The sequence below is a fragment of the Phoenix dactylifera genome, chromosome 14 (assembly GCF_009389715.1).
Source record: "Phoenix dactylifera cultivar Barhee BC4 chromosome 14, palm_55x_up_171113_PBpolish2nd_filt_p, whole genome shotgun sequence".
Classification (NCBI taxonomy): Eukaryota; Viridiplantae; Streptophyta; class Magnoliopsida; order Arecales; family Arecaceae; genus Phoenix; species Phoenix dactylifera.
Window position 1 is genome coordinate 5,884,004 of NC_052405.1, and position 72,089 is coordinate 5,956,092.

At 42.2% G+C, this 72,089-nt stretch overlaps 2 protein-coding genes, 1 long non-coding RNA gene and 1 pseudogene across 5 annotated transcripts; 3 read left to right on the top strand and 1 right to left on the bottom strand.

Annotated features, from left to right (window-relative positions):
* Nucleotides 1-618: 618 nt before the first annotated feature.
* LOC103708063 lies at nucleotides 619-17,624 on the top strand (annotated as a pseudogene).
* Nucleotides 12,795-14,434, top strand: LOC120113017. The gene is made up of 2 exons (XR_005514754.1): nucleotides 12,795-13,418; nucleotides 13,509-14,434. It is a non-coding gene; the product is annotated as an uncharacterized LOC120113017 (long non-coding RNA).
* A 12,638-nt stretch (nucleotides 17,625-30,262) lies between the features above and the next one.
* LOC103708062 (serine carboxypeptidase-like 45) lies at nucleotides 30,263-34,415 on the top strand. 2 transcript variants are annotated; one of them, XM_008792825.4, is made up of 11 exons: nucleotides 30,263-30,784; nucleotides 30,971-31,072; nucleotides 31,185-31,280; nucleotides 31,856-31,948; nucleotides 32,041-32,120; nucleotides 32,231-32,512; nucleotides 32,618-32,742; nucleotides 32,952-33,044; nucleotides 33,176-33,293; nucleotides 33,381-33,551; nucleotides 33,632-34,415. In XM_008792825.4, exons 1-10 carry the CDS (start codon nucleotides 30,532-30,534, stop codon nucleotides 33,528-33,530), a joined length of 1,392 nt encoding a protein of 463 aa, XP_008791047.2. In that variant the 5' UTR covers nucleotides 30,263-30,531; the 3' UTR covers nucleotides 33,531-33,551; nucleotides 33,632-34,415. The 2 variants fall into 2 exon arrangements, with proteins under 2 accessions (XP_008791047.2, XP_008791046.2); XM_008792824.4 differs by having other exon boundaries at nucleotides 30,266-30,784; nucleotides 33,381-34,027.
* Nucleotides 34,416-35,028: 613 nt separating this feature from the next.
* On the bottom strand, nucleotides 35,029-45,008 carry LOC103708061 (ATP-dependent Clp protease ATP-binding subunit ClpA homolog CD4B, chloroplastic). 2 transcript variants are annotated; one of them, XM_008792823.4, is made up of 10 exons: nucleotides 44,855-45,008; nucleotides 42,883-43,495; nucleotides 40,579-40,694; nucleotides 40,342-40,464; nucleotides 40,072-40,257; nucleotides 39,573-39,788; nucleotides 39,089-39,306; nucleotides 36,958-37,033; nucleotides 36,790-36,879; nucleotides 35,029-36,562 (listed from the first exon to the last, which is right to left on the bottom strand). In XM_008792823.4, exons 2-10 carry the CDS (start codon nucleotides 43,445-43,447, stop codon nucleotides 35,390-35,392), a joined length of 2,763 nt encoding a protein of 920 aa, XP_008791045.1. In that variant the 5' UTR covers nucleotides 43,448-43,495; nucleotides 44,855-45,008; the 3' UTR covers nucleotides 35,029-35,389. The 2 variants fall into 2 exon arrangements, with proteins under 2 accessions (XP_008791045.1, XP_026660809.2); XM_026805008.2 differs by having other exon boundaries at nucleotides 36,790-37,033.
* Nucleotides 45,009-72,089: the final 27,081 nt, after the last annotated feature.

Here is a 72,089-nt window from a genome sequence, read left to right on the forward strand (position 1 = left end):
ATAAAAAAATAGACGAAATCGGAAAAATAAAATATTTTTTATTTTTTTAAAAAATATATATTACTAAAATAGATTTCATCCAGTACGAGTATGGATATACTTAATAAAATTAGAAACAACAAATGTCTAAGTGTTCTATACAACTATGGCTCTCCAGCTCGTAATTTTTTAGATGGCGCGACATAAAAAGTTATCCAATCTACTGCTCTGTTGGTCTCTCTAAATATATGTTTAGCATGGTAGGGCATTGTGTAAATATCTCCAAATGTCGTGTGCCCTCCACAGTGACACCGTGGAAAATATCTTTTTAAAATTCGATTAACAGCTGTTATACAACGCTGAGAAGTCCGCCTTAAATCCACAGTACGTAACCGAAGTTCGAGGGCAACGATTCATCACGTTTCCGTCGTTTACACTGTCACCTGCGTCCTTAACAAACGAGTCAAGCCAGCTGTTTCGTCACAAACAGCATTCACCCGGAATCTCCTACGTGTCGTTCAGTTCTTTCATTTTATCATTCAATTCACAGCACTCCTACTAGGCCCCACCTTACAAAAGCGAGACACGTCATTACATACCCCTGTTTGCTATTCGTTGGAAGACATCCGATCCGTGTCCTGTCGGCAGCCGCATTAGGATCGACTCCCGACGAGGTTAATACCTGTCCGTCCTTCTCCTACGCCGTCTCCCGTCTTTCTCCGCGAAATCCGCCGCCCGATCCCATCGGACGGCAAACGCGCTCCGACCATCTCTCCAAATCTAGCTCCCGGAGCCGACATCCTCCACGTTTACATAAGGGCCGCCGCGTCGCCGCGATGGATCGGATGCGGGCTGGGAGCCCGTGTACTCACGACAGCGGAGCGGGGGGTCGAGCAGTACGGGCTCGTCGTCGCCGGCGATGTCGCCGGGGCACCACCGCTCGGCGTCGGCCTCGTTCGGCCTCTCCGGCTTCCGCCGGACGCAGAACCTCGCCGCCAAGGCCGCCAACGCCCGCTCGCGCAGGTCATGGCATCCCAGGCCGCCGACGATGGCGAGGATAGGACGACGACGGGCTATTCGGCGACGGCGGCGGCGGTGCGGGGTTCCGGTATGGCGTCCCAGGCCGGGAGCCAGCAGCAACGGCGGCGCTTCCTTGTTTGGGAGAGCAGCTAGATCCCCCTCCCCCGCGTAATTCCGGAACTTCTAGTTGTAGGAGAGATCTCATCTGCGTATAATTTTGATTTATTTCCTATATTTTGGCGTAAGAGAGAGTTGATGTGGGACTAGATCTCCATTCAATTCTATGAACTCCAAAATTAATTGTTGCTTTCTATTGGTTTCCGCTTAAGTTTCGGGGAATTCTTGGTGTTTATGTGTACTTATGCTGATATAGATCGGTATCTGCTACGAACCTGAAGTTCCTATTCTTTATCTTAATAAAATATAGGGTGGGTCCTCCTCCCTTTTCATCAAAATCAATGATTCCTTTTTTGAAATGTCGATCACAGTTGTTGCTTTCCTGGGTGAATCCATGAATTACGGATGGTTGATTTGAATTTATTTGAATTCTGAGTCTCTATCAAGTTTGAATTTAGCTGTATTGGTTCATTTTCTTGGATATCTTTCTGTTTATACAAATGAATGACTGATTTAATATTGATTTGGCTTTGGGTCACCTTTCTGAAGTCAATATAATCTTCAAACTGTTGGTTTTGATAATCCAGATATGTTTAAAGTAATCTTCAAGACAAGGTTATCAGATCCAATTAGAATTTCAGCTTTGGGATCAAAATTGTCTACTATTTTCCTGTCTGAATCTAGGGCCTTTGTGGTTGGCTATATGCCCCTAAGTCATTATTGACTGTTTTAGAGTTTTATTTTCAGACCTTTTTTTTCGAAAAAGTATGCAGGAGAGCCATTTCTAATGGAATGAACTGGTTATGAAATCCCTACACCAAATGAACAAGGGGGACTAATTAGGTTTTTATTTTCTGATAACTAGAAATGGAAGAAGTCAGCATGTTGCAAGCAGTCGGTGCCTCTGTCTGCCCTGATTGATTCATGATCATGGTGGGATTCTGATGACTGTATAAGCCAGTTGTATGCTGTTAAAGCATGAGCAATGGGTCTCGTAAATATAAAAAATTCTGCTGCTAACTTTCTCAGAAATTTTTTTTAGATGGTTACATGAGACTTATTTTATTAGCCAAACTTCACTAGTTTCTTGTCTAATTTGATATTGTCATATCTTAATTAGTTAGGTCGGACTTTGTAGAACCAGCTCCAACAGTTCGCTCTACATCAGCTGGAAGATCATCATTATCAGTTCGCGCAGCAACACGGGTGCCTCCAAGCAGAACAACACTGGATCTCCATCTCCTAATCCAGTAATAGAACCTCCACTTGATAGGCGACCGGATAGAAGGTAACATGATTACTTTGCTCTCATATTATGGTATACTTGCTTGAAGAGAAGATGTTCTGGTCTTTCAATTCTATCTTAATATCTGTAAAAGTTGGCCCTGACATAGGATGATCAATTACTGTTGAGATCTGATGCCCAATTAAGGTGTATCATTCATTTGTTTCTTTATTTCCATGCTGGTTTGGAGCTAACTTATGGGTAGCAGATGAATCTCTCATGCTGTCACTACCAAATAAAAAAAATGTGAATTTTGAAGTATAACTCTCGCACTAATTTGCCCAAAAGTGTTCATCTGCCATACGCCACTCTAGGTTATCAGGGTAGAATATAGCTTCTGACATGAAGGCCTCTAGAGCAAAGTTAGAGCTGCATCCTATACATGTTCCATTTCACATCTTGTATAATTACGGAAGCCTGTGATTCCATTCCCATTCGAGAGCCCCCATATAAGAAGCCTTAGATTATTTTTTTATTAACATAACGAGCCAACCCTTGTCCCAATTATTCTTTTATGTGCTTTAGATTTCATTCCATAGGTTAAGCCACCTTCAAGAATTTAAGATGCTTTTAAGATGGCTCTTAATTTGCATATGAAACGAATACTGATTTAATATATTCTATTTTTAATTACTAAAAAAAGGTTATTACCCAGTTATGTTCCAAGAATTTAGGATTCTGGAAGGACGAACTGGGGACAAACCTAATCTTGAGGAATTTTCTATGCCAAGTAGCTGCCCTGAGATTTGGTGCCTATACCATTGCACTTATCAGCCCAAGTATTTACCATTGCACCAAGCAATGAACCCCTTCCATTTTTTAATTAATGTTCTGGAAATATTGAAGCAAATGTTTTGCATCCTTTTGTTTATATTTCCAGATAAACAATAATGTTTTAATTATCTGAAAAAATAAGGATCTAGTGTCATTGCAAGATTAGATGCATCAATTTCTCTCTTCATTATGGATGCCTCGGTGTTGAAGGTATAAACGCAAATATCAACCTTCTTTTTAAAAAATGCTTTCAGCTGTTTTGTATTCTTCTTTGCTTGGAATCATCTGTGAGCCCATGAAATTCAAGAATGCTTTTTTCATGTGTAGCTTTGCATGCCTTTTCAGTGCAGAAGCATTTTGATAAGTCTTCCACCATGCAATCTATCCTAGGTTTCAGAACTTAGTATTTTTATTATATCTCTAGCAGCCATTAACATAAGCTGCAGGTTTCATGTAGATTTGAGGCATCTGAATTCAAGAGAACCAGCAGATCAGCGTGAGGCTTCTGCACTAAGAGATGAGGTAAATATGAACTATGTGTCAGTTCTTTCAATTTGTCAAACCAAACACTTGGATTTTTTTCAGCTTGTTTGAATGAAGAAGATGCTAAAATTGGCTTCTTAATGAGAAATAAGAGGCAAGTCCTTGAAGAATCTGTTGTTAGGCTAACTTTTGCATATTTGCAGTTTGATATGCTACAAGAAGAGAATGAGAACCTTCTTGAAAAGGTGTGTTGTCCTTAGATTTTATCAAGGAAATTGTCATCTCTTATAATAGTCCTCTGACAGCTCTTTCCAAATGTCGTCCAGCTACGAATTGCTGAAGAGAGATGTGAGGGAGCAGAAGCCAGGTCGAGGGAGCTTGAGAACAGGTACCTTTTACTCTAGCTCTGTTGGTCTTGTTACTGTTTATGACCAATAGGCAATTTCTGTCCTCTCTGTTTGGCAAGTTGTACTCTCATCTATGGTCACAGTGGATAGAAGTTTGATAGGTTTTATACATATTCCAAAATGTAATTGATGGTCAGATATGTCACTGACATGTTTGTTTAGGCCAGTGAAACCTGTTAAAATTTTCCGTCTTGGTTTTATTATGTCGATCATACTATTAGAATCATTATAAATTTGCATGATATGCCTCTAGGCTTGCATGTAATATCACTGGCAAAAATCTATCATGTGTCGTGTTGGAAGCTGATAAGAAATATTTCTCTCGCGAGCCCTTCAGAATCTCCACTCCTAGTCCTTATTCCAGCATCTTGTAATTATGTTTCTCCCATTTTGACATCTCTCATGATAGTATGAAGGCCAACTTGCTTTCCTTCTATCAACTTTCCTGTGTTTGAAACCTCCTCTAGGTGTCCAAGCAACAACTGGAGGCTCGAGCAGCTTCCTCCTACTGAGGTGCATGTTGATGTTTCCATGAAGATCTAGGCAATCCTGTGGTCAAAACAAAGAAAATTGAATGTTTAGTCATGCAAAGGCCCAGTATTAGTAGTCATTAGACCTGAAGGGCTTACTTCTTCCTTCCAAAACTCTCTGTAAATAAGGTCATTCAGAAGAGATTCTAGATTTTAATATTCCTTCCACTATAGCCAAAAATAGGGAAAGAGTCACTCCATCTTTTTTGAACAGCAGGATTCATGAAGAAATTGGCTTAAACTGAGCTCTAGCAACTCCATCTCTCTCTAGCTCTTTTTGGTCAGTTTCAACAATTCCAATAGGTTTTAGCTAAAACTGACTTGTTTTCATTCCAATTTTGGTGGTTTCCGCTAATTTCAGCAGAAAACTGACAAACTAATGATAGATGCTTTTTTTTATCTTTTTATTTTTGTATCTACTATTATATTAGGGTCATTGTCTTTTTTTGTTTGAGTACATAGGCTATATATTATTGATTCTCTATGGCCTTTCTTTCTTTTCCTTGTTATTAAAAGAGGGAGCAGCACAATGAATATGACCCTTGACAAGCTGAGGATTTCAAAAAGGCCCTCATTATTTTATAAATTAAGATGAACAACTAAATACAATACATTTTCGTAGCAACAATATCTTTCTTAAATAAAATAAATATAATATTTTATAACTATGTTAATAACCACTTAACCTCAAAAAACATGAGAAAGAAATGCCCAAATTAAATATGATATTGAGTTCTACGAAAACATGAAGGAAACTATGGAATTCACTAGATAGTAGAAACCTTCAAATTGCTAAATATAATGAGTTTTCATATATCTGAAGTTCAAAACAAATAATATATATTTTCCCATAGTACAAAATTCCAAGAAACTTGAGATTAACTTATATGCAATATTAATTTCACTCCATATGTGAAAATTATAAAAAAATAAAGAACCTACATAACTCAAAATACTTTTAAAGTGTTGTACTTTTTTTTGTTTCTTTGATTTTTTTTCTTCAAAAATTTTCAATTTGTTTGAATGTTTTTTTACTTATGTTTTTTTTTTGGACTGGTCTAAGACTTGGTGCAAAACTTCTGCTGAAACTATTGGCACCAAAATTCCATGGACCTGGCTAGAACTGAAACTGATAGAATTTTCAAATGTTGCAACCTACCATGCTTAGAGGAGGAGGGATCTCATGCTTCACACAGTAGAGCCTTAGTCATCATTCCATATGAATATCTGAAATTTTGTGGTCCTTAATTTTGCAGGTGGCTACTCTTGGAGAAGGGGTATCTTTGGAGGCTCGACTATTGAGCAGGTAAAGTTTGCATGAATGAACATATTACCAACCGTTATTTGATGCTTCCATTATGATATTTTGCTTCAAATGCAGGAAGGAGGCAGCACTACGACAAAGAGAGGTCAGCATAGCTAAGCCTGAACTTAACTTTGTTAATTCTTATTGTTTCTATAATTTATAAGAATATTTCATGAAGATTGCCACAGCATGCTTGATCCTTTTGATAGTACTTAAAAAAATTGAAGTTAATGTTGATCCTCTATCATATGTGTGCATGTGATTGGTTGTGCATGTTGTCTCTGTGTTCAGCATAACATCAACTTCCTATTTCTAGTTCTGTAGGGGATAAAGAATAAGTTTTGTTAAAATTGGTAACACCCTTTTTAACTCTAGTTATTATGTTAGAAAATAAGCTACCTTAATGTTGTACAGTAGTTTGTTAATATTATTAGGAAGAAATGATCGATGCAAATAGGAAAGAGGGACACATACTGATTTATAAAACAGTGATGTTATAATTTATAGCAAACCTGATTGTCGCAGCATATACTTCATTCACATGGAAAGATTTCTTACATATTTTCTAGAATTATGATCCATATTTTCCTGGATTGTTTCTTTTTCTTTTCTTTCTTTTGTCTTAATTAGTGTTGATGAATCACAGTCAAAAGCTTCTTGGTGAATTGTTCCTTAAGGTCTAATCCTCAGGCAAGCAGTTATTCATTTAGGTGACTTGTCATGTCTGCTAAATGCTTCTAGTGGATGCAAAACTCCTTCACACTTGATGCATTTCCTTAAATGGTTGTTAGTATGGCAATATAACTTCATCTGCAAAAAGATGTTCAAGACTGTGGTCTCAGAAATGGCAAGATGGGCTGCCTAAAAAGTTTTGACCTTCAAACTGTCAATGTGCTTTCCTAAATGGCTGTTGTTATGGTGATGCAGGACCAAATTGGTATTGCCTGCATTGTGTCATTGAATTGTAGGGATTAGATAGCTTAGGCCTTAGGGTTTACAATCAGCTTTTTTGCTTGCTGTCCAAGTCCGAGAACAGGACAACCAGTGATAAAACTGAATTTAGGGCAATGGTAGATCAAGAGAAAACATGCTGTTTTAAGGTTTCCAAGTGAGGAAGATGGAAGAAAAGGCCTAGGGCTTGATTGAAAACTCAGTTGATCAGATTTCAGTAAATAATAATTGCAGAAATAAACAGAATTAACAAAGAATTTAGCAATCAATAATAGAGAAATCTGTAGTGGAATTTAGGAGGAAAATATTGATATAAAACCAAGCAGATTATAAATCAGATATGAAGTTTACTGACTGAAATCTGATGAGAAATTAAATAGTATCGGCAGTGAAAATTAAATAGAATAAGGTGAATGGAGGTGAAGAACAGAATTAATGGAAAGAGGAGAAGTAACAGAGAAAGAGAGAAAAGATAGGAAAGAAGGGTAGCTGAACCAGGCTCAAAAGAATCTTTTTTATTTATTCATAAAAATTGTGCATACAATCTCTTTTTGATGACTCTTTTTGGACCCTTTATAATATCAAAAATCCCCTCATTTGAATCATCTAAGACTCTTATAAATTATAGAAAGAAATCCCCCTAGAATCACATCAACCACTAATTTATCTAACTCTTGCTAGGACTCCTATAACATCATAATTACTATAACATATACTGTTCACACCAGGGTCTGCGGAACCATCCTGAACCGAGCGATTCCGGCCATACCGAGCCGTCCCGGCGGCGGACCAGGACGATTCCGGCAACGAAAACGAAACCGTTGCCGGAGGAGGAGAAGGAAAAGGAAAGAGAGGAAAAAAGATGGCAAGCGGAGAGGGAGGGAGAGGGAGAGGGAGGGAGGCCGGTGGAGGGTGGCGGAGGCCAGCGCCCAAGCAGCAGGTGGAGGCTGGCGCCCAGACAGCAGGCGGAGGCTGCGCCGTTCCCCTATTTCGTTCAAACAATGAAATGGCCGCGGCCTCCGCCTGCTGCCCGAGCGCCGGCCCCCACCACCTTCCGCCGGCCTCCCTCCCTCTATCCCTTCTTTCTATCTCTATTTCTCTCTCCCGTTCGCCCTCTCCCCCGCCTCCTTTACTTTGTCGGTACAGGCCCGGCACGGCACAGCATGGGCCTGTATCGACTCATACCATTGGGCAACCGGTCCAGTGCCTGGTACCGGCATAACAGACCATGGTTCACACCGTAGTACCTTCAACGGTAATTCCAAGATACTTTCTTGTCTAAAACGTATAGATTATAGAAAAAAAATACATAAATCAGACCTAAAAGATTTCTAAAAGAAATAAAACAGAAAAGCTTGGACTGTTGGATTCTTAATGCCCACATAACTTCATCTACAAAAAGATGTTAAAGACTGTGGGCAGATCTGGCAAGATGAACTGCCTAAAGTTTCGACCTTTAAGCTGTCAATGTACTATGACATCCCCCATGATGTAAAAGGAAGGGGGTCCCTTTTTCTGAAGCCTTGAGAGCTCCTAGATAAAATACTGCAATGTCCTTAAAGAAGCATGGCGCTATCAAAATAATTTTTTGTAAATACTTCCTATATTGGGCCATCTTAGAATACATTTTTACATTATGTGTTGTTATCAGGTTTCAGATTTTGCAATTGCTATCATAATTTTATATGCTTTCATTCATGCTAAGCAAAATTGCCTAGATGATCTAGTGCAAACTTGCTTGATCGACATGTATCAGTTGACATGACCTGCTGTCCCTTTAATAAAGCTTCCATGTTCCCATGCCTTTTTTTCTTATGACTATTCTTGCTTCAACTTAATTGGAATAGAGATGCTTGACTGATTTAATGGATCAAAAGTCTCTTTTGACCCCTTAACTACTTCAGGCTGCTATGAAGGCTGCCATGCAGACCAAGGGTGAAAGAAGTGAGGAAATAGCAGCTCTTCAAATGCAAGTGCAGGTACCATATGCCTATTATGTTTAAAATTTTATGCTTATTGTTATAGTTTGCTTAGCTGTTACAATGCAGGTGATTTTCTGGTGTCCATTTTAGCTGCTAATTTCTTGCATTCTAATTTTTGTAGTCTGCAAGAGATGAAGTTGCAGCTGCAGTGGAACAACTCAGAGAAGCTGAATCTGAAACAAAAGCTTTACGCTCCACCACACAGAGAATGATCTTGACTGGAGAAGAAATGGTTTGCATTTTAGCCATTTTCTAGTTCTTTGTAAATCATGTAAGATGCTTGATTAGTTGTGTGCGAATCTGATTGTGTATGCATGTTTAAATTATAGGAAGAGGTTGTTCTCAAGAGGTGCTGGCTCGCTCGGTACTGGGGTCTGGCTGTTAAGCATGGTAATCTGCTGTATTTTGATGTGTATTTCAATTGTGTGGAGATGAAGTTTATTTGTCTTTGTTATTTCTATCTTCTTGAATTTTCGAGGTATACTCTGTTTACATTTATTAATACACACAGCATGAGGATGATACATATTTAAATTCTATCTTAACTTATATATATGCAACAGTGTGCTTTTAAATTCCCACAGAACACATTTGTCCCGAGTGGCATATTGGTTTCTGCAGAAAGTATTGGAAGAAAGATAATCTATATGCTATGTCATATCTTTATAAACTTTGACATGTCTGAATTTCTTGTTATGTTTCATAATTATACTAAATTTAAATCTGATTTATCTTTTTTAATAAAAAATGTCAAAATAGAGGCAATGATCGTAGTAAAGAAAATGATGGCATAAGATTTGTTGGTCTCAAATTGAGAAACTTGGCATTATGTTCAAAAGTAGACAAGATTTTGGAGGTTTTTATTCAGTAGAAGCCATAAAGTATATAAAAAGAAACCAAGTTGGGCTAATAATTACAAAAAGAGTATCTTCATCTGGTAAAATCTTGTTTCTTATTGTCATAACTCATATGCAATTCATAGTGTGAGGAGTGCGTAAAAGAACTTAAAAAATATTAAATAATGAATTTGGTCAAAAGTGGGGGACTAGAGAAAACTACGTATTTGATTTAGTGTTTAATATTGAAGAAAACCCAAATATGTGGTTATTAATGGTAGAAAAATCATAATTATTAGAGGCAGTAGCAAAACAGGTGCTCTGGTACCCCTTGCATATATTTTGGTATCCATTCTGTATTGGTTGCTGAGTACTTGAATGCTGTTGTAGGCTTGTCGTTTAGGTTTAAATGAATCTTTAGGGTTTAGAATAAAATTGAATTTTAATTTTTATAAAGGCAATCAAAATTTTTGGATTGTGAGTTGCTGTCTGAGCATATAATTCAGCTTTTTAATTGAGTGCATCAATAGGACAAACCTTTCCAAATGTTACAAACTCTGGGTGGGCTCATTAGACCAATTAACTATGCTCGGAAATATTGTGATAGGGTTAAGGATGCATTTCTTTTTTGTTTTCTCTAGTTATAAACTTAACCTCATTAGTTTAATCAAATCAATGCTCAAGTTTTTAGTGTTTAACTAAAGACCTATAGCTTTTAAGCCATTCTCAAATATATTTTTTGATGATTCTCTTTCTCTCTCTGGCAAGCTTTCCATGTTTACATTAGGTTAGTTTTGGGGGTTAGTGAATTTCTATAATATTTGATGAAGGATTTGATTGAATTTCTCTTTTCATATTCTTTTGTCAAAGTCTGATAAGTTTCTGCACTCACCTTACACATAAAGTTTTTGGCCTGATAACTTTCAACGTACCATCTAAGAATGACCTAACTTTTTTATTACCATGGTGCTTCATTCACCTAACATCTTGTACATCATCATTATGTTTAGGTCTTGATTTTTTTCATTTTTCTCCCAGATAAACCATCTTGATTTCATTGCCAATTGAAGCTGTATCAGATAGCGAAAATAACAAAGTGACTCATTTTCATTTCTTACCATATATAATAAACACTCTGGGCATGATCGACTGTCACCCAGAGTCATTGGACATTCAACTGTCTCATGAGCTTGCATGTGAGATGGTATCCGAGCATAAAAGGAACAGCACAGGGTTAAAACCCAAACAACAGCACTGCTAAATCTCAAATCCCTATTATCCTGATAATCCTTACTGCTATAAAATGGAAAGGGGAGAAAAGTCTAAAAGATAATTTCAATTCACAATTGTACTCTTTCTCCTAATATCCACTCTAAGATATCAGATCCATCCATTTTTATCTCACATGCAAAGCATGTGCCAAGATCTAGTTGCTGTAAGGGCTCTGTTCTAAGCAAAGGCGACACTGATTTTGTTCCTTTGCACTTGAGAACCCCCCTTGCTACTTGTTTCTTGTGGTACAACCATGCATCAAGTTTATACAAAAAAAAGTCTGATTGGATGTTGTCCACCAAATAGAAGGTTAGTCATTTCCCGAGTTTTTTTTGGTTAGAGAAGGGGAAGACTGAAAAGATACTTTGATGGTATTGGCGAATAGGTATTTTTAGGCACTCTACATTTTGAGTTCTTTGCCATCAACATGAATTGAATGCTTAGGTCTTTTAATACCAACTTTAAATGGGATAATGTTTATTGTTTACTTTGCTTTTTGCCCCCAGTACGTGTATATTGATGTTTTTATTCGTGTCCATTGCCTCCTCGTTGTGTTTTTATTGACACCTAAAAGTATAGGTATCTACCCTGAAATTGCTGCATCAAAACATGAGCACTGGTCGTCATTAGCTCCTCTCCCTCTCGAAGTCGTCATTTCTGCAGGACAAAGGGCTAAGCAAGAGCCTTCGAGTCAACGTAAGTCAAATAAGTATAACCACCAGAAGTACTGATATTAGTATCACTATTTACGTAAAAAATGGATGTGACATGTGTCTATTCTTTTTTTCAATTTCTTAAATATCAACTAGGTGATGGTGATTCTGAGAGAAGAAATAAACTTGTTCGAGATTTGAGTGATATAACTGGAGAAGGCAATGTGGAAAGCATGCTTTCCGTTGAGAAGGGCTTAAGAGAACTTGCTTCACTGAAGGTCTGTTTAACTTTCCATTCCTACATGAATATATCTTGTTGCTTTGATAAGTAATTGCCATGACTCCTAGCTTCTTTTAAACTTTAATGTAGATTTGCTGTTACAATTATTGCAGCCTATTTTATCTTCTCTTGCACCTGCATGTCTTCTCTGTTGTGTTACGTAGACACTTAACATGGCTGCCAAGCATCTGTGTTCTGAAGTGTTAAGACATTTCTCCCTGGACAATTATCTTGTTGCTATGATAAGTGATTACCATGAGTCCTAGCTTCTTTTAAACTTTAATGTAGATTTGTTGTTGCAGTTATTTCAGTCTATTGTATCTTCTCTTGCACCTGCATGTCTTTTCATGTTTCCTGCACACTTAGCATGGCTGCCAAGTGGCTGTGTCCCCAAGTGTCAGAGACAGAGGCCTCTGAAAATCCAGGCATGGCGACATGGCATATATAATGTACACATATAAATAATGACATATAATGTTAGGGTATCCTTAGGTGCATTTTAGTTAACTTGATACTTAAGTTGTTTAAGTCATTCTATGTGCATTTACCGTTAATTGTGATAACTTTGTATTAAAAGCAGCATAAGGCACTTTTCTTTAAATGTCCAAAACTTGAAACTAAGTCTCCTGCATGACACTTGGGGAAAAAAATATGAAGTGGTGGATACTTCTTGCTGATATAAGCAGGACACTTCAAAGTGGACTTTCCAGCGGTATTGTACCATGCCTTGCCCTGGCATGTTGTGTCCATGTGTCCAAAAAATATTGTTACTTCAAGAAACCTAAAAAGGGAATTGTCTGGGTAGTATAGCTTATCTTACTTTTTGCTGATGCTGATGACAGATTGAGGATGCTGTTGTTTTTGCAATGGCTCAACATCGACGTCCTAATTTAGCTCGACAATCTGTGTCAGGTTTGTTCTTATAGCATATATGCTCATCATGTATGTTACATTTGGAAGAAACGAATCATATTTCTTATTTGATTCATTATATTTACCATGTTTCATTCTATTACTCTCAGCTTTATATAACAAGCTGTCATATATTTGTATTCATATTTATATGTATGTATGTATATATGTGTGTGTGTGTGTGTACGCGTGCATGTGGATGTGTACTTTGTTCAATCAACTGAGTGAGAATCTTCTAATTCATTTAGAATAGGTCTTAGTTTTTTATCATTTACAACTTATAATATCTAGAATTTGTTAGTTTTGATAGCAAAAATAATGACTCATGCATTCTTGGTTCCTTAACAGACTTTTGTTTGTGAGGTTTTACTAGAATTGCTTTATACAAAGTTAAATTGAATGAGTTTTACAAAAATGTCTGTTTGGTTGCTTTTCATAAAACTTGTTTAACCGGTAGGTCATACAACCTGAAAAAATATGCTCAATGAAAAACAGCCTCCCTTTGTTTTCATGAAGCCTGTTTCACAGAAAATTAGGTTTTATGATTATCTGTTTTAAGAAATCTTACAGACAAGCCAACAGCCCCTAAGTGATTTTGACCTTCTACCTATGGAGTATGGAGCCTTCCCTGGTAAGAGTTTGCTTCATATCCACCTGAATTTTGAGTACGAGATCTGTGTCCGGATAATCTCTAACCAGAATTGATGATGGAAACTTTCAGCAAGCTATCATGCAGAGGAAGAAAGTCGAAAACTACTCACTTCTATGAGATTCAAACATAAATCTATGTTTACATGCATCCTTGCAACACAGACTTAATCCTGGCCAGAATTCTCAAGTTGAGCCCTCTTCTTGTGCTGGAAAAGATGAATCAGACATTATAATTGGCCTTTGCACATCTACAACAGCAATGATACTGCAGCTAATTTATTACAGCAAATAGATGATTCAAAAGTACTCATGAAATTAAGTGTGGGTTCCTAACCACTTCAGCGGAAGAGGTGGAACTAAAGAAGAGGTTGGCTTGGGTACATTTTTTTTCAAAGGAATCAGTAGACAGTAAGTGCCTAAAGAAGAGGTTGGGAACGGTATGCTTGTAAAATAGAGCAGACAAAATTTGTTCTCCAGGGCAAAGAAAATGCCGCAGTCTTTTCCTCATATAGAGGTTTTTTGAATCCATGCGCCCTACAAGTGCCACACTTCCCTTCTTTTATGAAGCGCAATGATCATGAGGGGCCAGAACTTAACCCTCCACTGGCTAATTAAATTTGTAATTGATAATTACTTATTTTAAAAGATTATAGCTTGTGCATACTCAGTTGCTTTATGTAAATTCCATCTATCCATTTTACAATCCTTTTTGGTTTAAAGATCATGTTACCCACCTTTTTTATCTGATTTTTTTTCTAGTTCGATATCCAAATTAATTGGTATTGCATCTACTCCCTTCCAAATTGCTCTATGCTAGAACCATTGCTCTGGTAAAGTTCTCATTCAAGAACTTTTAAAACACTCTTTCCATCTCTAGCTTTTGCAATACATCCAGAGCACCTTTATTTGAATGAAAAGTTTGAAAGCGCTCTTTATATGTGGTACTACAAGTCTACACCTTCTTGCAAGTGCAATCTTGTTGTCATGTTTTCCTTGGAAAAAGAATTTTACCATCTTTTAGTTTTTAGTCGTCATTACTGTTGTGATGCTGTGGAAAGCAACCACGCTCATATTGAGACATACTTGCATCTGGGCATAGAATAGAGTGCAGCTATAAGAATTCTTGGATGTTTGCTCCATTACTTTCTTCTCTTCACCTTCTACATACAAGCATGGAACAGATTGTGAAACTATAAATATAACAGAATGTTTGCCCCATTGTCATTAGATAGAAATTACACCGTCTCTTTATTTCCCCCCTTCCTAATTAACAGCACCTAACACAATATCTTTTCTGCTTTCTTTTCTGCATGCAGATCTCAAGTCACCTGGTGATCAGAAGTTCGCAGAAGCATTTGGTATTTTCTGAGAACTTAACTTGAGTTAATGCTTCTTGTTAACATCAAGAACATTTTTATTAATTGCATCACAGTTGCTTGGAAACTACGACTTATCTGTAGTTTCTGTATATGCTGGTTATATTTTGGTTGCCATATATGTTTTGTGTGTTGATGTTTTATTCTCTTTGCTTCTTTATTTGGTTGATGTGCTACTAGCACATAATGTTACAGAAGTTTATGTTTCTTGCAGAACTAAGCGAGGAGGAGGCACAAGATGTTTTATTTAAGCAGGTATATTAGTCTTCTTGGTTTGCTATCTTTGTGTCACCTTGTTTTAAAACATACTTTTGCCTACTTTATTATTTCTACACTCATAACGGATTTTAACAATTCTCTGTCTGATTTCATTACTTCATTGAATTTTAAGATTAAACTAACTTGTTCCCTGTTGGCATTCTTGGTCAAACGCTACCTTCCATGGTTCATCGGCCTATTCATACAAATGTAACATGAACATATTTTGACAAATGCTATATATTATGTAAAAGTGATCCCCCCTTCCTCCTCCTCCACCCCCTTCTCTCTCTCTCTCTCTCCCACCTCCCCCCTTGAGAAGAAACAGGTGTTATTAAATCAAAATCAGATCACGTCATAGGGGAAGGGGTGGTTCACCCACTTCTGTTTTACCTATGCTAGTTTAAATTGAAAAAAATTGGGTCCTTTGGTCTTCCAATGATAAGATGAAATTGGATTTAACACCCCCACTCTTCTCTCGTCTTTCTCACCCTCCCCCCTCTCTCTCCTTGAGAAGAAACAGGTGCTATTAAATCAGAATCAGATAACAGATGACACGGAATGGGGCGGTGCCATGACTTTGAACTTTGTAAAAGATGTGGGATAGTTATAGATTGCAGCAGTGTTATTCTTTATGTCTAACCCAGAAGATTAGATGCTTGTTTCTTGAGTGGTGGCATGTGGGATTTGGGGAAAACATTCTTTTAGGTTAGTCTGATCTCTGTTTTGAAGGTACATAACTATTTTTTTTTTCGGTTCACATATCTTGTATGCTATCACAATTGACCTGGCATTGAATCAGAATTGGGTTTCTGTTAGCTTTCTCTGACATGCTTTATTCTCTCTAGCCAGCATGGTTGCCAGTCATTCAGATATCCTGAAGACTTGCATGGCTGGTGTTTTGTTTGGCTTGGACTGTCTAGTTTTTGTGGTTGATGGGTTGGAGAGGGATCTTAAAAGCGTAATCTGTTATATGGGCCAATTGTGGTGACCACTTCAAATGAAGCTGATGCATTTCTTTTCACGAATATTTCCAAGGAGCTCTTGAACAATGCTTCTACTTTTCAAAGGAGACCATGATTGCTATTTTTTTGGCTCGATCTCTTTCTGCCTTGTTGGTTAAGTTTCTTTGAAATTTCTTGGGAGGGTGATGTTTCCTCTTCTCATTTTCCATGTGGTGCCAGTGATGATGATCTATGTGCGGAAACTTGCAAATCTAGCTTCCTGTTATCCTTTTTACAACTGTTATGGTTGGGATTGTTTCTTCCGATATGTCAGCAATTATTAAAAAAAATATTATCAGTTATTGTCACCTGCAAGCTATTAAATCTACACCCCAACACATTCTCATGTGGAACCCCATCACTAAACATTTGATACGGCCCCTGCATCAGAATTACCAGTAAGGTCGTGAAGTATGGATGCATATTCCAGTGCTTTACAATTGGATTATCATTACTGGGAGCTTTTTTTCTGAAGTACTGTTTGTTGCATGATAACTACATAGTTTGCTGCTTAAGTATGTTATTTCTCCCTCTGATTTAATTTGGAGGTATCGGTAGCAGTCCATTGAAAAAATGTTCCCTAGCAACTGCATTTCAGGCTTTCAGCATTTCTTTTTCCTATAATCTTTCTTCTAGTGGGGACAATACAAATATATCATCTACTGCAGGCATGGCTTACATATTTCTGGAGAAGAGCCAAGACCCATGTGGTGGAAGAGGATATTGCTGATGAGAGGCTCGAATTCTGGATCGGCCGCATTGGCCAGCCACCAACATCTCATGATGCTGTTGATGGTATGTTAACTGCTTTATATTATCTTCCCATAAAGTGTCAAATGGATTCATTATTAGCAAAGCTCGTAATTTCTCAGCAAGACAATGCTCATTGCATAATCCTTATAGAACCATACATACTGCAAGATTAGCCATGCATGGACGAGATCAACAATGATTGAAGGATTTTTTACCCCTCCTGACATCACCTTGAAATATTGCGTGTGAGAGATTCATAGAGCACTCTTTTTTTCCTTTTTTTCTCTTTGTAGATTATGACACTTTAACAAGTTTATAATTATCTGGTCTGTTGAGCGAGTCATTGCCATGGCCTGTCCCTTGAATTGGTACCCCTGAATGTATTATTATTCATGCATGGAGATTCACAAAAGGTAATTTTACTGGTGCACCTCGTGTATATATGCCGTCTCATTTCTCCTTTTTGTTTCAGTCGAGAGAGGACTGATGGAGCTGAGGAAGCTGAGCATCGAACAGCAGCTGTGGGAAGCTTCCCGTAGAGAAATCGACCTGCCAGCTGATGCAGAAAACCCTTAGGAAGAAGACATGCCAATTGTTGTTTTTCATTTGTTTCATTAATTTTTTTGTTCATCATTAGCTTTTCAAAATATGATAATCCGCCTCTCCATCAGCTGTGCTTGCTTTCAATTGCTTGCAGGTGCCGTGCCTCTAAAATCATGTTTAAGGGTTAGATGCTATATATATATATAGGTGGATTTTATGTTAATTGATGCATTTTTTTTGAATATTCGATAGCTATCATTTTTTTTATTTATAATACAGGGATTGATATTTTATACATTTAATTGAGTCTCCCTGCGAAGGCCTGACACAATACCACCTGGATTTTTGCAAGCCATCGGGCTACAAGTTCTTAACTGTTAGCTGTCGGTATTGTTGCTATATATAATCTTGGTTGAACATGAGAAAAATCGATGTCTTAATTCCAGAGGGATTCTTTCTGATAGTAACTATCAAAAAACAAAGAATAATTACTGTTGGCCTCTGTATCAGAAGTAATAAGAATTAAGGTTCGTCATACTGGTACTGGTACTGAATCTATATTGCCACATTATTACAGATATGGTATGCAGTACGTCTGGTGTATCAACTGTTGGTATGCCAATGGTATCAAATTGGTACAGTACAGTATTTTCGGTACTGTTCGGTATGGTACGGTATAGTATACTATGATAATAATAGGGTTTGTCATGCTTAATTTGAGACAATTGGTGTGGTTGGGTAGACTTGGATTGGACCCATTTCAAACCTGCCATGGATTTTGCCTTGACCAAAAAATCACCAGCTCAGGCACGTACATAGACGGTGACCAAGATCTAGTTTGAAGTCTCACGATTGGAGCTCGATAATATCTTTTTCCATGGTATAAAAGCTCTAGACCTGTGATGATGGTACATGTTTTGTGGCATGGCCAACTATGAGGCCCAGCAATAATTAGACTTGACTCAAGCGTGCCAAGGCCTGATGTTGAAAGCAACCAATCCTCTTCAAACCAAGATGCTTTTGAAAAGGTTAGCAATGGTCCCTGCCTAGTGAGAAATTAGATCCTACACTGCATGCATTATGTAGCTATGGGTGTATGTAGCTAATCATAGCTGCTCGTTCATGTAGACTCCATATATCTAACGTGGCTCTCGATGAACCACTACAGAAAGGAGCGATTGTGATTACCTGCATGCATGACTACATGGTGCTTGCGGTGCGAGAATATAATTTCTCGTTGATCACCGAATAATGTATATTCGAAAAATTTCTCTCCCTTGCTATCAAAAAGTAGAGAAAAAGATTGCGAGCAATGCTCAAAACCACTCAAAAACTCTAGGGGGAGATGTTTCCCTTGGAGGGCATGGGCATTGTGGTAGTGAAATTAGAAAGTGGTTAGTGGTTGGAAGTGAATCGACCGTTCCTCTAGCATTAATTTATTGACCCGTCGAGTGCCCAAGGCCGGTTTGGTTTGGTATTTATTTGAAGCACTCTGAAAGGATGACCATTTAAGAGCCAAAAAGTCCAGTCATTTGCTTGACGTACATATGAGCTAATTTGGCTCATGAAGAACCAGAAGATATGCATGCTATGAAATTCTCTAACTCTCTCTCTCTCTCTCTCTCATGAAACTCTTAGCATATTTTTTCAGATTTTGGAAAGGAAAAGTTGCTAATCAAGATCAATACAAGATTTAGTATATATTTCAAAACCCCAAATAAAAAAAATGCTAACCAGCCAACTATATATTAAGGTCTCATGGTGATTGCATCAAAGAACAATTATCAACTCCTGTTCTATAACTCAAAATTGAGTCCATATCTCATCTACTAAATAAAAATTAGAACCAATTATATGCCCTTCCCTTATTTCCTTCTTCCTTTAATGTAGTACTCTATGGTTTTCTTCACCAATTTCTATATGAAATTTGTATGAAAATCAGGTTACAAAGAAAGCAAAAAAGGGACTCCATTTGTGAAGAAAATGCAGGGAAATTTTTGGTATTCTTGTAAGATAGGAATCCATCTGGGCAAATAAGCACCAATACATGGTGGATCGGGATCAGTGTCATACTGCCGAGTTTGCATATTAGGAACTCTCCATAGCTGGCCATATCCTAACTGACGACCTAGTGATCATCGAGATCCCATCGATATAATAGGCAAGACGTTATCCGCTTGTAAAACACTCACGTCCGATGTTCTGATTGTACTCAACCTAGTCACTTCTGGTCAACCCACATGTTTTAATTTTTTGGTGGTAGGTAAACTTTTTCACCAAACATATTAAAAAAAGGAGGCAGAGAAGGTAAAAAAGAAGAATGCCCTAATAGACTGATAGACGACCTCCTCTCATTCTCTGATTACCATACTGATTTAGGCATTAGAAGGTCTCCCGCCAGATACATTTCAATCAGAAAATTTTGTTCTGTGCTACTTTAGGTCAGATTTTTACCATCCGATGATTAGGCTCTCAGCTGCAGTGACCGAGCGTCACTCATCTTCTCCAGTTTCGACTAAAGCAACTAATTATTGCGCTCTCTGGTATTATTGTGTTTGTCGTTATGGTGCTTAGGGCTAGCCGGTTATCGGCGGCAATAGACTCAAATTGAGAAATAATAATAAAACAAAAGTTAGTGAGAGAGTGGGGAAAATTCCAACAGAAGCAAGCTGCCTCTTTAGCCTTTATTCATGGAACAATGGAAGGTGGGCACTGGCTGTTTGTGAGCCAGAGACGACACACTGACACGGGCTGCCCATTAACTGCAGCACTGTGGACCTGACCATTGGTGTCTTGTGCACACTTTGGGCTTCGTGTTCTATTATTTGCCTTTTAAATTATTAACCTGGCGTTAAATGCTGGTGTCCTTGTAACTGGCTTCATATAGCTTGGTGGAATGTCCACATTTCATTCTTCTTGGGAGGAATCATATGGAACATTTAAAAAGAATCCAAACAAGAAAATAAAGAGCACAAAAAGTTTACTCTAAGACTGTCCCTTTAATTGCAAACTTGGTTGTCTCTCAATATTATTAGTCCTAGATGAAGAAGATAATTGTGATTTCTTAAAGAACAAACAAAAGGAAATATTTGACTCATAGTAGCCATAATTGGACTAGTGAAAGCACTCTCCCTTTACCACAAAATTAAGCCTAGAGGAAGAAGATAATTAATCATGATAGATGTTGTCTCATATTACCCATAACTGCAATAGTGATAGTTTTCCTCTTGGAGTCCTTGAGTAAGCTGTATCATCTAAAGCAAAGAAGAGGAAGTAGGAGAAGAAGAAATTCTATTTGCAGATCAAGATTAGAACATCACTAGTAGAAGAATACCAGAACATAAGGGACAAAGCACACCCTAATAGACCTTGGCTGCTCCATCTTATTAACAGATTTAAATGGTGCCTTACACTGTACACCAATTTATCAAATAAATTAAGTTTTAAATAACCTGATCCATCCTGTGTGGAGCAATGGATTAACATTTATATTAACTTCACATTTCTCATGCAACTATAATATCGTTAGAGAGTTCAGCTTCTTTTTTTTTTGCCCCTGCCTTTTTTATAGGACCACAAGGAATATGGGCATGGTTATAAGGCAAACAAGGCACTGTATGACCCTCTCTTTTTCTGTCCTCTGGACTAGTTTCTCATCATGTCTCTGTATAAAATTCAGAAGAAAAAAAATCAGAAAAAAGATCAAGGAGCCTGTATTATCTCATGCATAAATATCATACCACAATTAATAATAATAATATAATATTATAGTGATAAGTATACTGTGAGTGAGCAATGTGACTTTATATATATTACTTTTATAAATTATAAGCAGAACTTCATAGTTAAAAAAAATGGTGCTCTTTTTTCTCCATAAAATAATCGATTACTGAGAGAGTGAGATTCCCACCAGACTACACATGTATACCGGAAGGCGAACGATGCAGCAGACTGGACGGCTTCCTCTGCGGCTCACCAACTTGGAGGCTTTACCTAAGCAGACTACGAGTCTGTGCCCGAGCTCTTATATAGTATTTTGTTTTCTGACTTTGTTAGCTGCATTCACATCTGTCATGTGTGATCTGCCGATGTACAAAAAAAAAAAAAAAAATAGAAAGAAAAAAAAAAAAAAAAAAAAAAAAAAGAAAGAAGAAGCAGCAGCAGACGCAGGCCCATAGGGATCATTGGAGGCCCAAGGTTTGTTACATCAGAATGTGGGTAGATTGATGGCTTGGTGAGCCCAGACTTCTGTGGGCCCACCCGGAAGGGACTGTGGGGTCCACTGAAAAGTGAGTCCAAGCGAAAAGTCCACGGCGCCAGGGTTTGCCACGTCGTCAAGTCCATGTTCCCGCACGCCTTGTCCAACTTTTTTTTTTCACCCCGGGACCCCTCCTCTAGAAATCATTACCGGCCTGACAAAATTATCAGAGGGTCCAAAAAGTAAAAAGGAGGCCGAGGGAAGAAAAAAATAACCCACACCTTATCTTCTCCTCACATGCTTTTGCCTCTCATCATAGGAAAATGTGAGATGTTTAACCTTGTCACAGAATAATATTCATTAACATTCCAATATGATGATGATCTTCCAACTATGTTGTGCGATCTTAAAATTGGCACCAATTCACCGTTAACCCTGCCCGAAATCTTTTTATTTAGTTAAACATCTTAATTTCTTGGAGTCGCCCTAGGGTTAGCTTTGTTGATGCAAAAGGGTATTGTTCTAGTGTAGCTGTAGAATCGCTTTGATTGAACTGGATGCTTGAATTTTTTTTTTTCTATTTGAATTGAAAGAAAATGGAAGAACAGATTTGGTTTGTATCCGAACAAGATATCCCATTTTAATAAAGTTTAATATAGAATTTATCTTGTTTACTAATTAAAGGTGGTAGACCGACAACTTCATCATTTTGTAGAATATGAAAAATATATATATATATATATATATATATAAGACCTGCTTCAGAAAATGATTAAAACAAGTTCAAAAAGCAAGCTAGGGCTTTGCTCTTTGAAAATAAAGATAAAGTGTCTATTATTGCATTAGATAAATATTTTTATATTTATCAATATAATGGCCTCTAATAGAAAAAATATCTTCAAACATTACCTATTGCATGAGAGGTGTATATATATATATATATATATATATATATATATATATATATGAAACTTTTGTTCAAATAATGAATTCAATTTTTTCCCTCTTTGATCTCTTCTACATTTTGATTAAATTCTTTATCTTGATTATTAAGTTTCACTGTTATTTATTTATCATAATAAAACCGTGAATGCATGTATATTTTTAATGGTAAGTGGCCAAGGCTAAAAGTCCACAAGCTCCACTACCAGCATCACGAATCCAAAAGCTACAAAAAGCGACATCCATACAAAGACTAAAGAAAGATTTAGCCACGCCTATTTGATTCCATCATATAAGAGCCACAAATAAAGATCTCAACCAACCAATTCAAATCATACAAGTGACTCAAAGATACTTTTGATCAAATTACCACTACAATAGAGAAGATCTATAGAGCTAAAAGGTGTACTAATGGTTGGTGTACTATAAGTAATAGGTGGCATCGTTAAAAGTTATTTTTGTAGTTTAGACGGTCATGGATATATGTAACTCTATTATGGCTGTCCTAAGCTATCCTATAGTAATAATTTCAATTGTTGGTATAGCTTATTGCAACAGTCACCATTGTCACTATATTAAAGTGTCATAGTAATGAACATTTTTTCTGGTAATGATTAGATAATTGCAAGTATTGTGGTTATATAGTGATAGCTACAACTTTGCTACAAATTTATTTTTCATGACAATTGTGACTGTTGCTATAAACAATTTATAAACTATAAGTAAACAAAATTCATTTTCAAGACTAATAGCTGCAAATAACTACTATTGCCATTGTATCATGATATTCACAACCACCACTACAACTTATAGCAATGATTTTAACCATTGCTATAAGTTCTGAATATATCGTCGAACACAATTTATGCTATAATGATGGTTAGAAACCGCTAGTATTACTTTTATATAGTAATCGTTAGAATTCGCATTATAACTTTAACTTGTTGCAAACGATATTTTGATTGCCACTGTGAGTAATGGAGTGTCGCTAAATAATATTCACATTGTACAGTAATGATCGGGGAAAGCCATCGCTAATTGAACTTAGTCCAACATCCTTGACCGCAAGTACATGTATTTTACTTGCATCATCGAACATTGCTAACTTATAAATAAATACATATCCACCATTAAGAGTTAAAAATCGATGCATCAACAAGGTCATGCCCATATATGGATAGCAATTTTTTACAATGTTGAATTATTGATCAGGTGATCTGCAAAACACTCAAGCATTGGCACATTGTAGTGTCACTAAAATAATCCCTCTTCATCAACCAATGCACCATAAAGGGTTAGAAGCAGTAGCCAAGGCCCATTCTGGTTGTTTATGGGGACAAGGGGGGCAATTGTCAGAATAAAAACTATGGTGGATGTCACTAAATAATATAAAAGCTAATGAGCTTTTTCTTATCTAACAAAAATAATACCATGGAGACTCGCACCCAGAAAAGCAGTAGGGAGGCAAAGGGGAAAAGCGACGCAAAAGCTTTCTTCTTTGCTTTCCCCACAAGGCTCCAAAGAAGAAGAGCACGAGAGCATTCCAACGTCCACGCCGGCTACTTTCACATAAATAACTAGTAGCTTGGGCCTATGCTTGCTTGGCTAAATATCATATGATATTGTAAAGGGTGGAGTGGTTGATATAGATAAGAGTGGGCACATATGGGGTCATACTTGAGCTTGCAATTCCCAAGGTTACAGAAGGGTAAAGAAATATATCAGGTCGAGGATGCTGTAAACCAGTGGTCTCGCTGTTTTGTTGTCTTCATTACCCTCTCCCATTTGCCTCTCTTTTACTCTAAATCATAAACTAAAATCTGTGGATTTGGAAGACTGTCCATGGGAATGGATGGATGCCATAGTCACTGAATTGACAGATATATATAAAGGCAGTGAATGGACAAAGAAAATGAAATTGAAGGCTTCAAGGGTCAGGGATGTGGATGTGGTCCGAATTTATGCTTGGTCAAGGAGAATGTGTGATTAGGTAGAATTGTAGGCTTTTCTTTAATTCATGAGCTGAATGCCATGCATTGTTGATTGATGTACTCCATGTCTAATTTGACTGTTGCAAACCACATAACTCAATGTTAGATAAATTGCCATTAATTGGCAATTTATACCATGACCATCTTCATAATTGTTGATTTTTTTTTTTTTTTTGCTAAAAATATCTTCTTAGTTGTTCCTGCTTTTTCCATATATATATCAAGAACTAGATCTTATCGCCTACAAAGAAAAAATTATTGTTTGGACCAAGTCTACCAACTCATCAACAGTGGATTAGTCCAACCAGAACCTATACGCATGTCTATATCGACCTGTTTTCTCTTCTCTTTTTTTTTTCTTGGTTTGTGTGTTGGTTTATTGTTGGACTAGTTCACTGCTAAGCTGATAGATCTGGTCCAACTTTTTTTTTTTTATTAAGGACTAACCTAGAGATTGATGCAATTGTTAGATTGTTGTATTGAACTCTATGAATCTTTTATTTTCAATAATAATAATAATAATAATAATAATAAACCTATAGTTCATGCATCGATCACCTACTAGTTTTTGTTGAGGAAGATCCATGTTAATATATATCTCTATTAATTCAGCTGCAAATATGTTCGATTTAGTGCATAGAAGACAAATTAGATTCACATATACAACGGGCCCTCTCTCTCTCTCTCTCTCTCTCTCTCTCTCTCTCTCTGGGCTGTTTTTTTTTGTTTTGAGCTTCCCTCAACTGCGTGCAGAATACTATTCACATGCAAGGATTGGATTTACTTCTCAAACACTTCTCATTTGCTCAAGATGCCTTTGGACTCGAGCATGGTGCTGCAAACAATCTAAAGAAACGACGCCTTCAACTGCGTGCATAGTACTATTCACATGCAAGGATTGGATTTACTCCTCAAACACTTCTCATTTCGTCAAGATGCCTCTGGACTTGAGCACGGTGCTACAAACAATCTAAAGAAACGATCACTTTCATGAGAAGCATAGCATTGTTCATTAACATAAACCCTTTAAACTTTGAGCTACAACTCTCCATAGTCTATGTGCTTCCACTATTATATTTTCCGATAAAATGGAATGGAAATCATGATCAATCCTTGACAGGGACAAGCCAAGCAATGGTGCCATACGTAGAGCAAGCATGGATTCAGCGTACAACGCAGCAAGAAAGCGAAGGGTCATCGAAGAAACTGCTGCACGTACACTGCACGTACAACGCAGCTTGGGTGATTCTGAGAAGCTACATGGGATTACTGTGCATCACTTCACGTGAGCTGTGAAAGATCCCGGGGACACTGCATGCAATGCCGGAGATATTCCTCCCTGCCCAAGGAGTTGTCTCTTTCCCTCAGAAGCAGCTGGCCTTTGCCTAGGGTGGCAGCGGAGCAACATCCATACAAACGATTTGGAGTAACTGAGCTCTCTAGTCCTGTTCCCATCCACAGTCCCTCGACGACAGTGCACATTAGCACTATTCTCTCCTTTCTCTCTCTCCCTCTCTTAGCCTGAAATATTAATGGCTTTTCATTGACTACCTCATGTCAATTCGAAAAAAAAAAAAGTAAAGTGTAAACAGTGATATACTCGGATGATAATGTTATTTCACTGTACCTAGCTATCTATTGCTGCTTGCAACAATGGCGCCTAACAATGAGTTCTGTTCGAACAGTCATTATACTATGTTCAAAAAATTGAGTCCAGAATTGAGATATTGGTGTTACTGAAGCATATGGATGTCTCTTCTCCCTTTTGTATGAGATAAATAATTTCGATAATAGTTTAGTCGCTCAAGTATTGGCATGATATAGATTGGTATGTCCAAGCCTCGTTTTCGTGTTTGCAATTTTCATGGGAAGTTTTGGAAACTTTGCGTTTTGATCGAAGTACTAACCAGTGATCGACAAATATAATCTTGGCTTTAAAAATTAATGTTTATATCGGTGTTATCAGAGCATAAAATGCAACGGGACCATAGGATTGTGCAAATAGACTAATGGAGTGTGAGGACCCATGCGATACATTTAGTCCCTTATCGATTATTTGCTGGATAGATCTTAGATATTTATATAGGATCGAGGAACCCAAATAATATATTCTGGCTAGCCATTTTGGATAAGGTCCTGATTTATTACGTATGGCATTTTAGTAATGAGAGTAAAGACAACCATATGGATATCCCGATCAATAGATTGTAGATCACATTCAAAGGTTTGAATGCCTTGGGCAATCATTGTTTTTTCGAAAAAGAATACAAATTATTAAGAGTGGTTGGCATTTACAATGCATTATATTCATTTTAGCAAATACATAGCATTACATTACCACCTTAAAAATATGCTGAAGCATTATTCACAAGAGATTTTTTTTTAAAAAAGAAAAAAACACTGAAGTGGGATCCTTTACTAGTAGAAAAACAAATTTGAAAGTTTAATTGAATCTATATTTGAATGTGCACATCCCCACATAACAATGATAACCCAAATACCAAACTCCCAGTAAATCTAAGAAGTATCATTATAGCAGAAGTTATGGGTCTTGTTCAACCAATGAACCATAGACTGAATTTTTCTTGAAATAAAGTTATGGACGACGGTCGATAATGGCTATGATCACAGCTATTATAATGAAAGAATTTTTCCTATTTAACATTTGCGTAGGCTAAGGGTCTCACTTACAAAGTTCACAAGCCAAATTGAAACATGGGAGGAACATATGATAAAGGCTATATATGCCCCTCACCCTCTTTGAGGATTTCTTTTAATCCCTGTATTCTTTTTCTATTTTATTAAGTTTTGGGAACAACAACAATGTCATTCTAATCATTCAGACACTGCAGTCTATAGACCTGTGAGCTTCCCTATAAGAAACGGCTAAAGACTACTACCATATGAGCTCAAACTAAAGGCATCTTCCCCTCCTCACAGTCTCAGCAGGACCCAGATGAGATTAGGACCAGATGGCTTGGAATTCCCAAAGCCCAATGTTTCACATGTGTGCATGGCCCTTGTCAGGATTCCTAGGGGGGGAGGGGGTGTGGGGAGAGCCAAAAAAACTTTTCCCAAATGGAGCGGAGCTCAGTTGGAACGGAGCTCGGCTTCTAACCAAGTGGTTTCAGGTTCGAAACGCGCGGGCGTCGATTAAATGTGGGGACCGGATGCCCCTAGCCTGGACACGGGGTCTAGAAGTGCTACTGGTCGGCTGGCTGCTTTGGTGGTGCCAGGTGTGACGTACTCACACGGAGGTATCGGGTCGGGGCCCAGAGGGGTAACCGAGCCGAGGTCACGGGTGGGGAGGGTATGAGTAATATATGGCTGGGGTCTGGTGAGCTGGGCCTATACCAAACAGCCATTCTGCCCGAATCGAACATAGTCCTGGCGGGAGCGGGGCCCGATTGGGGTTGCTACGCGGGGTGGGCTTGTCCCTCCCCCCCTACTCCCATTTCTTTCAGCAAAAAAAAAAAAAAAAAAAAAAAAAAAAAAAAAAAAAAAAAAAAAAAAAAAAAAAAAAAATGCCTTGTGCTACCACCTTTGCAGGCCATTTCCCATCTTCAGAGAAAAGGAGAAGAAGGGAACACAGGTGGGAGGAGGAGGAGAGAAAAAAAAAAAAAAGAAAAGGAGAAGAAGGGAACAGAGGTGAGAGGAGAAGGAATGGGAGGGTGGAGGGAATGGTGATCACTCCCTGATGGCATTTCCAAGCAAAAACAAAACAAGTGCCACAGAAATCCTTGCTCCAGTCCTGTCCATAGATATGCTGAAAGGATAGGTGATTGTAGCCCCCACCAAAATAAAAGATGATGAGGATTTTTCTGCCTTTTTTTTTTGTCACCTCTCAGGAACTTGGAATCTTTGCAGCTAAAACTTTGGACTATTTAGTACCATGACAGTGACAAATTTCAGCCATCAAAAAAAAATCACAAAATATGAGTATTTCTTTTCTTTCTTTATTAAAAAAACATGATATAGCAGCTCATTAGTCCTAAAAATAAAATTTGATCCTCATAAATTTACCACTCCTTCTAAACTAGAGAGAGAGAGAAGGGCGAGGGGATACATGTCTTGACAATACTACTTTGAGGCACTTATAAAGTATACACAAAAAATTTATTAGGTTCGCAATTGCCGGTTTGGCAACTCTATAATCAACTAAGGCTGCAAATGAATGACACATGACCCGATCCAATCCGATCCATTTTGGAGAACCCGTGGGGCTGAATTGGATCCTAAAATTAGACTCATTTAATTTTTTAGGTTGGATATGGATTTACTGAATTTAGACCAGATCCGATCCGATCCGACTCATTTAAAATTTGGATAATTTTGGTTTTTCAATCCTACGTCGGATCCAACCCCATCCAAATCTCTAAAATTATTTGGATCCGCCGGTTGCAGCCCGCGGAGGTGCAAACACAAGTTCTGAAGCCATTGATGGGTTGACCTGAACTAGATCTGACCCGGACCCGAATTGAATTCGAATTTTTTGGGTTGGGTCCAGATTATACATGGACCTAACCCAATCCGAATGACCCGTTGGGTCAAAATCCAATCCGAATGACCCGTTGGGTCAAAAATTATAGCGGTAGAACCGATCCAACCCGATTTTCTATCGGGTTGGGTCTGTATCTAAAATTAGATCCAAACAAAAAATCGAATTGGATCGGGATCACTCTTGATCCGATCCGACTCATTTGCACCCCTATAGACCCACTGGTGCACCAATTCCTCCTTGCCACTTGGAAGGAGGTCACTCTGCGTGTACGCATTCCTCCTTGCCACTTGGAAGGAGGTCATTCTTCATGTACGCATTACTCCTAAATTATGTCACCCTGAATATAGTTGATACGATATCCTTCAAGAGCACAACTTTAAGCATCTTCCCAAACCTAGGGGTCCCAGGCTATAAATCAATGTTTGAAATGCTTAGTTATCAACTCATCTCCTTGATATTTCCAATAAGCTGGTTAAAAACAGCAGTAGGATGGAGGAATTTAAATTAGAACATGGTTGTTCTTGGGGGACACCGTATCTTCTATTCTCTTTGGGGGCAAGGCACAATGGTGGCATCTTTTTAGATTACCTTTCGTAGACTTTCATAAGAAAAAGGGGCCTTCTTTCTTGGAAGGTATTATCAACAATAGTTACAAGCTCTTGTATTGGAAAGGGAATGGATGGATACACATATATACTCATTCCATCTGATAGAAGCATCCCTTTGCCTCTCTTTTTACATCATTACCTACAGAGAAAAAGAACAAAAGAAGAATGCATAAAAAATAAAATATTATATCTGTGAATCTCTTTGGAGATTGGATAATAAGAGAATTTCTTGATATTTGGATGATCATAATTCTCTCCAATCTTAGAATAGGCTTAGAATAGGCTTGGCACTCTCATCAGCCATCAATCAGTCAATAGCTCTAAATTTTTTGGGTGCTAGACAAGACCCATATGAGGGGAAGGGTTTATTCCTGACAACTGCCTCTTGCCTTGGGTTATTTGCCTGCAAATCTGCACTGGTGCATGCTCCACCCATTCTCTGAACAACTGGAGAAAAGGAAACAGATGCAGGAAAGCCAACTTTCCAATTAGACAAGGTTTTCTCCTTCTATACAATCATGTGACCCTGAAGTTATTTATTTATTTATTTTTGTATACTTGTTAAATGGTTTTCCTACTTTATAAGAATTGGACCATCAGATCAGATACAACAAAACTTGTGACTGCTACTCTCCCAAGCTCCCATTAGAGTACCTTTATTTTTAGTTTTTCATTTTTTCTATAGCATCCACATTATTATTACTCAACTTAGGCAGAAGCACAGGTGCACAGCCTTCAGTCTTTCATTCAGCCCAAGGGCTGGTCCAGAAAGAAAAGAGGACTAAAATACAGAGCCAAAGGCACCAAGTAAATTAAAGAAAAAAGATCCCACAAGAGCTCTTGCTATTTAATGCCTCCCTTGGCCTCAAGTTAGCACCAATCTCTCTCTGGCTCTCTGGCTCTCTCTAGCTCTGGAAACATGCACACTCTGGCATGGAAGGCCATGGTAATGGCTGCAACTCTCCTCCAGCTATGCTCCTCTAAGGAGTTAGAAACCAATCTCTCCCTCCAAGATAAGATCACCAAGCTCCCTGGCCAACCACAGGTCAGCTTCCAGCAGTTCTCAGGCTACATCACAGTGGATGACAGGAAGCAAAGGGCGCTCTTCTACTACTTTGCTGAAGCTGAGTTAGATCCATCCACAAAGCCTCTGGTCCTCTGGTTGAATGGAGGTAATGCTAACTGCAAGCTCACTTTGGCTTTCATGATATCCAAATTTCAGTTTTTGGCTGAGCAAAGGAAGGAAAGAAATTTCCTCTTGGTTTCTGAATGTGACCGGTATAAAAGCAAAAGAGAGATGGGAAAAAGTTCAAAGTTCCTTCTTTTCAGCTACTTGTGTTTTTGTGTTCTCTTTACAGGTCCTGGTTGTTCTTCTGTTGGGGTTGGGGCATTCTCTGAGAATGGTCCTTTTAGGCCAAGTGGGCAGTTGCTGGTGAGAAATGAGTATAGCTGGAACAAAGGTATCAAACTGTAACATCATGGTCTTTCTTATTTCTTGTAATTACTTGAGTATGTTTTGGGTGCGCTTCAAGGACTGGGGAGTAAAGGAAGAACTCTTACTGTGATTTGCAGAGGCCAATATGTTGTATTTGGAGACCCCAGCAGGAGTTGGCTTCTCTTATGCCACTGATTCTTCCTACTATGAGGGTGTGAATGATAAGATGACAGGTTTGTTTGTTTTTACTCATCTATGACCCCTACCATTTCATTTTTCTCAATATATATCTCTATCTGCTTAGCTTTGAACAAAATGTAGCTATGGATCCATAGAGAAAAACTCTATGCAGGTAAAATAGAGATATGAACAAACTCTATCCTACTTTTTGAGAAAAACTAGAAAAACAATGCCAATTAGATTACCAATATGGCACTCGCTACACCATACGGCATTAACTGCGAACATATGGAGCAGCTTCTGCAGAATTGAAGAGCATCAGAGGCTTTTTTTTTTGGCTTTTTAAGTTACTGTGATGTTTATAATTTTTGCTGGTTCATTCATAATAGATGTTGCTCTTTTTTTTTCGATCCTCCACGAATAACTCTTTCTTTGTAGCCTAATGAAAAGAAGGTAGATGCGTCTGCCCCATCGTTTACTGATAAAAGAAAAAAAAGGTTTAGTAATTTAGCTTTCAGCTCACAGATCTGTGAAGCAGAGTCCTGAATTGGTCTTTTATCTATAGTGTGACAGAAAGAATTGAAGAGCATGGGATCTCTGAAACTATTGCTTGTTTTGGTTCCTGAAGCCAGGGATAATCTAGTGTTCCTGCTGCGCTGGTTCACCAAGTTCCCACAGTACAAGGACAGGGATCTCTACATCACAGGAGAAAGCTATGCAGGTAAAATAACATCATAAGTCTCTGCTCTCTCCCTTGTGATGGCTTTTGGTAATTTTGATAAAGCCATAACTCCATATGCTATTATTCATCAGGTCATTATGTTCCTCAACTCGCGGAGCTCATGGTTCTATTCAACAAGAAGAATAATGTCTTCAATCTCAAAGGAATTGCTGTAAGGGCAGTTGATTCATTTGTTTCAGAAAAGATAACTGAATGCCCTTCTATATCATTTGCTATGCTTTAAAATGAAACCAACTCTCATTTTCTCACTGTATTTGGCAGCTGGGCAATCCAGTTCTCGAGTTCGCCACTGACTTTAATTCAAGAGCAGAATTCTTCTGGTCCCATGGATTGATATCAGACTCAACATATAGAATCTTCACATCTGCTTGTAACTACTCTCGGTATGTAAGCGAGTACTACAGAGGCTCATTGAGCCCAGTTTGTGCAAGAGTGATGGGCCAAGTGACCAGAGAAACAAGTAGATTTGTTGACAAATATGATGTCACACTTGATGTCTGTATATCATCAGTTCTGTCACAGTCCAAGGTTCTAAGTCCTCAAGTAAGTTCAAAACCTCGTGCACACCGATAAGATCAGTGCAAGTCATGGTTTCTCATCTTTGTCACTTGTTCTTTGCTCAAGCTGCCTTTTGTAAATCTAATGCAGCAAGTTACCGAGCGTATCGATGTTTGTGTGGAGGATGAAACAGTGAACTATCTCAACCGAAAAGATGTTCAAGATGCCCTGCATGCTCGCCTTACTGGGGTTCCCAAATGGACAGTTTGCAGCAGGTACTAATGGCTAAATCTTTCACCTTCCCTAAGAATTCTATCTAGATGAGCTAACTTAATCTGCATTATATTTGAGTTAATTAGGTTATTACCAGATGTAGTGCTGATCGTATCATTCCATCTGCGTGAAGTGATGCAATTCATTACCTTGCTTAATTCATGTCTTTACAGAATATTAGTTCTTAATGATGCTTTTGGTGCTTTTTCAGTGTTCTTGAGTATGAGCTGCTTAACTTGGAAAACCCCACAATTTCAGTTGTAGGCTCACTTGTCAGCTCTGGAATCCCAGTATTGGTTTACAGGTAACTAATAAAATGCCCAAATACATAAAAAGTGAACATGGATTATGAGCTACAACCTCTTCTTCTTCTTCTTCGAAGATTTAGGCTTTCAACAAGGTAGAAATCTTACGCTATGTTTCTTTCCATTACAGCGGAGATCAAGATTCTGTCATTCCTTTGACGGGGAGTCGAACACTTGTGCAAAGATTGGCGAATGAACTAAAACTGAAAACAACGGTTCCTTACAGAGTTTGGTTTGAGGGGAAACAGGTGCACACAAACTATCTATAGTTGTTTCTCAAGAGAAATCAGATTCCTAAGATTTCACATTCTGAAATTTTTGGATGCCTCCGGCAGGTTGGTGGATGGACTCAAGTGTATGGGGATATCCTGGCCTTTGCAACCATCAGAGGAGCTTCTCATGAAGCTCCATTCTCTCAGCCTGAGAGGTCTCTTGTGCTGTTCAGAGCTTTTCTACAACGCAGACCGCTACCAGAGACATTCTGACATACCTCTCTCCCTCACCAGGTTTTTTTCAGTAGTTTAAACAGTGTTTGTGTGCATGCAAGTGAGATTAACATTCATTCCTGGTTTGTCGAATGTGTCAGAGCTGGGAGTTGGAGGAGATTGTGTAAGGAACACCACGCAAAATGTGTGTTTTTGTTCAGCTACCAGCTTCAAATGCATAGCAGTAATGCCTCGATGAAAATCCGATAATCCATTCATGGCTACCAATTTAGAATCAAAATTATCCTTCTGAATCTGATTCTTTGAAGACACATGAGTGGCGAACTCCAATTACAGTGAGAAGTTTTCATCATTAATTGATGTTTTGTGAGGTCATCCAAGTTAGGAAGCTCATTTTCCTTTGCAGGTGTAACTGCATTGGAGGGTAGCAAATCATGAATGTTACAAAGATATATCCAACTTTGAGACAATTTTCTAACCAATGCCTCTAACGAAAGGAAAACATCCAACTTGGACAATAGAATCAACTTGGGACAGATCTCTTGCAGCTTTCACCATGCTTATGAGTGCAGAAAATCTTAACTTGCTACTGCAACTTGCCAGCAGAATAAATCAATACACATAAATAAATATCAACAAAATAGTGTGTGTCTGTGTGCGTTTTTGTTTGGTAGATTGGTTTATTTCAAAGGAACAGGCCGCTGCTGATGGGGCAACAAAACTTTTCCAATTCCAGCATGTTATTCCCATCTTGTTAGCTTGCGTAGGCAACAAGGATTTATCATCAAAGACAGATTTATAAGAGAAGAATGATGGCGAACAAATCACTTCTCATCATTCTAGGGAAAGAAGCACTACACCAACAAATACGAAAACTTTGTTATATATTTTTCTTTTTCTTATTGGTATAGGTACTAATGAGAATGATTTGCTTAGAGGGTTGCCACATTAACTTGGACTTCAAATTTTCCGGTCTTCATCTTTGGTCTATTAATTGTTTTACTGTGCATAGCCTGAATTATTTCATGAATCCCATTTCTGGAGAAAAACCCCAACATAAGCAGATGCGAGGATCTTCACAAGCAAGGAGCCTAGACCTGTTAGGCAAAATGATGTCTTTCAAGCAACAGGAAACTAACTGGTTAGCCAAAATAAAAAAAGAGGAGGAAAAAAAGGACAGCCGCTGACAAAAATTTTTTTAGAGACAAGGAGTTCGGTAATGCAGTGTAATGGACCGATACTGACAAATTTCTCTTGTAGCAGAAAGCAGTACTGGTTTTTCACAGTATACTGGCACCAAACCATGACACCGTGCATAGCTGGAGTGAGTGAAAAGAGCCTGTTAGTCTAAAGAGTTTAAACTAAGGGCCAAGGGTATGGGATGGGCTCCAGCCCTCACACAGCCCTAAACCCCATAATAATGGAAGAATGATTGGCTGTGTAGTTCAAATAGAAATGTCCCACACTCAAGACACCATAGGTTGGGCATCCCTCCTAAGATTTCAAGTGATCAAGGACAAATTTCACTAGTGACACGTATAGGCAATTGATTCACATCTAGTCTGCATAAAATCCAGCCAGTTTGTACAGAGAATCAAAAGAGCAGGAAAACAATACCCAATTTTGATATAGAACGTGGAAATACCTCGATTTCATTCTGCCATTCTTGACTTACATGAGTAGAACTAGTTGCTCTTCTTGGTACACATTAACCTCACTGTCATTACTCAAGACTGTATTCATGGAACTGTATGTTTTAAGTTGTCAACAAACTTAGAAGGGCACCAAATAAGATGATTGGGCGGCTGCTGCTGCTGCTGCATCGTCGAAGCCTTTAGAAAGACTGAATATTAACATCAAACTGCTCAACATTTAAACGGCACATTGATTATTACACTTTACACAGGAATAGCTGGGGGCTCTGGTACACCAGTTGCACCACTAAGAACTGTAACATTCCCATCAGAATCGATATCCACGATGGCTGAGTCTCCCTCTTTGATCTCTCCAGCAAGCATCTTCTCCGCCAAGCTGTCCTCCAAGAGCCTCATTATTGCCCTCCTCAAAGGCCTTGCCCCATAGCTTGGGCTATAACCTTCCTCCACCACCCTGTCTCTAAATCTCTCTGTAACTTGAAGCTCTATGTCCTTAGCCTTCAGCCTCTCAAAGACCTCTTTCAGCATTATGTCAGCAATTTCCTTCACCTCAAGCTTTGTCAGCTGCCGGAACACGATCATTTCATCTAACCTATTCAAGAACTCAGGCCTGAAATACTGCTTCAACTCCTCTGTAACCAGACTCTTGATTCGGTTATAGCTGCTGTCCTTCTCATCGTAATCGAGATCAAATCCAATTCTACGCCCTCCCTTTTCGATCACACTACTGCCAACGTTGGACGTCATAATTAGCAGGGTGTTCTTGAAATCCACAGTTCGTCCCTTGCTGTCTGTCAACCTCCCATCCTCCAAAATTTGAAGCATCATGTTGAAGACATCAGGATGAGCCTTCTCTATCTCATCAAAGAGGACAACGGTGTAGGGGCGACGGCGAACTGCTTCAGTTAGCTGACCACCCTCAGTGTAACCAACATAACCAGGAGGTGAGCCGATGAGTTTGGAGACTGTATGTCTCTCCATGAACTCACTCATGTCCAGTCTGATCATAGCTTCCTCGGAGCCAAAGTAGTAGGCAGCCAGTGCCTTTGCCAGCTCTGATTTTCCCACACCAGTTGGACCAGAAAATATGAAGCTGGCAATTGGCCGGTTGGGATTCTTGAGCCCAACACGGGCTCGGCGGATGGCACGACTTATGGCTTTGACAGCCTCATCCTGGCCAATAACACGCTTGTGAAGGGTCTCCTCCATCTTAAGGAGGCGATCTGACTCATCGCTTGAGACTTTCTCCACTGGGATTCCAGTCCAAGAAGACACAATGTGTTGTATGTCTGCTTCTGTTACAAGTGGGCCCGAATCACCTGCCTCACTCTCTGCTTTGCTCCTTTCTTTACCCTTGTCAACTAGGGCTGATATCTGTGCCTTCAGTTCCATCTCCCTATCACGCAGCTCCCCAGCCTGTCAAAAAAAATATTTTAACCCAACAATATTAGATATATATTAGGTGGGATAAGGCTGGCTGATTAAGGTGAAACAACTGTATAGCCTAAAAAAGAAGTCAGTTCAAACAAACATTGTTTGAAAAGCAGCATCTATCTCACAAGTTCATTGTCAGCTGCCAAAATGTTTGATGTTAATAATTAAACTTGATGTGATAATTAAAAAATTGATAGTTAATCAAGTACCTTCTCAAAATCTTGGCTACGGACAGCTTCATTTTTCTCCTTGGTAATCTGCCTGAGCTCTTTGTCAAGTTCTCTGGCCTCCTCAGGAAGCTGCCAAGGACAGGTCTTGCTTATACACAGTAACTGCAAAGAAACATATTCTTTAAATGGGAAAACAAAAGACCATACCTGTGCATGGCGCAGCCTAACACGAGAACCAGCTTCATCAATCAAGTCAATTGCTTTATCAGGAAGGAAGCGGTCACTGAAGGAACACAAAAAATGTATAAGAAAAAATCCAATAGAAAGCAAGGGGAAAAAATAAATTGAGCATTGAAAATCTGCTGTGCACAGAGACCTGATTTTATGTTAGAAAAACCCTTTTAAAAGAATATTTTCAAGCCATTATGTAAACTAGGGGGAAAAAACACTCCATGGTCGTCAGTTATTAGTCCAAGATGAAAAGGAATCCAACATACTAAAAAGTTGATCTCTTAGGGCCTGTTTGGAAAATCCAGCAGGACTGGGTTGGATTTCCCATTGGATCATGAATTACACAGTTTATTTAAATAAAGCCCATATCAACGCAACCCCTCGCCAGTCCAAATCCTATGGGTGAAAAAAAAAGGCACAAGTCCTTTTTTTTTTCATCATGCAGTCCAACAGGCCCATAGATGGGATTTAAGCCAAGCCTAGGATGGGCCTTTAGAGAAAAAAGGGCTGAGCAGGCTAACAGGCCCGATTCCTATAGAAAATTCAGCCCAATCCTGCTGAATTTCCGAACAGGCCCTTAATAGTAGAATGAACCTGGGGGTCAAAAGTGTGCCCCTTAAGCCTCTTTTTGGTTGCACGAAGAGAGAATTATTAAACAAGAGGCTGAGTTAATGTAAGTCATCCTTAGTAGCTTTCCCCCATGTTTTATGTGCACCTTTCACTTTCTACAGAGGTCAGATGAACCAAATTTGTAGTTTGTTTTACAAGAAAAGCTCATAAAATACTAACTATTTAGGTAATTGTTTAACTGTCGCATGATTTGCCATAAAAACTTCCTAAAATCTGCACCTACAAATTGTAAATGAAACATAGGGCACATATTATCCTATCCTGCAACTCTTGGGATGTAAGCTTTTGCAAGTGGAAATGCAAAAGATGTCATTCGTCATCCCATTCTACATCCTATGAAAACAGAGGATCAGTACCACATACCCAGAACAATGTGCTAATTTACTAATATACCATTTATATTTGAAAAAAAAAAAAAGTTGAAGCCTTTCAAAGGAATATCTGCCCTCTTAACTCCATATTTGAAGTAGAAAATACAGGAAAGTGACAGCAAATGCAACTTCTTGAAAAGAAAATTTAGAATTTCGTTTCTGTAATAGAAATTTGAGTAAATTACAAAAACCCTCCTAAGATTAGAGATAAATAACACCAAGGACCACCCTCTTTATATGATACAGCAAAGCTTCCTAACTTGGACAGCATTTTTCAGGTTTTTGCAATGTCGACAATTTCAACCACCATTTATCATAGGTTTTTTTACTTGGACTTTGAAGTGTCCTGCTTGTGTCAGCAACAAGCATCTAATACTAGGTTTTTTTTCTTTTTTCTGTTTTTGGTCATGAAGAAGACTCTTTGTTTCTACTATTTGACTCTTAAAGCTACGTGCAATTAACAACATCTATAATACAAAGTAGTAACTAATTATTAACTTAAGTACCTTTAAACAACTTAATTAACCTTAAATTTAACAAAGAAATAACTTAAACAACTTAAAATCATCAACTAGAATACAACTAAGGACTCCTTAATATTATGAATATTTATATACACATACATATGTATATATAAATTTCTGTATGTATGTCTCCACACTATGTCTGTGTTTACATACCACACTATGTACGTACATGCCCATGTATATAGACAAATATAAATGTACTTGTGTATTTAGATACATGTAAAAAATATACATATAATCTAGGAGACACTTGGCACCTATGCCAAGTGTCCAAGTAACGCTGCCATATAGCCTCACCTATGAGCCTCAAGAAGTTTTTTGGCGAGCCCCACCTTAAAGTGGGGGGGCAAAATGAGCTTTAAGCACGTGTTTTTATACAATATTAGGTAATATTTTACTAGTGAAGAAAAAAAGGCACACATCAAACCTGCCACCACCACTTACAGTTCACCCAAGATTGGTAACAGCATATAACAAATGACAGCATTTATGAGGAACCTATGCCCTGATTCTGCTTATTAAAAGAAAAGATTAACATACAAAATCTTATGCATTGAAACTGGGTTTTGTGTCACAAACCTAATGTATTGGTATGATAATTGAGCAGCAGCAACTAAAGCTTCATCTGTATAACGAAGTTTGTGGTGAATCTCATAGCGTTCACGAAGCCCTTTGAGGATCTGTATTGTTTCATCAACTGTTGGCTCTGGTACTCTTACTGGTTGAAATCGTCTTTCCAAAGCAGGATCCTTCTCAATGTGCTTCCTATACTCATCGAGTGTTGTGGCTCCAATACACTGAACAAAATGAACAGAACTTGGCTTACTGTGGCCAGTTACTAGCATCTTGGAACTCCAATTACAATTTATGAAGCAGAAACTAATGTGAAATTGTAATGTTTCAAAAAAAATCAAAGGCTTAATTAAATGCTTTTCCAGTGTTAAAGAGAGCAAGAAGAAAGAGTACTCCAAAACTTTAATGAAAATAACCAACCTAAAATATAGAAACGACGACAATTATGGGCAGAAGGTAAAGAAAAAATTTACATGAAATCTATTAATACCTGTAGTTCACCTCTTGCAAGAGCTGGTTTTAAGATATTAGCAGCATCTATTGCACCCTCCGCTGCTCCTGCTCCAATTAATGTGTGTACCTCATCAATAAAGAGTATTATCTCATCACTTTGCTTTATTTCATCCATCAACTTTTTTAATCTTTCTTCAAACTCTCCACGATATTTTGTACCAGCAACAAGGAGTCCCATATCAAGGGTAATGACCTGGATTTTTCAAAAGAAAAAAAGATAATAGATAAGTCACAAATTAGCATAGTCAAAAGTCAATTATTATAATTGTGAACCAAAAAGAGTGATAAGAAGGAATCAAAAAATCAGAAAGAGCCCCAACATTGTCAGATGTTGCACCCAAAAAATCAAAAACAAAGTTCAAATACATGAGTGACTGACATCAGGCAAAAGACAAGTAAATCCAAAAATTACTAAAGAAACAGAAGCAACTGAAACCAGTAGATGATAATTAATTGAATACAATAGTCAAACAAACCTTCTTTCCTTCAATTGTTTCTGGAACATCCCCATTTGATATGCGTTGAGCAAGTCCTTCTGCAATGGCTGTCTTCCCAACACCAGGCTCTCCAATCAGGCAGGGATTGTTCTTTGTTCGCCTTCCCAGAATTTGAGTGACACGCTCTATTTGGTCCTGCCTGCCAACAACTGGATCTAGTTTGCCCTGTAACATCATGTGGTTAGATCTCGATGTTTCAATGACAAGTACTAGCATGCACTGTAAAGGAGCAAAATATGAGAAAATTACCTCCTCTGCTAACTTTGTCAAATTAGTTCCATACTCCTCGAGCGTGGGCATCTTATTGCCACTGCTTCCACCTCCAACCCCAGCACCAACTGCTTCCGTGCTTTCACCAACCATCCTAATAACCTACTTAAACACCAGAAGCTTATAGTCCTCATAATCATTAAGCTTATAGTCCTCATAACCATTAGAAGTGCCAAACAATATATATCACAATCCGGATTAAAATTTAAAACATGCCTGCGTACGGATGTTGCTTGGATCAGCTCCGAGACTCTCAAGCACACGAGCAGCCACACCCTCACCCTCACGCAACAAACCAAGAAGCAAGTGCTCGGATCCTATGTAGTTATGACCTGAATAATAAACAAGTTCACACTTAAGAACTTAAAGATAAACAAACAAATATATGCATGCACATGAGCGCGATATGAGGCCAGTCCCCCATTCCATTGCATTTGGTCCCCATTCTTTCTCCCCATTCTGTTAAACATGCTCAATGATTTGAGATTCAGCAAATCGTAAATATAAATAGAAGCTTTGAGAGAAACAAAACTAGACCACTGATTCGGTAGATTCCATAGATCCCATCATCCTTTTTTTGATGGGGGTGAGGGGGGGATCAATCCAAGTGATCCCATTTTCTTTCTCAATTTAGTCACCTAAGAAAGATCAATAAATTGAAAGAAACATATTTAATTTTTTCCCATTTAGGTTAATAAAGAACATCTATGCCATTGACTATAATCATACGGAAACAATTTTGGTTATAATAACTTTTTATGAAAGAGAGAACTTTTATAATGCTTTTTGGGAAGGAAAAAAGGAAAAAAAGCAAAATATATACTTAAAAAACTTCGGAACCTGTACCATGAAACAGTGAAGGTATATTTCTTCTTCTCTATATACATGTTTCATTCTTTTCACACCTCTTTTAAGATTTATATTTCCAACCTTTTTTAGATCCATTAAACTTTGATATACACACATCAAGTGTTCTACTTTCTAACTACGAGTTGTTAGAATTTTGTTGCATATGCATATGAATAAGATCTTTGAAACAAACCATACCGGGCATACCATACCATACCGAAACCGAACTAGTATGCAATATAGGGATATACTTAGTATCAGTATGCCGAACTGATTTCATACTGAGCATACTGATATTGTAACAAGATGGTACCGATACAGGATCTGGTACCGATATTGCAAACCTTGCTTGTTGCTTTATATCCCAGGGCCTCTTTATATGCGATATTGTAAATTTGTAGTTTGCCCTTACATATCCATTTTGTGTTTCCCCTACTGAAGGGATCTATTTCTTTTGCTAGTGAATGAAGCATGGTAGCCAACAACCATTAACTAAGTTGGTAAGGGCTTGCCCTTAGGGGGTCCAGGGTTAGAATCCTAGATATTGATCAAAAAAAAAAAAAGAGAACAAAGGATGGTAGAATATTCCAATTCCTTTATTCCTCACAATTTTTTTTAGAAAAATCAAGTTATAAGGATAGCAATTTTTAATGAAGAATACATCCAGATTAATTTCTATAGCTCCTTTAAAAAAATATTCCAAGCAACTTTAATATACATATGTATGTAATAAAAAAAAACTTTATTGGTAAACTTTGGTAACTTTAAAACTCTATATTGGCTCCCCCAATATGGCTGGAAAAGACAACAATCCATGAGATACCACAAAGCACCCTTAAAAAAGCCAGACAAGTTTTATAGATCCATGAGGTTCAAGACTCCTAACACAACAAAAGACTAACACCAAAATATCTCTGTCAGCACATGCATGGGCTAGATGTGATGCTAAGGTCATACTATCCTTGTATAGCATGTCAAGAGATTAAACACTTCACACATACACGAAAATATTGTACAATATCACAATACAAATATAATAAGTTGACAAAATAATGTGCACTATTCAAGTAGAAAAAACTTTAAGATCCCTAAATTTCTGTGCTAAATGCTTAAACTAACCACACCACATGCACTTTCCTCGCATACATAACTTTGTTTACACATGCACGATACATTCATACAAGTGAGGATAATTCCAATAATTCCAAGTTTGCACTAGCTCTAAAGAAACTTAACACAGAAAAATCTCACTTGATTTTATAAGATACTCTGTTACAGAAACACAAGCTACATATTTAGAAGTAACAGCACAATCACTAGTAAAAACAAGCGGACAAAAGGGACAGCAGCAAACTGCATGAAATGTCAAATAACAGAAAACCAAAGATAAGAATCAAATATGTTTTATAGTGGTGATATTTAAATTTCACCACGTAATTCAATCTGACAAGCATGACTTAAAATGTTATGTATGTATTGGAAACAGGACAATAACTAGTAAGAACAAACAGAGAGAAGGGACAACAGCAAACTGGAAAAAATGTCAAATGACTGTAAACTAAAGATTGCAATCAAACATTGTCAACAGAATGATATTTACATTTCATAACATACAAAGCTTGCAAAGTTATGCAAGGATTGGCAGATTTTATCTAAAGAACAGGTTAGTACCAAGTTGGCGGGCTTCCTCTAGCGAGAGTTCCAAAACACGCTTTGCACGCGGTGTAAATGGTATTTCAACAGCGACAAAACCACTGCCCCTTCCAATAATCTTTTCCACCTCCACACGGGCATCTTTAAGATTTATACCCATTGATTTTAAAACTTTCGCAGCGATACCAGTCCCTTCACCAATAAGACCCAACAATATTTGTTCAGTCCCAACAAAATTGTGGCCTAGCCGCCTTGCTTCTTCTTGTGCAAGCATGATAACTTTGATTGCCTTCTCTGTGAAGCGTTCAAACATGGCTACAGGGACTCCTCGACAAGCCTTGGCCTGTGGAGCAGAGATATAAGCTGATACCACAGAATGAAAATCCCGTCTAGACCTGGACAGCAAATCCAAATTATTTGACCCCCTCAAGCCTGCAAAGCCTTGCAATCTGAGAGGGTGCAATCGCATGTTACACATCATTTTGGCAGCTTCCCTAGCCTTCCCAGAGCCTTTCAGCTGTCCACGGTTTCTGCTCAAAACTTGAGCAGGAAGAATAGCTGACTGAAACAAAGCACCAGCCATATCTTCTTCTAATAAGAAACAGCTGTATGGGATGTATATTAACAAAACCTGCAGGAAGATGCAATCAAACATAGCCATTAGCTTATATATTCCCATATAATACTACTTTTGAACAGAAGATATTTCTTTGAGTGAGTGAGAAATGATTAATTACTTGATCACATAAAACCTATCAGAGTGGACGAGCGATTTGTATAGGAATAAAAGGTACAAGAAGTCAAACAGAGTGAGCAAACATATAACAATAAAAGTCACAATGATCTCTATTGCAATATAGCTAACAATGTATCCGACTAATGCAACATCCAACTCAACCCACCCGCCTTGCTCTCCACAACAGTTCAAGAAAAATGGGAAGAAAATCCAAACTATGGAATGAACGGCAAGTAGCACAAGAAGAACTGGATGGTAATGATATTAACAAGGGCGAACGGTAGCATCTTAAGAGATTTCTTTTGCCTCATATTATCATTTAAAAAAAAGGAAAATATTTGCATGCAACAAGGATGACGACCGAGAGATTCATACATACAGGCAAATATTAAAAGGAGCCCAACTACTGACAAACTCACATTCCTGATAAGGATATTTACTTCTTTTGTAACTAGAAATGAACAACAGAAGCAGGCAGAAGAAACCCTGACCCTTAGCTAATTCACAGCTCAAGAGAACTAATCCTTCTAAACTTTGATAGCAACAAATTCACACAAGTAAGTTTCAAAGATTCACCACCAAAATAACCTACATAAGACAATCAGAAACCAGATCACAAAAAAGTAACCAATCTTAGAATTCTAACCCATCCCGCAAACCAAAAAATCAGCAACAATTTAGAGGACGAATAACAACTTAACCAGTATATAATTCTCAAAAAGTTAACTGCAAATCAACAAAAAAAAGCAAAGAAAGAAGCCATTCCGAATTTATAACTCAACAAAACCTAATCTTTCAAACCCCTTCTATAATCAAAGAATCAAACAAAGAAGTCTCAAGAGTTCACCGCCACATTTAACTATAGAACAGAAACAGAAACCAAATTTCCAAATTCCAGCCCACAAAGACCTAACTTTTCAAACTTTCCACAAAAATCCAAAAAAAAAAAAAAAGTTTGACCCAACCTCATAAACTCCCATACCCATCAACAAAGAAATAAGAACACGCTAGAGTATCAGTAAAAGCCCTAAAAATAGCGCAATCACCAAGGATTATGCGCAGAACGTGCCAATCCGAAGAACAGACGGAGATCCCCCAAACCTAAACCAATCCCAAAGCTCTCGGAGCCAAAATAGTTCGAAAACTTCCACAAAAACACTATCCCAGGTAAGAAATTTCATCATTTATGGACAAAATCATGCGGGGAAAGAAGCAGCAAAAACCCTAAAAAGAGGAACGGGCAGTATCGCGTACCTTGAGCTGAATCTAGGGCAACAGGCCGAGCCCTAGATTGGAGGAGGGGAGAGGAGGGGTGCGGAGGGCGGAGAGAAGAAGCGCTCGCATCGTCTTTTATATTAAGATGGTGTCCGGCGAGAGGATATTGGGGCCACGTGGACGACGATGAGCCATGATGGGGTTGTCTGCTTCCCAACGCCACCCCGATTTTTATTCCTAATCAGGCAGGGGTTTCAGATGATCACCGTCCAGATTTATTTTTATATTTAAATTTATTTTTATTTAAATATAAATAAAAATTTAAGCATCTGATTAATATATTTATTAAAAATAAATAAATATAAATCCACACTTATCTAATCTATATTTGAATATTTAATTCTATTTATAGATGTTTTTAAGTTTATATAACATTCACCAAAAAAAACATATCTATATTAACAATTATTAACTTAATTTACCATCCACTTAATAATACCTTTGATTCTATGATCATAAATTTTAATCATCTAATTTGCATCCGTGCGTGTGTGTGTGTATATATATATATATATATATATATATATATATATATATATATATATATATATATATATATATATATATATATATATATATATATATATATTCAGTATCTAATTTATATTCATACATGTTTAAAATAAATATAGATATAATTTTTTTGCCCCGACTAAAATCTATATTTGTATCTATATTCGTTAAATAAAATAAATATGGATATAATCCGATCCGGTTTTAGCCATAGAACTAGGAGGAGGTGAGCCAGGATCGATAAATAGTGGAGACCCGAACTGGATTCTCAACTTATTAGATTGACAATTATCCCTTGCCTCTTACTTCCAAGTTTTTCAATAATAGATCCCATTAGCTATTCTGATTTCTTTCATTCTCTTTTCATCATATACTTTTCATATGGCACTTCAATGTACAGTATAATAATCACATTGCATCAATGTTGTCCATTACTTTTCATCATTTTAATAGCTTATGATAAATATTACCATTCAAAGGTTGGATTATTGGAAAATTATAGTCATTATTTCCGATACCAGCATATCCAAGAAGTGTCTTATGATCCTGAACCCATACATATTTTTGTAGATCTTACTGTAACAGATTTGTATCCTTAATGAAATCAGAGCAGGCCACCAGCAAGCACGTCGATTATTTGATATGGCGATACATATTACCATCTGCAGATTTCTATTTTCGAATTACACTAATGATCTAGGACACTAAATAAATCTAGATCAAAATTAATAAATCTAAATATTGACACAAGAAAAGACTTCGATTCATTTGACCTATACTATTTTCATCCATGTTTTTTGGGCATTGCCCTCCTTATTTTTATTATCATTCAACCCATGCTAAAGACTTTTTCTAATAAGTGAGGCTTATGTCTTGCTTAGAAATCATCAAACCATCTGTATCTTTTCTCTAGCACTTACTTTTCCCCTATGATGCCACTTCCAGTGAGTAATGTTTTCTCTAATTCACTTGGTTTTAGGATGAGGCTCTACAGTATGGTGGCCACACTTCTAATCTTATGAACTTTCATGGTTTTACCTGTCTTGATATCCTGGTTTTTATAATGAAGTTGCCTTTCGACACAAGTTCGGTTTAAGTGTTAATTGTTTTCACACATTTCACCCCAGAGATGCATCTCTATTTCATCCACTGGCCTTAATTTTATTAATGATGCTTCTAGTTTACATTTATATTTGATTATCAAATGCTTACAGAGTCGTCAGCCACCATTGCATCCTTGAATCCTATCTGTTGGTGGAAAAATGGACCACCCCACAAATGTAATTATAGCACCCAAATCCATCAGCAAGCTCGAGCTCATCCTAAGTGATCGGGCTATTCCGCTCTCGAGCTCATCCTAAGTGATCGAGCTCTTCCGCTCTCGAGCTCATCCTAAGTCATCGAGCTCTTCCGCTCTCGAGCTCATCCTAAGCGATCGGGCTCTTCCGCTCTCGAGCTCATCCTAAGCGATCGGGCTCTTCCGCTCTCGAGCTCATCCTAAGGGATCGGGCTCTTCCGCTCTCGAGCTCATCCTAAGGGATCGGGCTCTTCCGCTCTCGAGCTCATCCTAAGTGATCGGGCTCTTCCGCTCTCGAGCTCATCCTAAGTGATCGAGCTCTTCCGCTCTCGAGCTCATAGACCAGAGAGCCGAGACCAGAGTGCCGAGACCAGAAGGCCGAGACCAGAGAGCCGAGACCAGAAGGCCGAGACCAGAAAGCCGAGACCAGAGAGCCGAGACCAGACGGCCGAGACCAGAAGGCCGAGACCAGAGAGCCGAGACCAGAAGGCCGAGACCAGAAGGCCGAGACCAGAGAGCCGAGACCAGAGAGCCGAGACCAGAAGGCCGAGACCAGAAGGCCGAGCACAGCAGGCCGAGCCCATGCCTTAGCCAAATATCCAATTTCCACCTAACCCTCTAAGGGACCTGACAACTCCACTATAACCTGCCACTATCTCCAAGCCATCAAGGCATAAGATCTTCGCAGGTATTCGGCACGACCTGCCATTAATGCACGAGACTCTCTCAAGTCTCCGATGCACTCAGTCATTTAATGAACACGGCCCAAGACGATCTCCGGATCACTGAACCATCAGAACGTATGGCTCTCCCTGACCGCCGGTTCATTCGGTAATAAATGCACTTACCATCCACGGACCCCAGGCCCACCACAGCCGGCGGTTCAACCACTCCAACAGGTCCGATCGACCGTGACAACTCCCTGATTCCGGTCTGATCCGGTCCCGTTCTCCATTACGCCATTAATGGGCCAAATCGTGCCCAATTATTACAAAACAGGACAAACCTCCTGTCACCTCCCAGGTAACAAAAATCCTCCTATAAAAGGAAACCTGGGGGGAAAAGGGAGAGAGGACCAAAAACAAGAGAAAAAACCCGGAGCTGGAGAGAACCCTCCTAGACCGGGGGAAAAAAGGAAGAAAACAGCACAGACACAATTGAACACAATATTCTCTGTCTTCTCCACATACTCTCTTCCCTGCTCTCTCCACATACTGGCCCCCTCTGACTTAGGCATCGGAGGGCCGGCGCCGGGGAGCCCAGCCACCGGCTTTTTTGCAGGACAGGACAGGACTGGACGCACCACCCCTCTTCGGACGCTCCCACGCCCCACGGTGGAGGACGCAGCCGGCCGGCGCACCGCCGTCCGCCCCCTGTAGCAGCGGAGCTCCTCCTTCCCCGGCTTCGCGGCGGCCCCCGGGTCCAATTTCCAGTAACACTATCCATTACCTGTGCTAGCTTTGCTTGCTTGTAACCCTCAAATGAAGCAGAGTACTTCACTAATTTGACTAGTGGCTTTGATCAGGCCGTCAATGGCGGTCTTAGGGTTGGAAAAGTGAACGAGAAGAAGAATTAGAGATCAATACCTCAGCTTCGGTGATAGATCAATGGTGGCACAATGAAGTTTTCTAGCAAAAAATGAAGGGAACATGTGAAGAAAACTCGAAATAAGTGGCAATGGAGGATAGATTTGATAGTGGGATGTCTAAGGTGAAAAGGGTGACTTGTTCTTACAGAAGAGCCCTAGGGCTCCACTCAAATCAAGCAGCCCTAAGGTTCCCTACACTCATAGGAAAGGGGGAAGAAGAGGACTCCTATTGGGAGTCTTCCTCCCCGCCGTACGTGCAAGGCACATAGGGTGGCCCAATGATCGATCCAGACCAACCTAGGTCGAACGAGGCCCAAAATAAAAAATATGAGTTCTCGCATGGTTATGTCACGTGATCGACCCAGGTGATAGGTTCAGGGTGCGACACTAATGCACCTTAAGATGGATCAATCTCAAATGCAAGGTGAAATTGGTTCAGGAATCTGATAATAAGTTCAAAAGAAAACTAGTGTTTGCTCAACTAGTTGGCACCCTGCTCTCTAAATGAGATCGCTGAGTGGTGCTCAAGCAATATTATAATTCAATCATTGCAGTGATCATTGTAGGAAAAGACTTCAGGTGTTCCTTCAGATGGACTTTTTGAACCTTTAATGCATGCATTCCATTAAAAAAACTTTACCACCAACCTAAAAGCTTACCTGCAGTGCAAATCACCAAGGGCATAAACAAGCAGTGCGGTTATATCAACCAAAGATCAAGAAAACAATATAATCTAAAAAGTTACTTTAATTCACAGTATTTTGATGGTCCTGGATCAGATTGATCCAAATGTACTTTACAGTTAATGACAGTGCTGCAGAAAGAAGGTTTATAAAGACAGAATGAAAGATGTGAGAACATGGTGCCAGGCTATGGGGGGCCTGATATTAGGGTTTGGGGCACTTCCTGCCGATCCAGGGTCCGACTGGGAGATCTCGCCGGTGTTATCCAGCAGGAGCATGAGCCAGGACCGGACTACACTTGGATCTGGAGGTCAGGGCTTCACCCGAGGGCTGCACTCTTCCTATGGAAGGTGGCGTGGGACCGTCTCCCGACGAGAGCAGCGCTGAGTAGGCGAGGATGTGAGATCCCTGCGGAGTGCGGGACATGCAGTGTGGAGGAGTCGGTCGATCACGTGCTTTTCCAGTGTACGTGGGCGAGGTCGGCATGGCAGTGGGCAGGGTTCCCGCAGGAGGTCTGGCATGGGAGGCCTCAGTTTTTACAGACGATGCAGCAGTGGTTGGCCCGCCCTCGGACATGTCAGGAGGCTATTCGAGCGACTTGCACAGCACATCAGATCTGGCTGGCAAGGAACGCTCGTACCCTCGGTGAGCGCAGGGTGTCACCGAGGTTCGTGGTGGAGCTAGCGCGCGTTCAGGCATTGGAGATCAGATCCTCTTCAGATGGACCTCTGATAGCTCGGGACACCTGGGGTTCTCTTTCTGCTTCGGCAGCTTCTCAGATGGTGTTCTTCACCTGGGAACCCCCACCCCCGAGTTTCCTCAAGGTCAATTTCGATGGATCGGTTTTGGATGGAGGCGCGCGAGGTGGTGCGGGCTTTGTGATACGGGACCCGCACTCCAGAGTCGTGGCAGCAGGGGGCTGTCAGCTGTTCGGCACGTCGGTCCCCGGGGCAGAGTTACGAGCTGCCTGGACCGGTCTTCGATATGCGAGGCAGGCTTTGCAGGCTGGCTCGATTGTTTTGGAGGGCGACTCAGCCACTGTCATCAGTTGGATTCAGAAGGGGCTGAGGGGTGAGGGCTCAGACCACCCCTTGGTTCGGGACATAGGGATGATGTGTGGGGTTGGGGTGGCCATTCAGGCCAAGCATGTATTTCGAGAAGCCAATGGGGCAGCCGACTGGGTGGCTGCCTTTGCGGCTCATCATTCAGGATACACCCTGTGGGTGGGGGAGGGGGAGCTGCCTCTGGCTCTCCGTGAGTTAGTATTTTTTGACTTTATTGGATGTATTCGTACACGTTTTGTATGAAAACCCGCTTTTAGCAAAAAAAAAAAAAAAAAAAAATGTGAGAACATTATAAAATACTACAATAAAACATGAAAATTTGAGGGATACGGTATATTCCAGATACTCAACTTCCAACTAAGAATAAAGTATCGCTCGACTCATCCAATTTAAGGGCACAAAGAATGCATTGCAATTGGAAACTTAGGTCATCAGGAGGAAGTTTTTGCATGGCTTTTTTTCTCCTAAATGTTAAAGAAAAATATTCCAGCAGCTAGGCACAGCGATGGAGGTATTACTTCAACCCAACATGCCATGGGACTCCTGGAAGGATAGAGAACACAAATACTGGATCAGCCTCCTACGGCACAGCCTCCTACAGCACCATGAGTTATACTGTATCTCAAACGTCATCTGTTAGATTGATAAGAATGATGCACAACTAAGAGTCATAAGCACTATGTATGCACATATGGTATCTGAAAATTTTCAGCAAAAGAACCATGAATTAAAGCACCAAATCATGCTCTAAACATCGAAGAGGAAGTTAAAACAGGTTATGTGACATATAAGTGCATAAAAATAAATTAATATAAAATATAAGGAAAGAAAGGCCTATTCAGATGCTGATTGAGATGAAGACCCTATATATTGTCGTTCTACCACCGGCTATTATTTCTTGCTTGGTTCCTCTCTTATTTTTTGAAAAAGCAAGAAACATACGATAGTCTCTCGTTCTAGTACAGAGGCTGAGTATCGTGCACTGGCAGATACTACTTCTGAGTTTTTATGGCTTCGATGGCTACTACATGACATCGGTGTTCCTTTGACTAGTAATTCCTCTCTTCATTGTGATAATATAAGTGCCATGCAGATTGCTCATAATGATATCTTTCATGAGCGAACGAAGCATATTGAGATAGATTGTCATTTTATTCGTCATCATATCAGGTAAGGCACTATTCAGTTGATACATATTTCTTCTGCGGATCCGCTTGCGGATATTTTTATAAAGGCCCATCCACTGAGGCGTCATCGTGAGTTCGTTAGCAAACTCAAGTTGGCATCTTCGCTACCATCTTGAGTTTGAAGGAGGATGTTAGTCTATAGGAACCGTCAATTGATTATTTACCATTCTTGTATGGCCACCGTCAATTATAAATAAGTGGGCTCTCTTGTACTTGTGGGAATACACATAAATATTCTCAAAAATTCTTCTCTCCTCCCTCTCTAAGTTTTTACAAATTTGATCAAATAGAAACTTCAGTCATCATGTAAACCTGCATTACCATCCGTGTATCTATCTATTGATGCAACACAAACTTCCTTTATGTTATTATTGTCAGACCCTTCTCTTCCAAATGAAGACTTCATCTGATTCTATCAGGCAGAAAGGCCCCTTCGCACACTGCTCACCACACTCGAGGGAGGGCAATGTTTTTTTCCTGAAGATAAGGGACTCGAATGAAATGTGTCGCAAAAACGGGGACTCCTTGTTAATTTTTCACGTGCGAGTCCCTATATAGTTCAAATATTTTTACTCGTAAATTAAATACAGGCCTCTGCTTTAAGTAACATTTAATCTCAGATCCAAGTTTCTTTCAACTGGTCCCTTTTGATTTTTCCGTACGTCACGTTTGAACTAGTACCGGCAATCCAATGACCGGGACTGGTTGAAATATTGTCTGCTACGTATTATTTAACAACACTTAGACACAGGTTATTGATTTTTTTTTTTAAATTTTTCCTGACATCTGCTCCTTTGACTACTGAGAACTTAACTCTAGACCAGTTACGCAAAAAAAGAAAAAAAAAAATCACATTTACTTGAACTTACGAATATTAATAATTTTTACTTTTAGTAACTCATAATTTTATGATTTCCAAGCGAAATTGAGCCATGAACTAGCTAAAGCAGCCAACCTCACTTAAACTTAATTGATGGCTAGTGAGACAAACTTGAGCCTAGCGAGCTAGCAAGGGCATGAGAAACTAAAGCCAACTCTCAACTCTCATTGCAACTATTCAGAGATCATGAAATCCTCCAAATGCTTGTAGGCTAATTTAATTATCAATGATCCATAACTTATAGTTATTTTTGTGTAAAATTTCTACTTGCTTTAGTTATTGCTCAAGGATTTGCAATTGTGTTCCATAAAAAATTGAGCCTAGGAATTCCATTATCATACCCAGCACACTACATCAAAGTAGAACCTACCCACTTGATTGAAATCTTTGCAATCCAGACATCTGATCAAAGCTAACCTGATGGCCTCAAGCATAATTCCAAATACTTCCAGGTATTTTTGGAGTTCTGTGACCATGTCAGGAAAGAGGTGATACATAGAAAATGTGACGAAAAGACTGCCCACTGACGCTGTTGCCGAGGAGGAGAAGCTTTTTCCGAGAAGTTTGCAGAGCAGCAAGTGGCTTTACATTCAGGACGGCAGCAAGCAGAACTCAGCATGCAGGCATGAAAACCGCATCATGTTGAGCCCACAGATTTTAAAAGCAAGATGTCATGATGGTTTTCACATTCTGTTTCCTTGTGGAAAATCTGCATCCTAAAAAATCCATTTGATGTACAAGAGGAAGAAGAAGGAACTCCAACGAAACTATAGTTTGCAACATGAACAAATCCCTGCTCTTGGAGTTGGTCACTGAGCATTGGTTAACACAATTTTGCCAACCATAATCCCTGAAAGTCGCCAAATTCTAGTTTTGGATTTTTAAATGCCAACACTATGAAGCACCAGAACACATTAACAAACAAAGCACAAAAATGGTGGACAAAACGAAAGCAGACAGTAATTGTTTCTTAATCCATTAGTAAGAAAATAAGTAGCCATCAGCAAAGCAAGGTGAGCAACATAAGGTTCTTTAAAAGTACCCAACCACAAGGGCGTAGATGATATCAGAGATGCAATTCTGCCAGCACCCACTCATAAGCCATGCAATTTGGTCGTACGTGGAGAAAAATAGAACTGTGATGGAGTTTCCATGTAATAAACCTGGATAATGACCGCACTATGTGAAGGTAGAAAGGAAAAAAAAAAGTAGTAGGAAAGGGAAAAAAAAAATCTCAATGATGAGAACCAGTATGTTGCCCCGTTTCTTAATTAAGAGATGCTGAAACTAAATTTCATATTGGACGAGGGACTGCAAAGGGGATTAGTTTCATTTTCTTCAATGACAGAAAAATTTGTACAAGATTTTAACACCTTCATGGTAAATATGAGATGCAGGAAACCGAGGTGCAGAACCACCATTTCAGTCGTTATTTATTGCTTGGTACTTAAACTGTGGTGCTCTTTTGATATTATATACCTTATATAATATAGATCAGAATTTTAGAGTTTAGAGGTTATTTTACACTCAGCAAGTACATCAACTTCGAGATAAACGAATCACCATGACATATTCTAATAGTAATAAATTTCTGAAACTAATTTGTGTACGTGTGTGAGTGAGTAGTGCGTGTGGGCGTGCGTGTGTGTGTGTGTGTGTGTGTGTGAGAGAGAGAGAGAGAGACCATTACAAGGAATAAAGAACCATCCTGAACTCAGAGAGAGAGAGAGAGAGAGAGAGAGAGAGAGAGAGAGAGAGAGACCATTACAAGGAATAAAGAACCATCCTGAACTCAGAACTTGATGTGTTCGATGTTCATAGCAAGCTGGAATCTGAAGGTATAATATGAACACACAGCAGTTAAGTTTAGCTCTCACACAAGAAGGTTATGTTGCTAAGAAATATGACATCGACCATAGTTTGAGCATTTAGCATCCATTATCACTTCATTCAGACAACAACCAAACAGCACAAGTTGGAAAATGGCTGCAAGATTCTACATTAAATAAGAGTATTTTAGGTGCCAGAAGTGAATTCATTGTTAGAACCTAAAAGGAGTGATGAGTTTCATAGAAAAGGACATTTTAGATATAAGATACATAAAACTTGTTAGCATAATTTTAGATATCACGTAATAATCTGCATCACCTATAATATTTTTTTTTATTAACGTGATTCTATATCAATCTATATTATTTTTTTTTAGTAGCATAATTTTGTTAGAGTGATTTTAGAAATCATATAATAACTTGTATCGGTCAGTAATATTTTTTATTGTTAGTATGATCATGACGTATATTATTTTTCTTATATGGAGTCTGTATACGAGTACATATCTAATGAGATGTATCGGATACGACTGAACAGAAAAGTAGAATTATTTTTTTCTTTTTTTTTCTCTTGTTTTTTTTTGTAAATATTTTCAAAACTAAATAATTTTCACAGAGAATAAAAGAGCAAATGAAACTACAATTTTTTGATAACTGTCATTATTTTGTCACCCCCTCTTTTCCTTAATGAAGCTTCTGAATATTTTTGGTTTTTGCCATTAGGAGATTATTCTTTTTAAAAATAAAGCATCCGGCTAGAATTACAGCAAGCTAACGTGCGAGAGGAAAAGTTTAATATATGTATACATATATATATATATGTATATATATGTATGTATGTATATATATGTATATATATATATATGTATGTATATATATGTATATATATGTATATATATATGTATGTATATATATGTATATATATATATGTATGTATATTGTTACGGGGGAAATAAGCCGCCATGCCCCACGTGACCGGCACGCGCGCCCAGGAAGACTATGGCTGCCCTTTGATCCAGCAATCCGACCCCGAGTCGGATATCCTCGGCTCCGCAGCCCGACCCCGAGTCGGCTGCCCTTTGATCCAGCAATCCGACCCCGAGTCGGATATCCTCGGCTCCGCAGCCCGACCCCGAGTCGGCTGCCCTTTGATCCAGCAATCCGACCCCGAGTCGGATATCCTCGGCTCCGCAGCCCGACCCCGAGTCGGCTACCCCTTGATCCAGCGCTCCGACCCCGAGTCGGAGATCTCTTGATAACGACAGGCTATTCCCCAGAGGCACGCCGCGGCCTCCTGCTCCACTACTCCCTGCAACGGCTGTATCTGATGCTGCTCCACGATCTCCTGCATCAGCCGTACAAAGCGGAGCCCCACTATGCCCTGACGTGGCCGTACCCGGTGCTGCTCCACGACGCCCTGTGACGGCCATGTCAGTGGCCACACCATCGTGCCCCACGATAATGAACCCCCCTGAGAGACCCCCCAGCCAGGTATATATGCGGCTGGGGGGAGAAAGGGGGGAGGTGAGCAATATCTCCCAGAGCACTCTCTTACTTGCGATTATCACCTCTCCTCCTCCTCCAATCTCCTCTGACTTGACCGTCGGAGGGCCATCACCACCCTGGTGGTGGTGCAAGGCTTGTTTGCAGGTTTCTTGGCGGAAGGTGGAGCGCAGCCAACACCAACCAAGACAACTCAGACGGAACCCCGTTCACACCGCAGTGCCAATCGTTCACGGTTTGGACCACCAGCAACAGTTGGCGCTAGAAGGAGGGCACCGAATCTTAGAACGATCGTAATGGCACGGCGAGGTGGTCGTGGAGCTTCCAATGCTTCCGGTCGCGGAGCCTCTCGCGCCTCCGGCCGAGAGGCTGCTGCGTCCCCAACGCACTCTCAGCAGCACTCCACCGCCCCTTCTCCCATTCAGACGGTCGAAGCTGCTCAGTTCAACCAGCTAGCCCAGCAGGTTCGCACCCTCGCGGAGGCAGTGCAGAATCTGCAGGGTGTGATCTCTCGGGTGCCGCAACGGGCTCAGGAGCCGCTGCCCCCCGAGCACTCGCCTCTTCCTCACAACCCGCGCTCCTTCCTCTCCCATGGAGAGGAGCGCCGGCGCGAGGAGGATTCTCGAGTACGGTCCATTCTGCCAGGACCTTCTCATCGGAGCTGTGCGGGGTACGAGAGGCGGACCCGGGCGCGTTCTCAGACACCCCAGTCCTCGAGGGGCCCGCACTCCAGTCGGTCCCCCTCGCGCCGCTCCTTGTCCCCCACCCACCGGTCGCGCTCTCTGGACCGGCGGGTGGACGATCTCCACAGACAACTCCAGGTCCTGAAGGGCCACTCCAAAGATCCCTTCGCTGACTTGGAGATCTCCTCCCAGCCGGCGCTTGCCTCGAGGATCCTGCGGACCCCGAACCCGCCGGGGTTCAAAATGCCGGCGATCGAACCCTACGACGGGGCGGCGGACCCGCGGGACCACGTGGAGAGTTTCAGGACTCTTATGCTCCTCCATGGAGCATCGGATCCGCTCCTCTGCAAGGCCTTCCCAGCGACCCTCCGTGGCCCGGCAAGGGCATGGTTCGCCGGCCTGGAGGCTAACTCCATCCAGTCCTTCGACCAGTTCACCCGCTTCTTCATCAGCCATTTCGCCGTTAGTAGCAGGCGGCGACTGGTCTCCGACTCCCTCTTTGATGTCCGGCAAAACGAGGGAGAAAGCCTGCGGGATTATCTCACCCGCTTCAACAAGGCTACACTGGAGGTCCGGAACCTGAGCCAGGAAGTGGCTCTCTCAGCCCTGAAGCGTGGCTTCCGGAAGGGCAGACTCACCTTCTCCCTGGACAAACGCCTGCCGCGGAGCTTCCCGGAGCTGTTATCTCGGGCAAACCAGTATGCAGACGCCGAGGAGGCAGCATCCACCGGAACAAGGAGGCCGCCGAGGCCCCTCTAAAGCCCGGGAAGAAAAGGCGAAAAGAGGCACCCCAGAGGAGGAGCCCGACGCCTCAACGCCGGCGCAGAAGCCCGTCACCAGCAAGGAACCACGGCGCCACACGCCCTCGTTCTCCGCACCGACGCTTCAACCGGTACACCCCACTCCTGGCCCCCCGGGCCCAGATCCTCATGGAGGTCAAGGGGCGGGAGGACCTCCCGGTCCCGAGGCAGATGAAGAAGATCCCTGGGAGGAGGCCTTCTCGGGCGTACTGTGAGTACCACCGAGACCACGGCCACGATACCGAAGACTGCTTCCAGCTTCGGGACGAGATCGAGGCTCTCATTCGCCGAGGGCGTCTCGGTCGATATGTAAACGACCGACGTCCCCCGGCAGGCCCGCGTCCGGTCGACCCGGCCCCTCAGGAGCCTCGGGAGCAGAATCGACCCGTTGCGGGAGTGATCCACACCATCACTGGGGGCTGCTCTCGGCCCGTGAGGAACGCAGGGGGCTCGGCGGAAGCATCAGGAGTGGCCGTCGCGAAGAGGTAGCGGGTCGGAAATGTAATCACTTTTTGCGATGAAGATGTAAAGGGGGTTCAGACTCCCCACGATGACGCCATGGTGATCTCTCTCACTATGGCGAACTATGATGTAAGGCGTGTTCTTGTGGATAGTGGAAGCTCAGCTGATATTTTGTATTACGAGGCCTTCCAAAAGATGAGCTTGTCCCGACAATTGTTGCACAAAACATCCACCCCCCTCATAGGATTCACTGGAGACGCTATCTCGGCCGAAGGTGTCATTGAGCTGCCTGTGACTGCGGGCGTTGCACCCGCAGAAGCCACGGTGCGACTCGGATTCTTGGTCGTCCGTGTCCCCTCGGCCTACAACGCTATCCTCGGACGACCCGGACTGAACGCCCTTCGCGCGGTGGTTTCTACCTACCATTTGCTCATGCGGTTCCCCACGGCGGCCGGGATTGGAGAGGTCCGAGGTGACCAACCAACCGCACGGCAGTGTTTCCTAGCAACTCTCAAAGGGAAGAAGCCCATGGAGGCCCTAAGCGTCGAGTCCCTTGACGCCAGAGACGAAGTGGCCTTGCGGCACGGGGAGCCGGCCGAGGGCGTAATCGAAGTTCCCCTCGAAGAAGGCCGCCCGGACCGCACGGTCCGGGTCGGTGCCAACCTCGACTTGGAAGCTCGGCTCCGGTTAGTGGAATTCCTCCGAGCCAATGCTGATGTGTTTGCCTGGTCGGCGGCCGATGTACCTGGGATCGACCCGGAGGTCATTTCTCACGCCCTCAACGTCGACCCGACCCATCGACCAGTAAAGCAAAAGAAGAGACACTGTGCCCCGGATCGGATCCGGGTGGTCGACCAGGAGGTAGACAAACTCTTGGAGGCAGGTTTCATAAGGGAAGTGAGCTACCCCGAGTGGCTGGCAAACGTCGTACTTGTCCGGAAGGCGAGCGGGAAGTGGAGGATGTGCGTCGACTACACCGACCTGAACAAGGCGTGCCCCAAGGATAGCTTTCCGCTCCCGCGAATAGACCAACTGGTCGACGCGACTTCCGGATATCAGCTGCTGTCTTTCATGGACGCCTTCTCCGGCTACAACCAAATAATGATGGCTCCACAGGACAAGGAGAAAACGGCCTTCATAACAGACAGGGGGCTGTACTGTTACAAGGTAATGCCCTTCGGTCTGAAGAACGCTGGCGCTACTTACCAGCGCCTCGTCAATAAAATCTTCAAGGAGCAGATCGGCCGGAACATGGAGGTGTACGTGGACGATATGCTGGTAAAGAGCCGCCATGCGGATCAGCACATTGCGGATCTGGAGGAGACCTTCGCCACCTTGCGGAAGTTTCGTATGAAGCTAAACCCAGCGAAGTGCGCCTTTGGTGCTTCGGCCGGGAGGTTCCTCGGCTTCATTGTCAACCAGCGGGGGATCGAGGCCAACCCGGACAAAATCAAGGCCATCCAAGATATGTCCCCTCCGACCAAAGTGAAGGAGGTTCAGGAGCTCGCTGGGAGGGTCGCCGCGCTCGGACGATTTGTGGCAAAATCGGCCGAACGCTGCCAACCGTTCTTCAAGGTGTTGAAGCGCCCGAAAGACTTCCTCTGGACGGCTGAATGTCAAGTGGCGTTCGACCAGCTCAAGGAGTACATGGCGTCTCCTCCCCTGCTGTCCAAGCCGCAAGAGGGGGAGATGCTCTACCTTTACTTGGCGGTCTCCCCAACCGCAGTCAGCGCAGTACTGGTTCGGAAAGAGGCAAAACTTCAGAAGCCCGTGTACTACACCAGCCGAGTCCTCCGGGATGCCGAGACGCGGTACACGAAGGCTGAAAAGATCGCCTTCGCGCTGCTGACTGCGACCAGGAGGCTTCGCCCCTATTTCCAGGCTCATTCTGTCACCCTTTTGACCGATCAACCACTGCGGCAGATCCTCAGCAATCCTGAGAATGCGGGACGGCTGGTGAAGTGGGCAGTAGAACTTGGTGAGTTCGACATCCGCTACCAGCCCCGGCCCGCCATCAAGGCCCAGGTGCTCGCGGACTTTCTCGCTGAGTGCACTGTGCAGGAGACGGAACCTAGGCCGCCGGAAACACCCAGCCTCGATCTCCCGATCTGGACGCTCCACATTGACGGGTCGTCGAACCCTGAAGGTGGAGGGGCTGGGCTGGTCCTTACCAATCCCGATGGAGTGATAGCCGAGTATGCCTTGAGGTTCGGATTTCCAGTGACCAACAATGAGGCGGAGTACGAGGCCCTAGTCACGGGATTCAAACTCGCCAAGGAGCTCGGCATCCGGCGTCTGAAGGTCTTCACCGACTCCCAGCTGGTGGTCGGGCAGGTTCGAGGGGAGTTCGAGGCACGGAGCCCGACCATGCAGAGCTACGTCCGGAAGGTGCAAGCACTCATTCCCGACCTCGGCAGTATTGACATTCAGCAGGTCCCAAGGAGCGAAAATGCTAGGGCCGACAGGTTGTCCCGCTTGGTGGGCGCTGAGGCACACAACTTGTCAAGGGCGATATACCTGAAGACCCTAGATGCCCCGAGCATCGGCGAGGCTGAAGCGGTAATGGCAATTGATCCGGAACCATCTTGGATGGACCCGCTTGTAGCTTACCTCGCCGAAGGGATCCTCCCCGAAGATGAAGATCAAGCTCGGCGACTTGTTATGAAGTCCGCCCACTACGTACTCTACGAAGGGAGGCTGTATCGGACCTCGTTCACCGCCCCCCTCTTAAGGTGCCTCCGCCCTTCGGAAGCGGCTTACGCCCTCAGCGAAGTCCACGAAGGCATCTGCGGATCGCACCTGGGGGCTAGGTCCCTGGCACATAAGATCATGAGGCAAGGCTACTATTGGCCGACCTTATTGGAAGACTCAAAGGATCACGTACGGAAATGCGACGCCTGCCAGCGCCACGCCAACATCCAGAGAGTCCCCTCTGTTCCCTTGGCGCCAATCACCGCCCCCTGGCCCTTTGCACAGTGGGGAATGGATATCCTCGGACCATTCCCCATCGCTTCGGCCCAGCGGAAATTTTTGATTGTCGCCATCGACTACTTCACCAAGTGGGTGGAGGCAGAGCCACTGGCCACCATCACGGAGGCGCAAGTCCGGAAGTTCGTAAAGAAGAACATCATCGTCCGATTTGGGGTACCTCGGGTCCTCATCTCGGATAACGGTCGACAGTTTGATAACAAGCATTTCCGAGACTTCTGCGAGGAGTTCGGGATCGAACATCGGTTCACGTCCGTGTCGCATCCCCAAACCAACGGCGAGGCCGAGGTCACAAATCGGACAATCCTCCAAGGTATCAAAGCGCGGATCGGACGGACGGGGCAAGCTTGGGTCGAGGAACTCGAGAATGTCCTTTGGGCGTATCGGACCACGCATCGGACTCCTACCGGGGAGACGCCTTTCAGCCTAACCTATGGCACGGAAGCCGTTGTCCCCGTAGAGCTCGGACTTCCCTCACCTCGGGTAGCCGCACACCGACCCGAGGCCAACTCGGAGCAACTCCGAGGGAACCTGGATCTCTTGGAAGAAGCAAGGGAAATGGCGCAGGTTCGGATGGCAATGTATCAGCGGAGGGTGGCCCGATATTACAACTCCAAAGTCCGACCGAAGCTTTTCAGAATTGGAGATCTGGTGCTGAGGCGAGCTAAGGCATCTCAACCTACGGAAGGTGGGAAGCTAGCGCCGAATTGGGAAGGCCCGTATAAAGTTCGTTGGGTAAACCGACCTGGCTCCTACCAGTTGGAAGCCCTAGACGGCCGAGAAATTCCAAGGGGCTGGAATTCCGCTAACCTGCGGATGTATTACCAATAGAACAACAAGGCCAGAAAGACAATTTGAAAAGGTGCAACACTTTTTATTTCAATAATTTCTGGTTACAATGGCGTGCTCGTGTGATTACAAGGAATTCCCAGAGGGGAATTAGGGAGTAAAGAAAGCAAAGAAGAGGTGGAGAATCTGTGGAGCTGAGGACCGAGGATCCCAAACCCTCAACCCAAAGCAGCTGCAATCCCACCGGAAGTGGGTGCTTCTAACCGGAGGCGCCATCCAGCACCTCACCAAAAAGACGAGGAGCCGCCGCAGAAGAAGCTCCCGCTGCCCCCAGGGGAACGCCGCCTCCAAAGGATATTCCCATCCTCCCCAGTGGTAGGAAAGAGAAGGAATACGAGGGGGAAGAGCATATGGAGGCGCGGTCCCGGACTGAGCGTCTGGTGCAGAGCTCAATCGGGAGGCTGAACTTCAAGGAGGGGAGATCTGATCCCGGATGAAACGCCTAGAGCGGAGCTCCGCCGGGAAGACCCTCCTTGTTGATCCCAGATGAAACGGCTAGTTGGCTGAAGTCGCAAGGGGAGCGTCTCCCCTTTCCTTCAACAGGAGTCTCTCAGTCATATGCCAAGGAGGAGGTCCGCGATCCATGGCAACCTGAACAGCTCCGGCTTGGCAAACTCCATCGTACCTGCATCTGTATTTATAGCCGAAACTGCGGCCCCCTGGTCGTTCCGATGCGGGTGGCTCCAATAAATGCAGGCGCATTGAAACCGGAGCCGTTCCGACTCCCGAGGCGTATCTCCCCGCGATTTCCTAAGCGTCATTCTCCTTAAACCGCATTCTTTGTGCAGGACAATCCGGGTGTCATGTACCCCTAGGTCCACATATCTCCGCTCGCGCCCAGGCCGTATCCTCCTCGAAGAACCCGCGTATCGCGGCCGCTCAACTAACACTCCTCGCAAGCAGCAGCTGGTGATCCGATTTCCCAGGTAACGCATTAATTAGCGTTTAATGCCCTTCTCGTGTTCCCCCAGGCAACGCTTAGAGAAAAGGAGAAACATGATCGCGGCTGGCCACGGAGAAACCCCGTCGGGCAGCGAGCGACAAGCGCACGACCAGCGAGCGGAATTTCCCGAGGCACGGCCCTCGGATGCCTGGCTAGCCCGATGATCATCCCGGGAGCAGACTAGCCGGAAGCCCCGACCGGTCGCCTCGGCTTGCGCCAGCCTTGGCCGACCAACGAGTGGAATGCCCCGAGGCTCGGCCCTCGGATGCCTGGCTAGCCCGATGATCATCCCGGGAGCAGACTAGCCGGAAGCCCCGACCGGTCGCCTCGGCTTGCGCCAGCCTTGGCCGACCAACGAGTGGAATGCCCCGAGGCTCGGCCCTCGGATGCCAGGCTAACCCGATGATCATCCCGGGAGCAGACTAGCCTGAAGCCCCGACCGGTCGCCTCGGCTTGCGCCAGCCTTGGCCGACCAACGAGCGGAATCTCCTGAGGATTGACAACCCTCGGATGCCAGGCTAACCCGATGATCATCCCGGGAGCAGACTAGCCTGAAGCCCCGACCGGTCGCCTCGGCTTGCGCCAGCCTTGGCCGACCAACGAGCGGAATTTCCTGAGGATTGACAACCCTCGGATGCCAGGCTAACCCGACGATCATCCCGGGAGCAGACTAGCCTGAAGCCCCGACCGGTCGCCTCGGCTTGCGCCAGCCTTGGCCGACCAACGAGCGGAATTTCCTGAGGCTTGACAACCCTCGGATGCCAGGCTAACCCGACGATCATCCCGGGAGCAGACTAGCCTGAAGCCCCGACCGGTCGCCTCGGCTTGCGCCAGCCTTGGCCGACCAACGAGCGGAATTTCCTGAGGCTTGACGGCCCTCGGATGCCTGGCTAGCCCGATGATCATCCCGGGAGCAGACTAGCCGGAAGCCCCGACCGGTCGCCTCGGCTTGCGCCAGCCTTGGCCGACCAACGAGTGGAAGGTCCCGAGGCTCGGCCCTCGGATGCCAGGCTAACCCGATGACCATCCCGGGAGCAGACTAGCCTGAAGCCCCGACCAGTTGCCTCGGCATGCGTCAGCCTTGGTCGACCAACGAGTGGAATTTCCTGAGGCCTAACCCTCGGATGTCTGGCTTGGCGCCGGAAGGATTTCCTGAGGCCTAACCCTCGGATGCCTGGCTTAGCGCCGGAAGAATTTCCTGAGGCCTAACCCTCGGATGCCTGGCTTAGCGCCGAAAGAGTTTCCTGAGGCCTAACCCTCGGATGCCTGGCTTAGCGCCGGAAGAATTTCCTGAGGCCTAACCCTCGGATGCCTGGCTTAGCGCCGGAAGAATTTCCTGAGGCCTAACCCTCGGATGCCTGGCTTAGCGCCGGAAGAGTTTCCTGAGGCCTAACCCTCGGATGCCTGGCTTAGCGCCGGAAGAATTTCCCGAGGCCTAACCCTCGGATGCCTGGCTTAGCGCCGGAAGAATTTCCCGAGGCCTAACTCTCGGATGCCTGGCTTAGCGCCGGAAGAGTTTCCTGAGGCCTAACCCTCGGATGCCTGGCTTAGCGCCGGAAGAATTTCCCGAGGCCTAACCCTCGGATGCCTGGCTTAGCGCCGGAAGAATTTCCCGAGGCCCAACCCTCGGATGCCTGGCTTAGCGCCGGAAGAGTTTCCTGAGGCCTAACCCTCGGATGCCTGGCTTAGCGCCGGAAGAGTTTCCGGAGGCCTAACCCTCGGATGCCTGGCTTAGCGCCGGAAGAATTTTCCGAGGCCTAACCCTCGGATGCCTGGCTTAGCGCCGGAAGAATTTCCCGAGGCCCAACCCTCGGATGCCTGGCTTAGCGCCGGAAGAGTTTCCTGAGGCCTAACCCTCGGATGCCTGGCCTAGCGCCGGAAGAATTTCGGGAGCCAGGAGTCAGCAAGACGCTACCGAGAGTTAAAAGAAAAAGAAGGACGAAGGCGAGATGAAGAAACATTCAACTTGCATTAATTTTCATTGTTTCAAGGCCGAGGCCCATACAATTTGGCAAAACCCCGGTATACAAAAAAAAAAGAGAAGACAACGAAAGGTACAAGAGGTCAGCTTGGAGGAACTCCCGGGTCGGGAACGTCGGGCTCGTCCGCAGGAGGTAGGGAAGCAGCAGGAGAACCAGCAGGCAACGGCGCCGGAGAGGAGTCGAGAAGGGAAATCTCGCTCAGGTCAACTTCGGGGTACTTAGCCGACACCCTTGCCAGGCCCTCCTCGAAGCCTAAGATAAAGGCTTCGGCCCCCGCGTCCGACGCGTCACGGACAAACTCGTCGGACTGACGATAGGTCTGTACTGCCTCCGACATATCATGAGCGAACTCGGCGGACTGGCGATAAGCCTCTACCGCCTGACGCCCGATTTCCGCACTCCTCTCGGCCAGTGCCGCCTCTGCCCGCTCCATAATCTGGGCTTTCGCCTCCAAGACCTTCGCCACAATCCGGCCTTCCGCCTCGGTGGAGACCCTCAGCAGCTCAGCCCGAGCCTCCTTGTGCTTCGCTTCGGCAGCAATGCGAGCAGCCTCAGCCTCCGTCAGGCGCGAATGAAGCTCCTGATCGCTCGCACGGGACTTCTCCAAGGCCGACTCCAATTCACCCAGCTTAGCTTCAAGAGACCGAATTCGGTCGCGGGCGTTGTCGGCTGACCGCTGGGCCTTCTCCCACCTCTCCCGGTAGTCGGCAGCCTTCCGGGACTGCTTCTCGGCCCGCTCATCCGCCTTCTTGACCTCGCCCTCGAGACCCGAGGCAAGCTCCTGAGCCTCCAACAGCTGCCTCTCGAGGGCAGCAAAGCCGAGTGCCCGCTCTTCGGCCTCCCGGAGCCTCGCCTCGAAGTCCCCGGTTGTCCTGCCTGCCACAGCCTGGCCTCCCTTTTCCACTGCTTTCAGCCGGTCCTCGGCCTTCGCCAGAAGCCCCGCCTGTTCCTTGTAGCACTCCTCCAGACGGATCATGTACTGGGCGAGCTAAGAAATAGGAAAAATAAGGGAGTCAGGCGGAGAACAACAGAGCCAATAAATGGTGAAAAGCGGCCAGAAGAACACTCACCGACATAAGACAGACACAGCTGGCAGCCCCAACGTCAGAGACCTCCAACTCCCGGACCCGCCGACGGTCCTTCTCCAGCAGCACTGTTTCGATGAGATTTCGGGCGCCATCGGTAGTGAAGGCAGACCCCGATTTCTCCCCAGAGCCGGACGGTGGTTCTGCAGCCTTACCCCTATCCATCGCCTGGGGAAGAGTCCGGCCGATCGCGCTCGGGGCGGGGGTCACCCCAGGAATTGATAGGGTCCCGCTCGGTCGGGGCCTCGGCGCGTCCCTCCTCGAGTCATCAGGAGCCGACCGAGTCGAAGGCCGGGTCGGGGACCGATCACGTCCGACCCGTCCGTCTCGGGCAGGCTCGGATGATACCTCCGGAGTAGCGGCAATCTTACCACCGGAGGGCTGATACAGCGTCAGCTGCCGGTCCGTGCCCACGACGTCTCCCTGATCGGTGGGCCCGGACTCGTCGGTCGGCGTCGGAGGCACCTCCTTACGGGACTTCTTCGCCGGTGGGGCCCCGCTCGGAAGAGCTCGTTTCCTCCTCTGGGCTGCTTCCAGCAGGGACGCCCTACCAACAGCCTTTGTCTTCACCGACCGCATGACGTCGTCGATCTCTGCAAAAAGGACGGGATAGTCGGAGACGGAGAAACCAAAGGAAAGAACGGGACGAAAGAAGGGAAAAAGTCAAGAAAGAATCGGTGGCGGACTCACGGTCGGTGGGGACCGAGCTCAGACCGACATTCACCAAAGTATCCTCGGAAATAAGGCGGGCCACCGGGGGGAGCTGGCCCTCGGCAACCAACCCCTTCAAGGCGGCCAAGCCATCGGACTCCTCCCTTGACAGTCTCGATAGGCCGATCGGAGACTTCATCGGGGTCTCCCAGGTCGCCCTGATTTCCCAAGAGGGATCTGCATCAACAAAAAAGAAGCGCTCCTTCCATTTGTGAATGGAGGTAGGAGCCTCCTTGACAAGGCCGCATCCTCGCCGCGCTGCGAAGCACCACCACCCTTTGTCCTGGGGGTGGCCGCTCAGGCTGTAGAACTCCCAAAAAACATTCAGGGTGGCGGGGATCTCGTGCATACGGCAGAGAACCTGGAAGACCGTCAGGGCCCGCCACGAGTTCGGCACCAGTTGCGTCGGTGCCACTCTTAAACCCCGTAGCACCTGCATGACCAAGTCCGAAGGGGGAAAGCGGAACCCGGCCTGGAGAATGCCCTCATTGATGGCGATCTTCCCTGGAGGAGGATGGGACATCCTCTCCTCAGGCCCCGGGAGCGTGGCGTTGCAGGCCTCGGAAAGGTGGTACCGAGCCACGAGTCTGTCTAAGTCTGTGGCGACCAGCTCCGACTTAATTTGGTCTGCCCTCACTTCGCCCATTCCTAATGGCCAATAAACCTACGGTCAGGACGGGGACAGGAAGGGGGGAAAGACCGGAGCGACTGGAGTACACTAGTATAAGAGGGGAAAGTATGGAGAGCCCTAAGCTGAAGAATGGGGAAAACTCACCGGAAAAGAGGTAAGAGCGGCTCCGAGAGCGCCAAAGGAGAAACGAGCGAACAGTCCGACGGCAGCAACAGCGGCGCAAAGGGGAAACTTGAAAATATCTGTAAAGAAGAAGACGGACGGGGAAAGGCCCCCGATTAAATAGGTGGAAAGGCAAGTGACGCCTCAATGACGCCAGAGGACGCCTGGCTGCCGAAGGGTCGCTCGCGCCCCAAAGGCGAATCGACACCATTAAGGAAGGATGTCCGCCGAAATCCTCAGACTGCCGGGTCAGCAATAACCGCCATACGCCATAAAAAGGGCGGGGAGCTCGAAGCGCGCGCGCCTCTCCGAGGAACGGCGGCAATCCCGAAACATCACTCCCTTCACCTGTTCCCCTTCTGGTTCCAGGCTCGGAAGTGGGGGGCTACTGTTACGGGGGAAATAAGCCGCCATGCCCCACGTGACCGGCACGCGCGCCCAGGAAGACTATGGCTGCCCTTTGATCCAGCAATCCGACCCCGAGTCGGATATCCTCGGCTCCGCAGCCCGACCCCGAGTCGGCTGCCCTTTGATCCAGCAATCCGACCCCGAGTCGGATATCCTCGGCTCCGCAGCCCGACCCCGAGTCGGCTGCCCTTTGATCCAGCAATCCGACCCCGAGTCGGATATCCTCGGCTCCGCAGCCCGACCCCGAGTCGGCTGCCCCTTGATCCAGCGCTCCGACCCCGAGTCGGAGATCTCTTGATAACGACAGGCTATTCCCCAGAGGCACGCCGCGGCCTCCTGCTCCACTACTCCCTGCAACGGCTGTATCTGATGCTGCTCCACGATCTCCTGCATCAGCCGTACAAAGCGGAGCCCCACTATGCCCTGACGTGGCCGTACCCGGTGCTGCTCCACGACGCCCTGTGACGGCCATGTCAGTGGCCACACCATCGTGCCCCACGATAACGAACCCCCCTGAGAGACCCCCCAGCCAGGTATATATGCGGCTGGGGGGAGAAAGGGGGGAGGTGAGCAATATCTCCCAGAGCACTCTCTTACTTGCGATTATCACCTCTCCTCCTCCTCCAATCTCCTCTGACTTGACCGTCGGAGGGCCATCACCACCCTGGTGGTGGTGCAAGGCTTGTTTGCAGGTTTCTTGGCGGAAGGTGGAGCGCAGCCAACACCAACCAAGACAACTCAGACGGAACCCCGTTCACACCGCAGTGCCAATCGTTCACGGTTTGGACCACCAGCAACATATATATATGTATATATATATATATATATGTATATATATGTATATATATATATATATATATGTGTGTGTGTGTGTGTGTGTATGTGTGTGTCTATATAGTACGACAGTTGCTCACATACGACGGGTATGAGTTCGACGCATAAGAAGCCACTTTAATATATTTTGACTAGCTTATGCTATATACATGTAGAACATGACATCATAAGTGATTTTGATTTTTTTTGACTACTAATAATAATTCTAACTCATGGTTTATAAGGATTTATTAGATGAGCTCGAGGAAGAAAAAAATGATTACAATATAATGTTATAAATAAATATAAATATTTACAATCTATCCTTTATTTTTTTTCATTTGAGAAAACTTATATGCCTGTTGTTATTTTGTTTTTATGTTCTCTTGAACAACATTGCTATCGCATCCACACGAGTTGGATTTAAAAAAGAGCAAAAAGAGATGGATTTTTTTGCATAAATACTCTATTAAATATCGAATTTTGCATGAATATTCTTCTAAAATTAATATTTGCATGTATAGCTTGTAAAACACTTATTCTGCTATTCTACCTTTTTTTATCCTTATTTTTATATATGTACCCACGCCATCTAACACCGTTAAAAAATTAACAATTTCAAATTAAAATAACTAATTTTTTTTAAATGGGTAGATATGTACAAAAAATATTTATAACACGATTGCGATGGAAGACAAAAAATTAATTTCAAATTTTTATTTTATTTTTAATAAAATAAATATGGTTTTTATTAACGATATTAGAAGAACCGTTATATTAGGAGGCATTGGTGCAAAACAGCATTTTATGAGGATATAGAAATAAATATAAAATTTAAACAAATATGCAGACAAATTTAAATTTTTAAAAGAATATTCATGCAAAAAAAACCCAGAAGAGACCTTTAGACACGTTGGAAAAAAGAAAGGTGAGGAGAGTGAGAGAGCCTGTGATTTTTTTTTTCATTGGAATTTTGTAATTTTACATATTTTTAGTCGAGAGAATATTTTTTAAAAAATATCTCTGAACCAAGTTCTAGTTCTTGAAAACAAATTTTCTAACTGCATCTTTCTTTACCAACCCCCTGTCCATCCTCCTTCATTCCTCGCTCCTGACTTGGCCACCATCATGGATTGCTAACCCCATCCTTCTGCTCTTCGTAGTGGTGGCTGATTTCGTTGGTGCTGCAGCTCTTAGAAATAATTGATATCGAATGAAACAATAATTCTAAAAATTAATAATAAGATAAATATTAAAAATAAATAAAATAGATGTGTAGTTGGACTGAGGATACTATTTTAAGAATAAATTTTATTTCTTTATGTAGTTCACAGTACAATCATCCCTAAGGTACAACAAAGCAAGCTCAGCTCGAAGCCTCCTACCATGAGGATGATCGCATGGAGGTCTGTCCATCCTTTAAGTTACCCAATAAGAGGAACATGAAGGCTTAGAGAAATCTAAAAAAAAATAGAGCAAAAAATCAAAGCAAGAGAGGCTAATGAAGCTGCAGAATGGGTGGCTACCTATGTAGCCAATCACTCCGGAGGCACCATGTGGGCTAGAGAGGGAGAATTGCCCCGGGCACGCTGCGACCTTTTGTTTTTTGACGTTATTAGGTGTATTCGTACTCATAATGTATGAAATGCATATTTTAGCAAAAAAAAAAAAAATCAAAGCAAGAACGGAAAGCTATTTTCCTTGGAGTGGTAGCAAAAAGCTTGTTAAGTCAGTTGTGTTGTACTCAAGACCCAAGACGTGGAGCCATTTTATAGGCTCGATCCAGATGACCGTCGGAGAGGCCCATAAAGATCTCAACAACTCTCTCTCAATAAAGACCTTAATGGCTTATTAGCGCTGTGTCGCATGATAGCCGGACAGCATGTGTGCAAAAGATCCACAACATATACATTACGATGCACAGGTTAGCCGAGAGCCAGCCATTTTAAATTTCCAATTCAAATTTAAAATTAAATCAATTCATAACACTTACTATACGATTGCAAAGTCAAATACAAATTAAATTTTGATCTATATCACTTGCATTACAAATTGTAATCAAATTTCAGTTCCAAATCAAATTTAAACCGAATGGATGCATGACGTGGTCTGGCCAAGTTGGGCCGACCGATCGGGTGCAGTCACTAACCCACTATTGCTAAAGCCCAACTATGTTGGAAAAAACCGAATATCAATAAATGCAAGTGCACTTAAATTTAAGAATCTAATATAGGACTATTAAGAATGAGATTTATAGATTTGAACCTCATCTAGTATTGATTATATTTATATGAGAGAACCGTAGTAGATTAAATCATAAACTAGATCTTTTATCTTAGAATACTTTTTTATATTATACACAGTACAGATCAATAGAGCCTCTATACGGTCAGCACATATTAAAGATTTTGTGCTTAGTACTTTAATTTTTTGTTAGAAATATCCAGGTAAACCTAAAATCCTAATAGTGGCCTATACATCTAGTATTGATTTGATCCTCCAAGGTTTTTTTCTGTGCATGACATATTTCAAAAAAATTATACTGTTCTTTTTGCGTTGCCTTATGTATTTGTAACAAAGTCAGATATGCTGATTTTTTTTATTGGTACTCTTTTCATCTGTTAGTTCTGTTGCAGCTTTATTGATATGGCCAGATATATAATTTTTAATCCACTCTGCCCCCACATAAATAATATTCATAGCAATCAACTCGGCCTCCACAGTACTACGAGATATAATAGTTTGATTGAAAGATCCACAAGCTATGGCAGCACCACCGAGAAAACATATAATCGATGGTTAGTTTAAAACCTAAAGAATTAGTAATCTAATTTGCATTACCATAACACCCAACCACCTCAAGGTTCCAATGTATGGCAGAGAAGGATTAAGGCTATTCCTAAAAAATCGGAATACTTTTTCTAGGGCAGTCCAATGAGATTGGTTAGGATTTGAATGTATCTATTTATAATGTAGGCAATATCAGATCTTGTTTTGTTTACCACATATAGGAAAGATCCAATAATCTGAGAGTATCTAGTTTGATCAAGAGGTTCACTTGAGTTCTTTTTAAAACGAAAACTAGGACCATATGCAGTGGATACACGTTTTTGATCAGATAACCAAATTTCTCAATCATTTTTTCAATGGAGTGAGTAAGAGAGAGCTGTTTCACTCAGAAATACATCAGCTTCACCAAGATCATTCATCTTAAAGTTGTTTGACAAAAATGATTTGATTTTGGATATAATCTCAAGAGATGTTCTAAATATTAAAATATCATCAATATAAAAGCAAAAGATTATGCAATCAACATCATGGAATTTTGAATAGTCACATCTATCGTAATCATTGATTATGAAACCAAAGGATAGGATAGTTTTACCAAACTTTTTATGCCGTTATTTAAAAGCTTGTTTTATAAAGACTTGACAAGTTTGCATATCTTGTTTGTTTGTCTCTTTACAACAAAGCCTCAAGGCTGCTCCATGTAAATCTCTTTTTCTATAGCAAGAAGGGTTCTAAGGACCGTGATTCTAGCTACCAGTAAAAATATAACAAAAAAGTCCTCTCTTTTTTTTTTTTTTGTAATTTTAACCCTTAGCTATTACTCTAGCCTTATAATTTTTCTATGGATCTATCAGATCTAAGCTTTTTTTTTCAGAATATCCACTTACAACCTAATGACTTACTACCTTGAGTTAGTTGTTCGCTGATAATTTGTTAAGGTTCCCACAGTTTTATCAGCCATAATCCAAAGTCATCAAATTCTAGTTTTAGATTTTTAATATCCCCACTATGAAGCATCAGAATACATTTACAAACAAATTAGAATTGCCAACAAGACCTAAAAAGCACAATAATGGCGAGCAAGACAAAAGCAGTCAGAAAATATTTCTTCATCCATAAATAGAAGATAATTAACCATAGCAAAGCAAAATAAGCAACACAGGTAATCGTGAGTACTCACCCTAGCGCAATGCATGATACCAGAGATGCGATTCTATCAAACATCCGTTCAAAAGCCATTCAATTTGCTCGTGCATGGAGAAAAATAGAACTATGATTGAGTAATAAATTTTGATAATGACGGCATAATGTGACACAGAATGGAAAAAGAAAACTTAAGAAAGGAAAAAATAACAAGGACAAA

Coding starts and splice junctions, on each gene's coding strand:
- LOC103708062 (XM_008792825.4), top strand. CDS start 30,532: ATGCACACTCTGGCATGGAAGGCCATGGTAATGGCTGCAACTCTCCTC. Junction 31,281..31,855: donor TGTGAATGATAAGATGACAG/GTTTGTTTGTTT, acceptor TGGTTCCTGAAG/CCAGGGATAATCTAGTGTTC. Junction 33,045..33,175: donor ATCCCAGTATTGGTTTACAG/GTAACTAATAAA, acceptor TTTCCATTACAG/CGGAGATCAAGATTCTGTCA.
- LOC103708061 (XM_026805008.2), bottom strand. CDS start 43,447: ATGGCTGGTGCTTTGTTTCAGTCAGCTATTCTTCCTGCTCAAGTTTTG. Junction 40,465..40,578: donor CAAGCAACATCCGTACGCAG/GCATGTTTTAAA, acceptor GTGTTTAAGTAG/GTTATTAGGATGGTTGGTGA. Junction 39,789..40,071: donor AAACAATTGAAGGAAAGAAG/GTTTGTTTGACT, acceptor TGAAAAATCCAG/GTCATTACCCTTGATATGGG.